This window comes from Mobula birostris, chromosome 12 (assembly GCF_030028105.1).
Source record: "Mobula birostris isolate sMobBir1 chromosome 12, sMobBir1.hap1, whole genome shotgun sequence".
Classification (NCBI taxonomy): Eukaryota; Metazoa; Chordata; class Chondrichthyes; order Myliobatiformes; family Myliobatidae; genus Mobula; species Mobula birostris.
The window spans coordinates 46,073,646-46,141,367 of NC_092381.1; the positions used below are offsets into that span (position 1 = coordinate 46,073,646).

General features: G+C 42.8%; 1 protein-coding gene across 1 annotated transcript; it reads right to left on the reverse strand.

Moving 5' to 3' along the window:
• Positions 1 to 26,037: 26,037 nt before the first annotated feature.
• LOC140206223 (protein shisa-like-2A) lies at positions 26,038 to 49,741 on the reverse strand. The gene is made up of 3 exons (XM_072274545.1): positions 49,560 to 49,741; positions 29,432 to 29,571; positions 26,038 to 26,216 (listed from the first exon to the last, which is right to left on the reverse strand). The coding sequence occupies exons 1-3, from the start codon at positions 49,739 to 49,741 to the stop codon at positions 26,038 to 26,040; spliced, it is 501 nt and encodes a 166-aa protein (XP_072130646.1).
• Between the last annotated feature and the right edge of the window lie 17,981 nt (positions 49,742 to 67,722).

Genomic DNA, 67,722 nt, shown 5'->3' on the forward strand with positions numbered 1-67,722 from the left:
GCATGCACCGATCATGCATGCAGCCTGTTACAGCCGTTCCGACAAGTATTCTTACTTTTTTCTTCTTACTTTTTTAACTTACGTTATTTTTTGTATTTTTTTTTCATGGTAATATGCTGAAGCTGCACCCTCTCTAACATGCTGGTAGAGTTTTATTTGGGTTTTTAGCGCTGGAAATAGTTCCATTCCAACACGTCTCATAGCAGGGCAGAAGCATGGTCGCATTGTTTATTCCAGGGACCAGCTGATTGTGCTTATGCCGGCCGGTTTAGCGAGCAGAGCGGCGGACACCCCTGCTGAAATCTGGAGGAAAACACACAGAGGATGCAGAGGGGGATCACAAAGGCGAGGAAAGAGGACCGGGTCTAGACAACAGAGACTTATGGAGAAGAGGAGTTCGGTGGGTAATAAAATGGACGAGTTGACGGCGCTAGCCAGGAGTCAGAGAACATTTCGGGAGTGCAGTGTTAGGTGTTTTACTGGAACAGGGCTGCATGAGAACATACCCGATCAAACCTTTTCCATGGACGGCTTCCAAACCGTTTGGGCTGACCGGAAGTGCACTGAGAGCGGTAAGCAAAAAGGAGTTGGGTGCTTACTGTTCTAGTTAACAACGGATGGTGCAATCCTGGTCATATTACGATCAAGGAACATGTTTGTAGACCGGATAGTGAACTTTTTGCTGTTGAACCCTGGCCATATTCCACCGAGATACAACACTGGGCGTCACAGGAGGTTGTTCCTGCCTGTGGTCATCGAACTTTGCAGCTCCTCCCGTGGAGGGTCAGACACCCTGAGCCAATAGGCTGGTCCTGGACTTATTTTCATCTGGCATAGTTTGCATTTTGTTGTTTGATTGTTTGTGGTTTTTGTATTGCTATATTTATGCTCTATTCTTGGTTGGTGCGGCTGTAACAAAACCCGATTTCCCTCGGGATCAATAAAGTATATCTATCTATCTATTAAATAAGAAAATGTTATTCATTTTCAATGGAATTAACACTTTTCTTAGTGGGACGAGTTTTCACTGAAGACTCAAGAATCAGTGATTGATCACCAAGATTGCCCTTAAAAATCCAGACACATCCAGAATCACCAGATTAAGATGTTAGTGCTTCAAGTGTTCTTCAGGTTGAAAAATATGGGAGTGGTGTGATAGATGTTTCCTTTCATTTATTCCAAGATTCCAAAATAACACACTCCTGAACATTAGCAGCCATTGACTTTGAAGGAAATCATGAGAGGGAGAATTGGCAGAGAACACCTAGAGCAGACAATCTTCTGGAATAGCAAGGAGAAAGAAAATTCATAGTGGTAGACTGTTTAGAGGAATGAACGGACCAATCTGCTGCCTGAAACTAATTAAGATACGGTTGATTAGATATCTGCACATTAATAAGGATTTAGACAATAGAATCTTCCAAGTATTCCAGGCACAACTAAAGCTTCAGTGAAGTGCAAGACCCACATTAGCTGTGGTGCCATGGTTACCACAAAAATGAACTTGTATCTATTTGACTCTGTTCATGTGGAAGCTGGAGATATTAACAATATCTCATAGTTTATCATCCACTACTGAATAAGAAAAGTCACAAAGGTTCTCGAGCAAATAGATAGATATACAGATATACTTTACTGATCCCGAGGGAAATTGGGTTTTGTTACAGCTGCACCAACCAAGAATAGAGCATCAATATAACAATACAAAAACCACAAACAATCAAACAACAAAATGCAAACTATGCCAGATGGAAATAAGTCCAGGACCAGCCTATTGGCTCAGGGTGTCTGACCCTCCACGGGAGGAGCTGCAAAGTTCGATGGCCACAGCCAGGAACAACCTCCCGTGACGCCCAGTGTTGTATCTCGGTGGAATATGGCCGGGGCCCAACAGCAAAAAGTTCAATATCTGGTCTACAAACACATTCCTCGATCGTAATATGACCCGGATTGCACCATCCATTGTTAACCAGAACAGTAAGCACCCAACTCCTTTATGCTTACTGCTCTCAGTGCACTTCCGGTCAGCCCGAACGGTCTGGAAGCCGTCCATGGAAAAGATTTGATCGGGTATGTCCTCGTGCAGCCACGTTTCAGTAAAACACATAACACTGCACTCCCGAAATGTTCTCTGACTCCTGGCTAGTGCCGTCAACTCATCCATTTTATTACCCACCAAGCTCCTCTTCTCCATAAGTCTCTGTTGTCTCGACCCAGTCCTCTTTCCTCGCCTTTGTGATCCCCCTCTGCATCCTCTGTGTGTCTTCCTCCAGATTTCAGCAGGGGTGTCCGCCGCTCTGCTCGCTAAACCGGCCGGCATAAGCTCAATCAGCTGGTCCCTGGAATAAACAATGCGACCATACTGCTGCCCCGCTAATGAGACTTGTCCGAATGTAACTATCTCCAGCACTAAAAACCCAAATAAAACTCTCTCCACCAGCATGTTAGAGAGGGTGCAGCTTCAACGTGTTACCGTAAAAAAAACAACAAATAACGCAAGTTAAGAAAGTAAGAATACTCGTTGGAACGGCTGTAACAGGCTGCATGCACGATCGGTGCATGCACACTAGCGCTATCAGCATTTTATTTTTCTTTGCAGGTGTAGGATTCCATATGCCACACTGCACTGACCACACCAACTGTATGAATGTCACTAAATAAGCACCACGTCAGCTCCATCTTATGCAGGAACCAAAGGAGGTTCCACCACAGACAGCAAATTATGCTGATCAATACAAGTTGTCCTGCAAGGACACGCAATCCTTACTTGACCACTGAATATACTTGAATATCCAATATTCAGTATTGGCCCACATATACCTGACCACTGCTACACAGCAGTCAAGGATGCTTACTGTTCCGTCCCACGACCTCACTTCGGAAAATCGGACCATCAGGCCGTACTCCTCCTCCCAGCTTACAAACAGAAACTGAAGCAGGAGGTCACGGTGTCAAAAGTAGTGTCGCGTTGGACGGAGGAAACGGATGAGATCCTCCGTGACTGCTTTGAATCGGTGGACTGGTTAGTATTCAAGGACTCGGCAGCTAACCTCGATGAGTATGCCTCAGCTGTCACGGACTTTATTTGGAAATGCACGGAGGACTGTGTGTCTCGCAAGACGATCTGGGTATTCCCTAACCGGAAACCTTGGATGAATTATGAGGTCAAGTCCCTTTTAAAGGCTAGAGCTGCAGCTTTTAGGTCCGGGGATACCAGTCGCTACACGGAATCCAGGCGTGAATTCCGGAAAGCCATTAAGGGCGCCAAGAGGCAATATCGAGCCAAGTTGGAAGCCCAGGCTAACCAGAGGGATGCTAGTAGACTATGGCAGGGTCTAAATGAGATCACTGGGTGCAAAGAAAAGGCTGGGAATATCAATAACTGTGGCGCTTCTCTTCCTGACGAACTTAACATATTCTACACAAGCTTCGAACAGAAGAGGAGCATCCCACTCCCTCCGGATGAACCGGACCTGGTGGCATTGAGATTCATCGTCACCGAGGAGGACGTTAGAAGGGCCTTCCTGAAGATAAATCCAAGGAAGGCGACGGGCCCAGATGGTGTCCCAGGATGTGTTCTCCAGGCCTGTGCAAGTGAGCTAGCTGGAGTGTTTGCTGACATCTTCAACTGCTCCTTGCTTCAGTCTAAGATTCCCTTGTGTTTTAAGAAGGCAACGATAATCCCAGTGCCAAAGAAGAGCAAGGTGGCATGCCTGTATGTCTATTGACCTGTGACTCTGACATCAATTGCTATGAAGTGCTTCGAGCGATTGGTTATGGCACACATCAACCACAGCCTACCGGTCAACCTCGATGCTTTGCAATTCGCCTACTGGAGCAACAGGTCAACGGCAGATGCCATCTCTCTGGCCCTACATTCCTCCTTAGAACACCTGGAGAATAAAGATGCATACGTAAGGCTCCTTTTCATTGACTACAGCTCTGCCTTTAATACCATCATTCCAAATAAACTGATTCCTAAGCTCTGGAACCTGGGCCTTAGCACTCGGATCTGCAGCTGGACCTTCAACTTCCTCACAGACAGGACCCAGGCTGTAAAAATAGGGGACAAGGTCTCCTCTACAATCACTCTGAGCACCGGTGCCCCACAAGGCTGTGTACTCAGCCCCCTGCTGTACTCACTGTAGACCCATGATTGTGTAGCCAAGTTTCCATCAAACTCAATATATAAGTTTGCTGATGACACAATAATTGTACGCCGTATCTCGGGTAATGATGAGTTTGAGTACAGAGAGGAAATTAAGAACCTGGTGGCATGGTGCGAAGAAAATAACCTATCCCTCAACGTCGGCAAGACGAAGGAATTGGTTGTTGACTTCAGAAGGAGTAGCGGACCGCACGACCCAATTTACATCAGTGGTGCGCAAGTGGAACAGGTCAAAAGCTTTAAGTTCCTCGGGGTCAATATCACAAATGACCTGACTTGGTCCAACCAAGCAGAGTCCATTGCCAAGAAGGCCCACCAGTGCCTTTACTTCCTGAGAAAACTAAATAAATTTGGCCTGTCCCCTAAAACCCTCACTAATTTTTATAGATGCACCATAGAAAGCATTCTTCTAGGGTGCATCACAACCTGGTATGGAAGTTGTCCTGTCCAAGACCAAAAGAAGCTGCAGAAGATCGTGAACACGGCGCAGCACATCACACAAACCAATCTTCCGACCGTGGACTCACTTTACACCGCACACTGTCAGAGCAGTGCTGCCAGGATAATCAAGGTCACGACCCACCCAGCCAACACACTTTTCGTCCCTCTTCCCTCCGGGAGAAGGTTCAGTAGCTTGAAGACTTGTACGACCAGATTTGGGAACAGCTTCTTTCCAACTGTGATAAGACTGCTGAACGGATCCCGACCCGGATCTGGGCTGTACCCTCCAAATATCCGGACCTGCCTCTTGGTTTTTTTGCACTACCTTACTTTCCATTTTTCTATTTTCTATTTATGATTTATAATTTAAATTTTTAATATTTACTAATTTTTACTATTTTTAATATTTAATATTTGTAATCCAGGGAGCAGGAAGCGCAGAATCAAATATGGCTGTGATGATTGTACATTCTAGTATTAATTGATTGGCGACAATAAAGTATAAAGTATGAAGTACTCTCCAAGGCCATTGCTCAAGTGGGATCGTGGATAGCTTCAGAGTTGAAAAGTGTTACTACTTGTAACACCTGCATCCTGCCATATCACATCCCTGCCAGTATATTTCTACTGTCACTCTTCCTTCACTTAGCTCAGGGTAAAACAGCAACAGAACAGAATTAATAAGAGAGGGCACACCAGAACCAAATAACTAATATGAATGAGGAACTCCTGATGAGAAGCCACACCCGTAGGCCTAGCCTATGAGGGAGATCAGTAGAGATCCTGTGCAGCCAATAATCCTACAAAGGCATATGAGAGCTAATTTGAGGTTGATGTACTGCATGTGGAGACACTGGAGATAGCTCATTATTCTTTATCAGAGTTATCAGGAAAATGAAATAGTGTAATGCCTTTTCTTCAGAACTGAAGTGACTGAGGGGTAAATTCTGAAAATGCTTGACAGGTTATGTGGGGAGGGGGGAAGATACTTCCTTCTGCGGGATAAGCAAAGCTAGTTACTCACACACAAGAATAATCACTAGTTACACAATGCCTTCTTAACATGAGAACATTTATTTTGCAAAACACACTCCCACAGGGAATAATTGACATATATGTATGTAGAAACATCTATATGATATGTATGTTTGTAGTATAGATATATGTACGGCACACGAGGATAAGCACAAGAGGAAGAAAATGATGGAAAACACATGTTTAGATAAAGAAGGTTTGGAAGGGGGTTCACAGAGAAGGTACATGATGCAGCTGAGTTGTCTGTTTATGTGCTTTACATTCTGTAGACAAGAACAAAGTAAGAACTACAGAGGTACAATAATCATGCATCCAGGTTCTTCTAGTTTGGAGTTGGAAGTACAGATGATTGAATAGGAACCTTAGAGGGAATTGCAGATGAGAGTGGTTATTGTTGAACTGTCAGCGGAAGGCAAAAGGGGCAATAGGACTGAGTTGAAGACCGTCCAGCAACATTCTGGGTGGGAAGGTTGGCAAGAAAAAACAGACAGACGGAATTGGTGATTCTAAAAAGGCAATGACAGGTATCGGGGTGCTTTTTGAAATTTATTCGAGAGTAAGTCATTGGATGTATTTAAGGCAGAGATTGATAGGTTCTTGATTGGGAAAGGGTTTAAGAGTTACAGAGAGAAGATGGGAGAATGGAGTTGGAAATTTTAAATATGATTGAATGGTAGAGCACTTTATGGGCCAAGTGGCCTAATTCTGTTCCTATATATCTTATGGTTGAAGGGTGCAGTTTCAGGTGATGCCAAGGCTGTAATGAACGAGGGGAGCACAGGAAACGGGTGTAGATTAACTCCTCCAGTCTATTCGCCATTCAATTAGATCCTGGCAGACCTGTATCCATAGATCAATCTCAGTATGTTAGTTTGTTTTGACTTTAATGGCTTTCTGGGGAAGTGCTTCCAGGTACCCATGGATGAAATAGATTTGTAAAGCTGTACAACAGTTTTATGGTCATATCTTCTTTTTAGAAACTCCTAACAAGGAAATATTTATTTTTCTCAACTCTGTCTTCTAGTCATCCATATTAAATTTTGCAGAAAGAAAGGAATGCAAATATAATTATGTAACCTGAGCTGATAATATTACTGTCTTATTCCTCGTATTATCTTTCATTTTCTCTAAGCTCAGTAAATTCTTCCAAAAATCCGTTGCCTAGAATTAAATGAGGTTCTGTAAGTGGGAACCAACTATATATCTGTCAAATAACTTTCATTATATTGCCTTTCACATTTGAAGATGGTGATTTATAAATAGGAGGATATTGAAATAATTATGATTGTAAGTATTACTAATATTCAACTAACTGTAATGCAGATTATTTTCTTTGCTAGCAATTTTACTATTGTTTAGCCTAGATACTTTATAGCATTCATTTTGATTTCTGGTGTTCATTTTATGAACCATGGCTATTTTTATTTCTATATTGTAAACATTATTTGAACACGTTTGACAGAAACCCATGGTATTAGGGACAGTGCTATAGCTTATCAGTCATATCCCACAAATTGGCTGGACTCTGACCACCAGAAAGTAAAATAGTCAGATGATTTACATGTTCCAAATTAGATTCAGGAGACTTACCTCACTTTAGTTTCATATTGGTGATGACATGAGGATACCAATGAAATTCAGCAGCACTTAGAGGATCTATTTTTCTTTATTGCCTACATCCTATCCTCCCTACTCTTTTCTGCCCTTTTATGACAATAGACAATAGACAATAGGTGCAGGAGTAGGCCATTCGGCCCTTCGAGCCAGCACCGCCATTCACTGTGATCATGGCTGATCATCCACTATCAGTATCCAGTTCCTGCCTTATCCCCATAACCTTTGATTCCACTATCTTTAAGAGCTCTATCCATCTCTTTTTTGAAAGCATCCAGAGACTTGGCCTCCACAGCCTTCTGGGGCAGAGCATTCCATACATCCACCACTCTCTGGGTGGAAAAGCTTTTCCTCAACTCCGTTCTAAATGGCCTACCCTTTATTCTTAAACTGTGGCCTCTGGTTCTGGACTCACCCATCAGCGGGAACATGCTTCCTGCCTCCAGCGTGTCCAATCCCTTAATAATCTTATACGTTTCAATAAGATCCCCTCTCAGCCTTCTAAATTCCAGAGTATACAAGCCCAGTCGCTCCAATCTTTTGACATATGACAGTCCCGCCATCCCGGGAATTAACCTTGTGAACCTACGCTGCACTCCTTCAATAACAAGAATGTCCTTCCTCAAATTTGGAGACCAAAACTGCACACAGTACTCCAGGTGTGGTCTCACCAGGGCCCTGTACAGCTGCAGAAGGACCTCTTTGCTCTTATACTCAATTCCCCTTGTTATGAAGGCCAGCATGCCATTAGCTTTCTTCACTGCCTGCTGTACCTGCATGCTTACTTTCAGTGACTGATGTATAAGAACACCTAGATCTCATTGTGCTTCCCCTTTTCCTAACTTGACTCCATTTAGATAATAATCTGTCTTCCCGTTCTTACCACCAAAGTGGATAACCTCACATTTATCCACATTAAACTGCATCTTCCATGCATCTGCCCACTTGCCCAGCCTATCCAAGTCACCCTGCATTCTTATAACATCCTCCTCATATTTTACACTGCCACCCAGCTTTGTGTCATCGGCAAATTTGCTAATGTTACTTTTAATTCCCTCATGCAAGTCATTAATATATATTGTAAACAGCTGCGGTCCCAGCACTGAACCCTGCGGTACCCACTGGTCACCGCCTGCCATTCCGAAAGGGACCTGTTAATCGCTACTCTTTGTTTTCTGTCAGCCAGCCAATTTTCAATCCATGTCAGTACTCTGCCCCCAATACCATGTGCCCTAATTTTGCCCACTAATCTCCTATCAAAGGCTCTCTGAAAGTCCAGGTACACCACATCCACTGGCTCTCCCCTGTCCATTTTCATAGTTACATCCTCAAAAAATTCCAGAAGATTAGTCAAGCACGATTTCCCCTTCGTAAATCCATGCTGACTCGGACCAATCCTGTTACTACTATCCAGATGTGTTGTAATTTCATCTTTTATAATTGACTCCAGCATCTTTCCCACCACCGACATCAGGCTAACTGGTCTATATTTCCCTGTTTTCTCTCTTCCTCCCTTCCTGAAGAAAGGGACAACATTAGCCACCCTCTAATCCACAGGAACTGATCCTGAATCTATAGAACATTGGAAAATGATTACCAATGCGTCCACGATTTCTAAAGCCACCTCCTTAAGTACCCTGGGATGGAGACAATCAGGTCCTGGGGACTTACCAGCCTTCAGACCCAATAGCCTATCCAACACCATTTCCTGCCTAATATAAATTTCCTTCAATTCATCTATTTCCCTAGGTCCTTTGGCCACTATTACATCTGGGAGATTGTTTGTGTCTTCCCTAGTGAAGACAGATCCAAAGTACCTGTTCAACTCGTCTGCCATTTCCTTGTTCCCCATGATAAATTCACCCGCTTCTGTCTTCAAGGGCCCAATTTTGGTCTTAACTATTTTTTTCCTTTTCACATACCTAAAGAAGCTTTTACTATCCTCCTTTATATTCTTGGCTAGTTTACCTTCGTACCTCATTTTTTCTCCACGTATTGCCTTTTTAGTTACCTTCTATTGCTCTTTAAAATTTTCCAATCCTCCAGCTTCCCACTCGTCTTTGCTATGTTATACTTCTTCTCTTTTATTTTTATACTGTCCATTACTTCCCTTGTCAGCCACGGCCTCCCCTTACTCCCCTTAGAATCTTTCTTCCTCTTTGGAACGAACTGATCCTGCACCTTCCGCATTATTCCCAGAAACACTTGCCATTGCTGTTCCACTGTCTTCCCTGCTAGGGTATTGTTCCATTGAACTTTGGCCAGCTCCTCCCTCATAGCATCATAGTTCCCTTTGTTCAACTGTAATACTGACACTTCCGAGCTTCCCTTCTCCCTCTCAAATTGTAGATTAAAACTTATCATATTATGGTCACTACCTCCTAATGGCTCCTTTACTTCGGGGTCCCTGATCAAATCTGGTTCATTGCACAACACTAAATCCAGAATTGCCTTCTCTCTGGTAGGCTCCAGTACAAGCTGTTCTAAGAATCCATCTCGGAGGGACTCCACAAACTCCCTTTCTTGGGGTCCAGTACCAACCTGATTCCTCCAGTCTACCTGCATGTTGAAGTCCCCCATAACATGAGCCAGTGTTCCACCTGCCATACGGTATCTACTCGATTTCTCCTTAAATGTTAATAACTGTGATTTGTTAAGGTATGTATTTTTTAGAAAACCATATTGAATAAGCTGTTATATAGTAAGCCTAAGTCAAGCTCACTGAATCTATCCTCAAGTATTTAATGTACTAAATTCACAATCCACTCATAAGTCTTCATATGAGCATTGTGTAAGACAACAAAATGTATTAATATCTCAAGTTTGTACATTTATTTCTACTGTTTTATAAATTTTATCTTCCTAAATTCCCACCATCCAGTGCTTCATGGCTCTTTATATAATTAATGATATTTTTAATTGCAAGTGTAAAACCAAATAGAAAAAAAATCCTTTTATTATTATACGTTATGACCTTTTAAGTAATATTAAAAGATTTTAAGTGCTGCTTGTACGTGCCATGAGTTGTTGCACAGAAAAATAATATTCTCCTTATAAAAGCAGTAACAGAACCAACTTGCCAGAAAGCTGCCTGCATATTTTTGATGTCAATAGGTTTAATGCAGATGGAATAAATTTCCATTAAACAAAGATTATTTTGTGGCATATAGGAGGGAATTTGAAAATCTGATTGAGTGGTGCCACAACAACTTCTCGTTCAATGTTATTAAAACCAAAGAGTTGATTATTGACTACAGGAGGAAGAAACTGGAGGCCCAAGAGCCAGTCCTCATTCGGGGTCTGGAGGTGGAGAGGGTCAGAAATTTTAAATTCCTTGTCATTACAGCAGAGGATCTATCCTGGGACCAGCATGTAAGTGCTATTACAAAGAAGGCACAACAGTGCCTCTACTTTCTAAATTTGCGCAGATAACAGCATGCTAGCTAAAACTTTGACAAACTTCTATAGATATGAGGTCGACAGTATACTGACTGGCTGCATCATGACCTGGTATGTGTTAGAGCAATTTTTGGGTTCAGGACATACGGCAATACAAAATACTGACTTCAGCAACTAAATTCGAATATGCATTGGTGATTAAATTTTAAGTGCAGCTTAGAGCAGCAAAATGCAGGTCATTTAACTGATTGTCTATATATGCATAATTCAAATCAACATGGGTATGACAGTAATTAACACTTATTTTGGATGTGACGGTAGGAAGGTCCAGGTTTTTGAAACTGTTACATATAGTTCAAAGGAAGCATTGTAAATATGGATTTGATTGAATTGTCCTGAATTTTCTTTGATTTTTAGCACATAAAAAGTTGCATAGTGTTGGGTCAATCAGCCCTTGCTTCAAAAGGGTCTCTTTTTTCCTCTCCTCTCTTCCTCTCATGACTCCAAAAGCTTATTTGTGATATTTTGACAAATAAAGAGACTGTGAGACTGCTTCAAGTAAAGAGACTTTTCAGAAAGGACAGGGAGGGAGGCAAAAGAGGTGGGGGTGTGGCACTGTTGATAAGAGATAGTGTCACGACTGCAGAAAAGGAGGAAGTCATGGAGGGATTGTCTACTGAGTCCCTGTGGGTAGAAGTTAGGAACAGGAAGGGGTCAATAATTCTACTGGGTGTTTTTTATAGACCAGCCAATAGTAACAGGAACACCGAGGAGCAGATAGGGAGACAGATTCTGGAAGATGTAATAATAACAGGGTTGTTGTGGTGGGAGACTTTAATTTCCCAAATATCGATTGGCATCTCCCTAGAGCAAGAGGTTTAGATGGGATGGAGTTTGTTAGGTGTGTTCAGGAAGGTTTCTTGACACAATATGTAGATAAGCCTACAAGAGGCGAGGCTGTACTTGATCTGGTATTGGGAAATGAACCTGATCAGGTGTCGGGTCTCTCAGTGGGAGAGCATTTTGGAGATAGTGATCACAATTCTATCTCCGTTACCATAGCACTGGAGAGGGATAGGAACAGACAAGTTAGAAAAGTGTTTAATTGGAGTAAGGGGAAATATGAGGCTATCAAGCAGGAACTTGGAATCATAAATTGGGAACAGATGTTCTCAGGGAATTGTACAGAAGAAATGTGGCAGATGTTCAGGGGATATTTGGGTGGAGTTCTGCATAGGTACGTTCCAGTGAGACGGAAAGGATGGTAGGGTACAGGAACAGTGGTGTACAAAGGCTGTTGTAAATCTAGTCAAGAGGAAAAGAAAAGCTTACGAAAGGTTCAAAAATCTAGGTAATGATAGAGATCTAGAAGAATATAAGGCTAGCAGGAAGGAGTTTAAGAATGAAATTAGGAGAGCCAGAAGGGGCCATACACGAGGAAATCTGCAGATGCTGGAATTTCAAGCAACACACATAAAAAATGCTGGTGAATGCAGCAGGCCAGGCAGCATCTATAGGAAGAGGTACAGTTGACGTTTTGGACCGAGACCCTTCGTCAGGACTAACTGAAAGAAGAGCCAGTAAGAGATTTGAAAGTGGGAGGGGGAGGGGGAGATCCAAAATGATAGGAGAAGACAGGAGGGGGAGGGATGGAGCTAACAGCTGGAATTGATTGGCAAAAGGGATATGAGAGGATTATGGGACGGGAGGCCTAGGGAGAAGCTTTGGCGTACAGGATTAAGCAAAACCCCAAGGCATTCTACCAGTATGTGAAGAGTAAGAGGATAAGACGTGAGAGAATAGGACCAATCTAGAGTGATAGTGGAAAAGTGTGTATGGAACTGGAGGAGATAACAGAGGTACGTAATGAATACTTTGCTTCAGTATTTACTACGGAAAAGGATCTTGGTGATTGTAGGGATGACCTACAGTGGACTGAAAAGCTTGAGCATGTAGATATTAAGAAAGAGGATGTGTTGGAGCTTTTGGAAAGCATCAAGTTGGATAAGTCACCGGGACCAGACAAGATGTACTCCAGGCTACTGTGGGAGGTGAGGGAGGAGATTGCTAAGCCTCTGGTGATGATCTTTGCATCATCAATGGTTCTGGAGGATTGGAGGGTTGCAGATGTTGTTCCCTTATTTAAGAAAGAGAGTAGAGGTAACCCAGGAAATTATAGATCAGTGAGTCTTACTTCAGTTGTTGGTAAATTGATGGGGAAGATCCTGAGAGGCAAGAATTATGAACATTTGGAGAGGCATAATATGATTAGGTATAGTCAGCATGGCTTTGTCAAAGGCAAGTAGTGCCTTACAAGCCTGACTGAATTTTTTGAGGATGTGACTAAACACATTGATGAAGGTAGAGCAGTAGATGTCATGTATATAGATTTCAGCAAGGCATTTGATAAGGTACCCGATGCAAGGCTTATTAAGAAAGTAATGAGGCATGGGATCCAAAAAGACATTGCTTTGTGGATCCAGAACTGGCTTGCCCACAGAAGGCAAAGAGTGGTTGTAGACGGGTCATATTCTGCATGGAGGCCGGTGACCAGTGGTGTGCATCAGGGATCTGTTCTGGAACCCCTTCTCTTTGTGATTTTTATAAAAGACCTGGATGAGGAGGTGGAGGGATAGGTTAGTAAATTTGCTGATGACACAAAGGTTGGGGGTGTTGTGGATAGTGTGGAGGGCTGTCAGAAGTTACAGCAGGACATTGATAGTATGGAAAACTGGGCTGAGAAGTGGCAAATGGAGTTCAACCCAGATAAGTGTGAATTGGTTCATTTTGGTAGGTCAAATATGATGGCAGAATATATAGTATTAATGGTAAGAATCTTGGCAGTGTGGAGGGTCAGAGGGATCTTGGGGTCCAAGCCCATAGGACACTCAAAGCTGCTGTGCAGGTTGACTCTGTGGTTAAGAAGGCATACAGTGCATTGTCCTTCATCAATCGTGGGATTGAGGTTAGGAGGTGAAAGGTAATGTTGCAGCTATATAGGACCCTGGTCAGACCTCACTTGGAGTACTGTGCTCAGTTCTGGTCACCTCACTGCAGGAAGGATATGGAAACTATAGAAAGGGTGCAGGGGAGATTTACGAGGATATTATCTGGATTGGAGAGCATGCCTTATGAGAATAGATTGAGTGAACTTGGCCCTTTCTCCTTGGAGCAACAGAGGATGAGAGGTGACCTGATAGAGGTGTATAAGGTGATGAGAGGCAATGATCGTGTGGATAGTCAGAGGTTTTTTCCCAGGGCTGAAATGGCTAACATGAGAGGGCACAGTTTTAAGATGCTTGGAAGTATTACAGAGGAGATGTCAGGGGTAAGTTTTTTACACAGAGAGTGGTGAGTGCGTGGAATGGGCTGCCAGCGACAGTGGTGGAGGCGGATACGATAGGGTCTTTTACGAGACTCCTGGATAGGTACATGGAGCTTAGAAATATAGAGGGCTATGGGTAACCCTAGGTAATTTCTAAGGTAAGGACATGTTAGGCACAGCATTGTGGGCCAAAGGGCCTGTATTGTGCTATAGGTTTTCTATGTTTCTATGTCTACCACTGCTTCTCTCTGGTGACTTCATTCGTGCATCATCAGTGTGGAAGCACCAATGCACAAGAACAGAAAAGCCAACAAACAGTGGTGGATACAGTCCAGTCCATCACGGGTGAAGTCCTCCCCACCACTGAGCACATCTAGAAAAAGTGCTACCAGAAGAAAGCACCATCCATTATGAAGGACCCCCCAGCATCTAGACCATGCTCTCTGTTCGCTGCTGCCAGTACAGCAGCCTTGGGACCCTCATCACCAGGTTCAGGAATAGTTATTCTCCTTCAGTCATCAGACTCCTGAACCAGTGTGGATAACTTCAATCATCTCTGTTCTGACCTGATTCCACTTTCAAAGACTCTCCAACTCGTGCTCGCAGTAATTTTTCTTTACTTACTTACTTCTGTGTATTCGTACAGTTGGTCTTTCTTTGTACATTGGTTGTCTGTCCATCTTTGTCCGTGTATCGTTTTTCATTAATTCTATTGGATTTCTTTGTTCTACTGTGAATGCCCACAAGAAAATGAACCTCAACACAGTATACGGTGACATATATGCACTTTGATAATAAATTTACTTTGAGCTATACCCAGTGACGTGATTACAATGTGCCCTATTCTATTGATGTGGCATATCTTGAAAATTATTACTGACATTTCAGTTTTGCCACGCTCAGTGTTTTAAGAACAGCTTCTTCCCCTCCGCCATCAGGTTTCAGAATGGTTCCTGAATCCATGAACACTACCCTCATTATGTGTCTTTTACATTATTTATTTTGTAACTTACAGAAATTTTTATGCCTACTTTTAGACAACAAATTCCCCAACTACGTATATCACTGATAATAAATCTAATTCTGATTGACCACACAATGTGAAAATGAATTACAGTTGAAAGAACACCTAAATAACAGAATTATTTCAAACTACCATGAAATATTTTTACTTGAAGATGGCTTTGGTTCCCTTCTAGTAGCTTGCTTCATACAAAGCCTTTAAGCAGCACATTTTGGAGAATGCTAATTGTGAATATTTCAAGATATATCTGTCAGCTACATCTTGAAATATTAACAATTAGCATTTAAAGAAAAGATTTATCCTCTTCAGTTTAGCCAATTTATGCCTGCACAATGTGTAACTGATCAAAGGAGATGAGAACTGATTTTCTAATTTGTAAGAACATTACTGAAAGGGGAAGGCACGTGACTAAAATCACGAATGCATAAACCTGGCAACAAGATATATCTTTTCCCAGAGCAGAAATTTACTTTTGATAAGATTTCTGGTGGTTAAGTGGCAAACTCAGTAGATTGATTTGGATCATGATTTGTTAACCCAAATACTTCAAGTGCCACTTCTTGAAGTGGAGTTTAGGCAAATTGTTGTTCTCTCAGTAAACTGGTCAAAAATCAAACTACGGACAATGGAGGTTGAGCACACAACTGAATAAAGTGCACATAGCAGCCGACTACTCTGACGTGGTAATATCACCGGGCTATCTCCACCACTGCGTGCAGAATATAGGAAGCTGCATGGCAGAAGCAGAAAAGACAAATCTCAATGTACATAGCACACCAACGTCACAAATGTTTTGTAGATCTATCTTCACAACACGTATGTATTGCTGCACTGCACAAATTTGCCAGTCCTTTCTTCCTATAGATACTTCTCAAACAACTGAGTTCCTCCAGCAGATTGCCTGTTGCTTCGGATTCCAGCATGTGCATCCTCACTTGTCTCTCTGGTCAATGACTGTGTCCCCATGTGGGAAATTGAACAACATCTGCAATAGACAACATTTACATTTCACCATAACACTAACCTTCAGGTACATCGCTCAGCAGCATGTCCAGTAATTACTAAAAAATATTTGGAGGAGCAATACTTCATATTCTGTCTGAGTGGCCTACAACCTGATGGCATGAACATAGGCTTCTACAACTTTAAGTAATTTCACCCCCCCCCTCCTTTCCCCACTCTGGGCACCTCCCCTTACCTCTTCTCTTCTCCTCACCTGCCTATCACCTCCCTCCGTTGCCCCTTCTCCTTCCCTTTCTCTCATAGTCCTCCGGCCGCTGTCAGATTCCTCCTTCTCCAGCCCCTTACCTTTTCCCCCCATCCCCTCTTAGCTTCTCACTTCCCCCCCCTTCCCTCTTCCTCCACCCACCTGGCTTCACCTATCACCTTAGAGCTTGTACTCCTTCCCCTACTGCACACCCACCTTCTCATTCACGCTTCTTCCCCCTTCCTTTCCGGTCCTGACGAGTCTCGCCCCAAAACGTCGACTGTTTATTCATCTCCATTGATGCTGCCTGACCTGCTGAGCTCCTCCAGCATTTTGTGTGTGTTACTCCGGAATTCCAGCATCCACAAAATCTCTTGTGTTTACCTGAGCATAAAAGCTTTTCATTTCATAAACAGTGGGATATATGTCACTGCAAAATGAAAACCGAAAAATGCAGGAAACTCTCAACAGATCAGACAGCACCTGTGAAAAGAGAAACTGAGGTAATACTTCAGGGCGAAGAAGTGCATTGGAATTGGAAAAGAGAGGGGAAAGGGGTTAGTTCTGAAGAGAAGATGGAAGGGACAAGGGGGATGTCTATGGTAGGTTGGTTCCGTGGTTGGTAAAGGAATGGATAATTACTGAGTCATTTAAGGGTAATAAAGAAATGTGGTGTGTTGCAGATACCAGATCACGGTATGCTAATGAGGAAGGGGAAAAAGAATGACATGTAAACTAAATTGAGTTGACATCACAGTCAGATCACTGAGAGCAGCAAGCAGAACTGGCCAGACTCTCGCCTCTGGTCCCAACATCCTGACTTTTCTATCTGGCCCTGCATTTAAATCGTCCAGACATTGATTCAGGTCGTTCCTCACACTAGGACCTGACTTTTCAATCTGGCCCTGCGTCTAAATAGTCCAGACACCAGTTCAGGTCATTCCTCACTCTAGTCCAGACACTGGTTCAGGTCGTTCCTCACTCTAGTCCAGACACTGGTTCAGGTCGTTCCTCACTCTAGTCCAGACATCGGTTCAGATCGTTCCTCACTCTAGTCCAGACACCGATTCAGGTCGTTTCTCACTCTAGTCCAGACATCGGTTCAGGTCGTTCCTCACCCTAGTCCAGACATCGTCCAGACACCGGTTCAGGTCGTTCCTCACTCTAGTCCAGACACTGGTTCAGGTCGTTCCTCACTCTAGTCCAGACATCGTCCAGACACCGGTTCAGGTCGTTCCTCACTCTAGTCCAGACACCGGTTCAGGTCGTTCCTCAGTCTAGGACCCGGCCCTGTCGCTCTGATATTCTGTGGGCCTGGTCCGTGCAAGCGTGTTTCAGCCTGTACCCAGGCCGTTGCAAATCAACCTGGCACTTAGATCGATCAACCCTCCAGTTTTTCCTCGCTCTCGGTTTAGTTGGACAGAACTCCACTAGCCCTGTTTCTGCCTCGATCTTGTCTCGATTCTGCTTCACCCCCACTCGCTTCAACCCTGCCTCACCTCCACTCACCTCTCCATTGTTTGCAGTGATCGTTTAGCCGCAGTTCTCTCCATACTTCCCTGTATCCCTGCAGCTTACTCACTTTCACACACATCCATCAACTTCCCTTTCATGCTTAACCACACTGAAGAGTAACTTTTAGTAATAAATGGACATGCTTTTAGCCCCTTCAGAGTTTGGCAACACGACTCCCTTTGAGCTGCTGTTCAAAATAACAAGTGATTTATTAAAAGTTGGAGACTAGTCAAAGCCGATATACCTGAGCATGAATTTGGTACAACTTTTACATTCTGTTGATGAGATTAGCAGCAAAACTACATTTTGAAAACATATGGTGGTGACAGGAAGACTTAATTAAGTAACAGACTAGGTCCTGATTACAGAATGAAATGACAGGGAATTCAATTTCTTATTACAACATTGGGTGCACACTGTAACATAATTAGTGATGTTCCTGAAGCTCAGGCGTCTTCACTGCTGCATTCCATGTCTCTACGTGTGTCTGCAGTTCCCTTACATTAGCACAGTCCACATCCCTATTTACTAGTTATTAGCCCTTGTTGATCTTTGCCCTGTAACAGTGATTGTGCTAAATTCAAAAGAGTCACAAATCAAATCAACACAAAGCATGCATGGTGATTTCATTCACTTTTGTAATGCCAGAAAGTGTTATGCAGCAGCGATCCCAAAGGAGGGCGGTGCATCCAGCCACACTGCTTGTCTAGCTTGTGCCACCATCATTTCAGCACCTTCCGACAGCTATGAGCCTTCCCCTCAGAGCATTCAGGCCCTTTGTCCTCCTCCCCATTCCAAAGCCACTTTCCTGGCTCGTTTCCTGTGCATGAAGTTCTTTACCCGGAAGAAAGTCAAAGAGCAGTGATTATTTTGCTACCCATAAAGAGCCTGGCTGACCAGACCAGACTCCATTACATAACACTGGGTCAGCTGCTTTCAAAGCAGAGATCCAAGTTCTAGAAACACAGAAAACCTACAGCACAACACAGGCCCTTTGGCCCACAAAGCTGTGCCGAACATGTCCTTACCTGAGAAATTACCTAGGGTTACCCATAGCCCTCGATTTTTCTGAGCTCTATATACCTGTCCAGGAGTCTCTTAAAAGACCCGATTGTTTCCGCCTCCACCACCGTTACTGGTAGCCCATTCCACACACTCAGCCCTCTCTGCATAAAAATCTTTCCCTGACATCTCCTCTGTACCTCCTTCCAAGCACCTTAAAACTGTGCCCTTTCATGCTAGCTATTTCAGCCCTGGGAAAGAGCCTCTGACTATCCACATGATCAATGCCTCTCATCATCATGTACACCTCTGTCAGGTCACCTCTCATCCTCCGTCGCTGCGTGGCATGCAGTGGTGGGGATAGCCTGATGATTTTACCATGTCAAAGTAGTCGGCTGCTATGTGCACTTTATTCAGTTGTGTGCCCAACCTTCATTGTCCGTAGTTTGATTCTTGACCAGTTTACTGAGAGAACACAATTCTATCTAAGGTGTTTGTCTGCCTTGAAGGCTCTGTTTCAAGAGTTTCTACTGATCTTGTTGGTTTGTTAGGAGAATTCTAAAGTCTTCAAAGAATGTGTGAAAATGTAATGGAAATTGACATTTTGAAAAATATAATCACATAATAAGCAGTCCCTGGGAGAATGGTTGGCACAGTTTATAAAAACACATCACCGGATCTCTGGAAGCATTGTACTTAACATTTCATTTTCAGGTGTGAAGTAAAAAACTAATGTCAAAAATTACACGGTATAGCCTGGTATTGTGTTAAATTAAGCTTTTAAATTGAACTATCATGTGACTCTCAGTTGAGACTTTTAGATGCAATGTGGTGAAGTAGAATGCACTCATTCTATTTTCTAATCCTCTATTACAACTTCCTTTCCTATTCATATCAGTATGGTAGTCCATGTTTTCACCTGCTGGCCCATGAGTTTCTACCAGTCACCACAGCATTTTACAATCACACAGCACATGAGAAATTGGAGCAGGTTATTTGGCCTTTCAGCATGTTTTGGCCTTTCATTACAATTAAGGCTGATCTTCAATTGATTCTGGAGGGGAGGAGAACAGCAAGTTGTTGTGGTACATGTTGGTACTGATACAAGATAACTGTAGGAAGATGGGAAGTAAACTGAAAAGCAGGATATAAACAATAATGGAATTACTCTTAGAATAACTAAGAATTACTTAGAGTACAATATAATAAGGAGAGTAAAAGTAGGAAGATATTTATCCAATATACAGAGCGTAAGAGGAGGGAACTGAAATTGCTGGGACACTGGGATCAGTGGTAAAGATGGGACCCAAATAAACTGGAAGGGCCACCTTAGAACAACATCTCTGTGGGGTAGGAGAGAGGGTAGGTGTTTGTAGGGGCAGTCGGATGGAGAGGTTTAAAACGGAATGAGAGGCAAGGACAACTTGAGCAGGAAGCAGTGGGGGTGGAAAGAAAGACAGAACAGGAAAAAGCAAAAGTAGAAGCCAGAACAAACAAGAATGAGAAGCACGTGAGGCCAGAGTGCAAAGGGTTAAAAATGTTCAAATGATAAGCCTACAGGTGTTGTGACTTGATGCATGAAGCAATCACAATAAGATAAATGATTAAACACCTCAATAGAGGTACAGAGTTATCATATTGTTGTTGTTGCAGAGAAATGGCTGCATTGTGATCAAGAATGGAAACTGAACATCCAGAAATATTTAGTATTTAGGGAAGAGAGGAAAAGGGGGAAAGGAAGAAGCTGAACACAAGAGATTCTGCAGATGCTGGAAATCCAAAGCAACACATACACGCACAAAATGCTGGAGGAACTCAGCAAATTAGGCAGAATCTATGCAAATGAACACTCAATGTTTCTTCAGGGAGAGGTGTTGTGATTAGTAAAGGAGGTAATTAAAGCAATGGCAAGGATGGATATCAGCTCAGAAAATCATAACTCTTTATGGATGGAGTTAAGAAACACTAAGGTGCAGAAAACAATGGTGGGAGGGGTGTTATCTATGAGCCCCTAACCGGTAATGGTGATGTAGGGAACAGAATTAAACGAGAAATTAGAGATACATACAAGAAAGTTCAACGATAACTGTAAGTGACTTGCATCTACATATAGGTTGTCCCGACCAAACTGGTAACAATACCGTGGAAGAGGAACTCCTAGAATGTGTACATGGATGATTTTTTTAAACCAATAGTTTAAGAAAGCAACAAGAGAACAGGCTGATCTTGGGTGAGGTACCAGACAATGAGAGAGAAATAATTATCAAGTTTTTTGTGCGTGGTCTTTGAGTGAACAAGATAGATTTCTTCAGATGAGATGGAACCAAGTGTGTCGAATCTGAACAAAGGAAATGGCAAAGGTGAAATGAGAATTGGCTCTGATAGAATGGGAAACTTTACTACATGGGTTTATGTTGAAGCAGACCCTTGAACCTTTGCTTCACTCCTTCTGTTGCAAGTAGATAAGGTGAAAAAGATGCATAATACCCAGGACCTGATACTCCTGGTGCATTTCACCAAAACTCCATATACTTGCAGTATGACATTTTCCTCCTGCAATCAAATCCTCTCTTAAAGGTCAACATCCCGTTTGCCTTCCTAGTTAGTTCCTGCACTTGCATGTTGATTTTTGGTGACTACTAACATCAACATTTCTCAATCTCTTACAGTTCAAAATTCCCTGCATTTTTGTGCACCAAATTGGATAAATGCATATTTTTCCACATTATAATGAATTTATTATGTTCTTAGTCACTCAGTCATGTCTGTCTATATTGACTTGAAGCCTCTTTACATCCTCCGTGTCTCCTCCTCACTGTCAGTCAACACTGACACACCTCAAGGATGCATGCTTAGCCCACTGCTCTACTCTCTCCACACCAACAACAGTGATACAGCTCAAACGTCATCTATAAATTTGCTAATGACACAGCTGTTGTTGGCAGAATCTCAGACGATGACAAGAAGGCATACGGGAGTGAGACAGATCAGCTGGTTGAGTGGTGTCACAACATCGAACTTACACTCAAGGAATTGATTGTGGACCTCAGGAAAGGGAAGTCACTGACCAGTCCTCAACGTATCTTGAAGGGCTGAGCAGTTCCAAGATCCTGAGTGTCAACATTGCTGAAGATCTATCCTGTGCCCAGGATATTGGTGCAACTACAAAGAACACAAGACAGCGGCAATATTTCATTCGGAGTTCGAGGAGATTTGGTATGTCACCAAAGACAAACAAATTTTTATCGATGTACCATGGAGAGCATTCTAACTATTTGCATCACTGTCTGGTATGGGGTGGGGGGGCACCACACAGGATCAAAAAAAGCGACAGAGGGTTGCAAACTCAGTCAGCTCCATCATGGGCACAAATTTCCCCATCATCGCAGACATATTTGCCATGGTACTGCAGCGGTTAGAGCGATGAAATTACAGCTCAGGATGGAGTTTGGAGTTTAATCCTGTTGTCCTCTGTAAGGAGTTTGTATGTCCTCTCTGTGGAATGCATGAGGGTCTCTGGGTGCTCCAATTACCTCCCACGGTCCAAAGATGTGCTAGTTAGGTTAATTGGTCATTGTAAGTTGTCCCAATCAGGCTAGGTTGTCAGGGATTGCTGGGTGACATGGCTCAAAGGACCCGCAGGGCCTATTCCATGCTGAATCTCAAAATAAAAAAAATATTCCAAAGGCGATGCCTCAAAAAGGCACCATCACCCAGGACATGCCCTCTTCTCATTGCTACCATCAGAGAGGAGGGACAGAAGCTTGAAGGTACATGGAGCTTAGAAAAATAGAGGGCTATGGATAACCCTAGGTAATTTCTAAAGTAAGTACATGTTCAGCACTGTATTGTGGGCCAAAGGGCCTGTATTGTGCTGTAGGTTTTCTATGTTTCTATTTTAGGAACAGCTTCTTCCTCTCCACATTAGATTTCTTAACAGACAATGAACCAACTCATGAACACTACTTCAGTATTTTTGCTCTTTTATACTATTTATTTAATTTTAAAATTGATAGTAACCCTTATTCTGATTCAGAGGTAACTCTGAGCACAAGTTAAAATAAGCAAATTGAGATGGTCACCCAGAAAGTTTTACCGTGTAACAGGTTATATTGTTAAATTTTACCAATCAAGTTTATGTCAGAGACGTAACCAAAAAAAAATATCCATTCAATGATATACATAATGAAGTAGATTTTTTAATTATAACACAAGTAAAGACAGTGCAATATAATATCAAGCTTTTACAGGAGTGTTAAAACAAGCAACACATTTTAACAAGGCCAGAAGCATTGCAGCATTTCACTAATACTAAATTAAAATTGAAGTGAAGACAAACATCTGTTAACAATAATTTCACATAAGATTCCTTTCATTCACTGCTTTCCTGGGCTTCCTATTTTTTAGTGAACCAAGATGTAAAATGATGTTCAGTTAGTAGACTTGTATCTCAATGACTCCCCGATGTTATTATGGACATCAACCAGCAAGTCACTACTCTCACTTTGCACATTTAAATAATCTAATTCCATAGCTTTGACTATTCAGTTGTGTTTAACATTATCTTGTAGTGCAAGTTTGATCATTTGACACTGTAATTGCTAGTTTCCTTTGTACCAATGCAATTGTACTTTGGCTTTTTTTCTCTACAGATGCTGCCCCTCCAGCATTCTCTTTTTGTTCCAGATTCTCTGTGTCTTTATTAAAGTCTAGCTGGCATTTGTGACACCACAAAATGATTGCCATTCCAGCCATCAATTAGAATTGTAAATCTGGTGTCCAATATTCCCTCAGAACCCATTCCCTCTCCCCCTTTTAGTGATAATCCTTATAGCCACAACATCCATGCTCACCCAGTACCCGCACTTCATTTTGTAGTTCAATTCTTTATACGTTAAAGCAAGATTATTAAAATAATCTTATTATAAGCAATAAATGTTTTGTTAAATATTATTTAATCATGCCTTGGCTTGATGTATGAAAATGTAATGCATGTTGTCCCTGTCATTTACAGCACCAGCTTCTTGCCCTTGCTCAGAATCCTCTTTCAAATTCAAATGTGAGTGCGTATTTATGCTTTATATATTGGAATCTATCATTAGCAGATCACAAGTTAAATTAACTTGATCATTATTTATTCAAATTGTTTTTGCAAATAGTCCAGCCATTGTAAGTTCATGCTGTCATTACTCTTCCTTTGATCTCATACTAGCATTAGGCTGGCAGCTTCTCACCAGCCTCCACTATTACGCTCACAAGTTTGCACCGGTAAATCTCTTTATCTACCTTAATAATATATTTGCAGCTTTTTTTTTAACTAATCCTAATTGATGTTGTTATTTCCCTCTGACTATTTTGACTCACAAGATCATACCTACACATCTTGTCTTTATAAGGAAGTACCATTGTCCAGCTAAATGAAATTTGGAAATTTTGACAGGCACGACTGCAAATGTAATGGTCTAGTTGTTCAAACCAATGACAATAATCCAGTCTCAACTTGACGTACAATAAAAACAGAAAATGCTGGGGATACCAGGCAGATCAAGAAAGGAAACAAAGTTAACATTTCAGATCAATGACCCTCTGCAAAGCATCCGCAAAAGAGAGAAAATAAGTTTATTTAAATTGCAAGGGAGGAGGAGTGGTGGAGAGAACAAATGAATAAAGAACATAGAACAGTACAGCACAGACCAGGGCCTCCCACCCACAATGTGTGCTGACCCTTTAACCTACTCCAAGGTCAATCTAACCCTTCCCTTCCACATGACCCTTTGTTTTTCTTTCATCCATGTGCCTATCTAAGAGTTTTTAAATGTCCTTAATGAATCTCTCTCTATTACCACCCCTAGCAGTGCATTCCAAGCACCCACCATTCTGAGTGGGAAAACCTATCTCTAACATCCCCCCCTATATTTTCCTCCAAAGAACTTAAAATTTTGCTCTTCCATATCAGCCATTTCCACCCCAAGGGAAACCATCTCTGGGTGTCCACTATCTATGTCTTTTATCATTCTGTATACCTGTGAAGTTACCTTTCATCCTCTTTCTCTCCAAAGAGAATAGACCTAGCTCACACAACCTACCTTCATAAGACGTGCTCTCTAATCCAGACAGTGTACTGGTGAATCTCCTCTGCACCCACTCTAAAGCTTCCACATCTTTCCTATAACGAGGTGATCCGAACTCTACACAACATTCCAATGGTCTAACCAGACACAAACAAGAGAGAAATCAGCAGATGCTGGAAATCCAAGAAACACAGCGCTGCTGGAACTCAGCAGGCCAGGCAGCATCAATGGAAAACAGTCAACGTTTCGGGCCGAGACCCTTCATCAAGACTGGAGAAAAAAAGATGTCAAGGTATGAAGGTGGGCAGGGGAGGGACATACTTAAGGCAGTTAGGAATAGACAATTAAATGCTGGCTCAGCCTGCAAAACCTATGACCCTTGAATGAATAAAATAACTACTGAAGTGCAAGTTTGCTCTCTAAGCTGCACTCAGGTATCTTTTGACATTCAAGCAGACACTGAGGAAATCAAGATACTTCTTTCAAAATCAGATCAACTTCCAATGGTACACGTAATTAAAGATACAGAAAACATTTCCACTGCCAGGACCACATTCTGAATTGACAGCACAATCACCCACAAGGAAGGCCTGAACCCATTTCTCATTTAATGTAGATTACTTTTGAATTAATGGATTATCTACCAAGTTTGCCATAGAGTGATCAACAACTTAATTCTCCAAATTAGAATGTATCTGTATGATAGGAATAGTTTATACTTAGATAGGAAAGCCATGCATCATGACTACAGCCTTATATATGTATCTTATGATGGTCCAGGGCTTTAAAAAAGGTTTAAGATTCCTTGTGCACAAACAATAAGTATATGTAGATATGACGGTTATAGTTTTGACCCAAAAATTCCAAGTTTATCAGTTATCAACTAAAACTCTTCTGGTCAATCTGAATCCCTGGCAACTTTGCAGGAGATGGAAGAAAAATAGCAAAAAATGAAATCAATCATTGTCTTAACCTCTTTCATACTTTTTTGAATCATTCTCATTGCCCAGGTCATAATTTATGTCTTTCCTCACTCCCCAATCTTTCTTTCCCATCTAAAGTTCACTAAATTAAAGACCAACAACATTAGCTTCACTTTCAAAAATGTTTAACAAAGTTCCTGCAACCATTACAAAGGCAATATTGTAAAATGTGGCAATTGCACAAACACAACTCATACAACAATTCATCATGATTGATTCCAAACTACAAACGTTTGTAGAAACAGCAGGAACCTCATGGGGGTCCCTGTTTGTTAATTGTTGTAACTGTGGCCATGAAACATCTCTGGAATAATCGGTCGGATTCAGCCTTGGGATCTGACTGGCTGCAATCTAATCTTCGATTCTGAAGTTGCTTCCTAATTGTGCTTGGTCCGCTGGATGGATTTGGAGTTTCTAAAATCTGTTCGCTGCCTGTGGAGAAATAATAAGCAATTTATTATTTGCCCCTGAAGACTGACAGAAACTTTCTGTGGGGAAATTATGCAGATCAATGAGTGATTAGTCTAGAGACTGAGGCAGTGTCTGGGATCTGAAGAGTGCTGAGGGACGAGGTGTTAAGTGGAATATTCTGTACTCCAGGACTGAAGTCAATGCCAGTTCATCGATGGAGCAGGTGGTCAAAGGCACCGAACCTAAACATTAAGATATTAGTGGGTTCCGTGTTTCAAAGTGCACACACATTGTTCAAGATGCACCAAATATTGACCAGCTGATAGCCAGCAATTCTCCATGGAACCATCAGTTGCAATTAAACCAGATTTAGCGCAATATGTTTGTGAGGAGAATAAATCTACAGAGAATATCTGAGATTCGAGAGAAAACAGACTGATAATTAAAAGCAATTTAAGTAATTAAATCTGAATGAAGAAAAAGAAACAGCAGAAAATGGGAGGGACTCTGGCTGTTGTAATTTTTTTCCAGTCTAGACTCAATAAGTAACTAAATCTGAATGAAGAAAAAGAAACAACAGAAAATGGGAGGAACTCTGGCTGTTGTAATTTTTTTCCAGTCTAGACTCAATGGTTCAGAATTCAGGACAAATAAATCATGTTATGGAGCAGATGATATTAAAAATGTGTGGTCAGAGTGAAATAGCATCAAAGCTGCAACAATCTGGTACACTTTTATTTACTTGGAAGAGAGATTTACATGATTAAACATCTCTTAAAGTCAGACAAAATGTTATGGATTATTATTTTGCCATAGCTGATTTTTGATTTAATAAATCTGTCCAGAACAGTGTAAACATTCAACATGATGCCAGCAAATTAGGTAACAGGAATGGAAGATTAAATTGAGTTAAAGCTTCACGTCAAAGAATATTCACTAGAACTGAGGAAAGAGGTTAGATTTATATTGGCAGAGGGTTCCGGAAGGATGGATTGGAGTAGTGGAATATTTCTGATGTGCTGAAGCCACAGTGGATGTGATGATATGTTGTTTAAGTTTTCTGGTTGAAATGTTAATAAGGGCTGATAGAGGGACAGAACTCAAGCACCAGCAAATATAGAAAACACTCATCAGTTCAGTCTGTGCTAGTGGAGACAGAAAATCTGATTCTGTATCATGGTTAACCTACATCAACAATTCTGAGACAGAGAAAGCGAATTGTGTTAAGTTTTGAATTCAATATTCAGTCCAGGCCAGAACATGCCCAGACAGAAGACGAGGTGTTGTTCAGCAAGTTTTTTATTGGCCCTAGTAATAGGAGAGCAGAATACTACAGAGAGGTCAGAATGGGAATAGGATGAAGATTTAAAGGGGCAGGCAATGGGAAACTCAGGAAGACCACCTCATCATCCAAGAACTCATCACCCAATCTGCACTAGGTTTGCCCAGTGCAGAGGTGACCGCATCATGAGCACCAAGTACAATACATTAGATTGAAAGAAGTTCAAACAAATCTCAGCTTCACTTGGAGACATATAGATGGTGAGAAAGGAAAGGGTTAACAGGACCGGTGTTGCAACTCCTTTGGTTTCAAGGGGAAGTACTATGAGGAGGGGAGCGGTTGGATGAGATGAAAAGGCAAATCGGGGAATGAGGAAGTGAACGGTTCCTGGAAGGGGAGGTGGAGAATAGTGGGTGGTGCACAGGGAGGAGATGTAATCGTTAATGAAATCTCACTGAAGGTGGAGAACACAAGGGATGGTTCTTCAAGAGTGGAAACCAGCGAGTTTGAAAGTGAAGATCAAAGAATCTCTGACTTTCCTCTGTTAAAAGGAAAGTGAGCAAGAACAGAGGTGTAGGAAAGAGATGAAATACAGCTGAGGCTCATCAAATATACCAGAGGGGAAGTCGTGGTTCAGGAAGGGCTCTCAGAAATGGATATGTGGAAAATCTCAGTGTTAGAGCAAATAGGATGGGAATGGAGCCACAGGAAGGATGGAGTAGAGCCTTACAGGAGACAGGGTAAGAGGAAGTATAACTAAGGTCACAGTAGAAAACTGTAATGGATGCCTGATATTACCTTATCCCCTGAGATGAAGACAAGAGATCCAGAAAGGGGAAGAAATAGTAAGAGATGGGTCACTTCAACGTGAGCAATACGCAAACCTCATGAGCCCCTGTGTATCTTGTTTGCTGCTCCGATTCCAGCATCTGCAATCTCATGTGTTTCCATTTCAAAGTGAGCAGAGGGTGGAAATAAGCAGCAAAGACAATGCAATCTTTCAGTTAAATTTGAGTCAAAATGTGAGAGGCTCGAAAACGAATCCTATGTGTGTCAGTTAAATTTGACTCAGGATGCAGCATCAAAACAGATACCAATGTATTGAATTCAATATCTTCAGGTTACACACTTTCTCTGTTATATCTGAGTTGGCCAGTTACACTTTGGATCATTCATCTGAAATATTCAGTTTTCCTCTGTCCACTAGCATTGCTTAATTTACTGGGCATTCTGCATTTCAAAACTTTTACATATTCATTCGCTGTACTCTCTCCCCCCCCCCCACCACTCCCAAATGGTTTGTTATTAACCTATCAGCCACTATCAACAGCTTATCAATGGCAGAACTGACCTCCAAAATATTCCCTTTGTTCTATCCATCCCTGCTGCATTCTCTCTGCAATTTAAATCTGACTTGTTTCCTCTCTTCCCCTACTCTGACAATGAGTCTTTGACCTGAAATGTTAATTTTGTCTTTCTTTCCACTGATACTTTCCAACTTACTGAGTGCTCCTGGCATTTTCTGTCTTGAGTGCTGTACTGAGACAAAATGTTATAAACCAGGACTCAGTGCTTTAATAGGTGGATGTGAAATGAACTGTGGAACCACTTTACAGAAGAGCAGGAGCATAAAATCCCCTGGCCGATGCATAATTCCGTGACCAAAATTATTTCAATATCTTGTCATTGTTATTTACAGAACTGGTTGTGAAAAACTTAGCAGCTGCATTTCTTACATTGAAATGGTGACAACTCTTTAAAAGACCTTGAAGTGGCTTGGTTGTACCAAGGTCATACGAGGCTCTTTAGGTTCTACATAATTGCAAGTATTTCTTTCTCTCTTATTTAATAGCAGCCTGTTTCTAAGCATTTGCAAACTGTTTATGTTATGCAACATCATAACAGCATAAATTTAAATATGTTAATATATATCTTCAAATAAAGTTAAACTTACCCAGTATTTGCAGATCTAATCCAGTGTCTAGTCTAGATTGAGGTTTAATGCAGATGAAAAGGTAGCATAAAACACAGACTGTGATGAGGAAAACCAGTAGAACCACTGCCGCTATAGAAAGCCCCACCAGAGCCCAGATACTGAAACAGAATGTGCAAGTAAAACGTTTTAAAAGGTGCATTTAGACTGGATGTGGACCATAATTATCACTAAAAAAAAGAATTCACTTCAAGAGTTTAACAATATACGTCAACAAAGAGTTTTGCATTTAAACACATCTCCCCTGGTTTAGGAACATGAGAAAACTTTAAGTGCAAATAGCAATTGGACCTATTAAGTTCAAATCCCCACAAAACATGTTTAAACTGCCTCCTCCTTGCACTTCAGATAAATGGAACTGATTTGGCAACGTACCATCCACAGCTGAGGTTGATCCATCACTCGCAGAGCATTTACTCTCTCGATTCCAGCCTTATCTTTCCTTGCCAGTTCAGATTTTCTGAGCCTGATAACAAAAATATGTCTGGCCATAGTGACAAATCCAGGTGTTTTAGCAGTAATGTGTTGCAATCAGATTTACTGCAGTGAACAGTCATGTAGAAAGCAAGTCCTGCTTTCCCATTGTTACCAAAGCCAATGCTCAGAATAAGTAGGATGAATTTGGCTAAAGAGGGTAGGCTTTTCTTTTTTTCTTCTGAAAGGAAGGAAAACTCTGCTACTGTAACATTTGACTCTTCAAAAGTTATCCACTTTGCCGAGTGTAACTTCAGGATATGTCAAGCGTCTACCTCAATCCACACATACACACATTAGTTCCCCTATCCCCTTCCTATAGGCATAATTTTCAGTCCTCTATTACCTCCACATATCACTTCCCTGCCTCTGACACTATCTCCAACCTGTCATCCCTCACTTGCCTATGAACCCTTCCTCACCTGGTTCTACCTATAGCTTGCCAGTTCCTAGCACTCCTTTCTCTCTTACTTACTCATTATGCTGGTCATATCCATTTTACTCTCTTACAGGGTCTTGGCCCAAAATTTTGATGATCCCCTTGCCTTCACAGATGCCACCTGGCCCACTGACTTCCTCTAGCAACTTGCTTTATTTTTGGACTTCTTTGGACTTAATTTGAGAGAGATTGGCAAATTGATCTGAATTGCATTGTGCCTGGATGTCTCTTGTAATAGACCTGTCTGGCATAGGGAAAAGAAAATACTTTAAAAGATGAAAGGAATCGATGCGAAAAGCTAGGAGGAGATGGGTGGAAGAGAAAAAAGGCTGAGGGAGAAGGAATCTGATAGGAGAGGACAGTGGATCACGGAATAAAGGGAAGCAGGTGGGGAACCAGAAGGAGGTAATGGACAGGTCATGAGGGCTAGGGAAGGGGAAGGAGGGGGAACAGAAGCAGTGAGAGGACCACCAGACAGAGGGAAAACAAGGCTGGGGGAGTTAGAAGGGAGTGTACACCTGAAGTTAGAGAAATCAATGTTCACGCTATCAGGTTGGAAATTACCTATCACCTTTCAGATTCTCACATCATTCCCTTCACCAGGTTTCACATTTCACCTGCCAGCTTGTATTCATCCCTCCATCACCCCCCCCCACCCATCTTAATCTGGGGGTTTCCCCTTTCTTACCAATACTGATAAAGGGTCTAAACTTGAAACGTTGACTGTTTACTCTTTTCCATAGGTGCTGCCCAGCCTGCTGAGTTCCTCCAGCATTTTGTATGTGTTGCTCAAGACCTCCAGCATCTGCAGACTCTGTTGTATCTCTGCTACAGTGCTGAACTGTTCAATAAGCCCTGTACCATGCAGCATTCATTTCCCCCTGTGCAAGAGCAACATGCAACTTTTTCAAAGAGTTTCAAAAAACTCTTTCAAAGAATAAAATATATAATAACCCAATGTTACATTGAAGAATCCAAGCTATCAGAAACCTGCATGATTAAAGTGTGGGCTGAGCTCCTTGCTGGGATTATTATGGTGGAGCATATTCATAATGTATAAATCAGGGAATAGACCTATTCAAAGTAACAGAGCATCCAAAATAACAGCTTCTGAATTTCTTAAAAAGTCATTTTCAGATATTTGACATCTGGGTTATCCTTGTGTTTGAAGGCTTCCACCATCTATGGGTGTGATTAATTCCTCCCTACTTGCCTGGATGAGTACTGTTCCAACGACAAATTAATAAAACTAACCATCCAACTTACATACGTGAATAAAAATGCCTCTCCTGTGCAACTTTGTGTTCAGAAATCGCAGCATCTCACTTAAACCCAAAAACATCCAATGGGCAACATTATGTAATGTATTTTTTAACATTAATACATTTTTGCTCTTTTTAGTAAAGTGATCTGATGGAGCTGAAAATGAGCTCATTACCAAATATGATCACTTTTAATAAGCCAAGTTTACCACATGGGATGATCACTGTTACACTAAGATCGAGAGTGCCTACCATGCTATCCCACACACACACTTTTGGAAAGTCTGATCACCTGGCTGTACTTCTACTCCCTGAGTATAGGCAGAGGCTGAAGACTGCAGCACCAGTAGTGAGGACCAAGAAGGTATGGACAAGGGAAGCACACAAGCACTTACAGGACTGATTTGAATCGGTGGACTGGACTATATTCAGGGATTCATCTTCAAATCTGGATGAGTATGCCGCAGTTGTTATTGACTTCATTAAGACCTGTGTGGATGAGTGTGTGCCTACGAAAACTTGATATATATTCCCAAATCAAAGGCATGCATGAACAGGAGGCTCATCGTCTGCTAAAGGATAGATCAGTGGCATTGAAGTCTGGTGACCCAGTTCTGTACAACTACTCTGCACTGTACTTCAATAATAATAATAATAATAATAATAATAAAATAGGAATGACTTGCGGAGGGCTACTTCAAGAGCAAAGAAACAACTCTGAGCGAGGTTGGAGGCGACATTGGATGCACAACTCTGGCAGTGTTTGCAGGACATTACTTCCTACAAAACGAAACCAAATAGCAAGAATAGCAGCGATGCTTCACTACCAGATGAGCTCAATGCCTCCTATGCAAGCTTTGAAAGGCAGAATATAACTATAGCTGTGAAGATCCCTGCTGCGTCCAGTGACCCTGTGACCTCTGTCTGAGACTGATGTTAGGCTGACTTTAAGGAAGGTGAGCCCTCCCAAGGTAGCAGGCCCTGACTGAGTACCTGGCAAGGCTCTGATAACTTCTGCCAACCAAATGGCGGAACTATCCAACGGCATTTTCAACTCTCACTGCTACAGTTGGAAGATCCCACTTGCTTCAAAAAGGCATAAGTATACTAGTGCCCAAGAAGAGTAATGTGAGCTGCTTTAATGGCTATCACCCAGTAGCACTCCCATCTACGGTGATGAAATGCTTTGAGAAGTTGGCCATGCCTAGAATCAGCTCCTGCCTTAGCAGGACCTGAACCAACTGCAATTTGCTTATTGCCACAATAGGTCTACAGTAGACACAGTCTCAATGGCTCTCCACATGGCCTTAGATCACCTGGACAATACAACACCTATGTCAGGACGCTATTCGTTGACTATAGCTCAGCATTTAACACCATCATTCTCACAGTCCTGATTTATAAGTTATAGAACCTGGGCCTTTCTACCTCCCTCTGCAATTAAATCCTCAACTTTCTAACCGGAAGACTACAATCTGTATGGATTGGTAATAAAAATAATAATATCACCTCCTCACTAATGATCAACACTGACAGATCTCAGGGTTGTGAGCTCAGTCCATTGCTCTACTCTCTACATACCCATGATTGTATGGCTATGTATAGCTCAAATACTATCTGTAAATTTGTTGTTGATACAACCATTATTGGCAGAATCTCAAATGGAGATGAGAACACTTATAGGAGTGAGATATACCGGCCAGTGGAGTGGTGTTGCAGCAACAATATCCCATTCAACGTCACTAAGACGAAAGAGCTGATTGTGGGCTTCAGAAAGGGCAAGACGAGGGAACATGAACCAATCCTCAGAGAGGGATCAGAAGTGGAGAGAGCGAGTAATTTCAAGTTCCTGGGTGTCAAGATCTCTGAGGATCTAACCTGGTCCCAACATATTGATGCAGCTATAAAGAGGGCATGAGAGTGGCTATATTTCATTAGGAATTTGTCACCTAAAATACTCAAACTTCTACAGATGTACTATAGAGAGCATTCTGACAGACTGCATCACTGCCTGGTATGGGGGTGGGGGCACCTACTGCACAGGATCAAAAGAAGCTACAGAAAGTTGTAAAATTAATCGGCTCCAACCTGGGTGCTATCCTCCATAAAATGCAAGGCAACTTCAAGGAGCAGTGCCTCAGGAAGGAAGCATCCATTATTAAGGACCCCCATCACCCAAGACATGCCTACTTCTCATTGTTACCATCATGAAGGTGGTACAGAAGTCTGAAGGCATACACTCAGCGATTCAGGAATAGTTTCTTTCCCTCTGCCATCCGACTCCTAAATGAATATTGAACCCATGAACACTACCTCACATTTTCTTTTATATTATTTCTGTTTTTGCACTTGTTAAATTTAACATATTTTATATATAATATATATACACACACACTTACTGCAATCAATTTACTTATTTTTTTCTATATTATCATGTATGGTATTGTACTGCTGCCTCTAAATTAACAAATTTCACGACATATGCTAGTGATATTAAACCTAATTCTGATTCAATTTTAAATAAATGGAAATCACTTTATAAACTGTTGACAACTATATACTGATTCCATTCCAAACAAATTTAAAATGTTTAGAAATATATTTATTGGTATCCTTGCATTAAGTAACCAGATTTAACTTTAATGACAACATTTCAAGGTTCACAAACAACACAATTAGCAGTAAGACCTAAAGGTGATTCATTTGATCTGAATACATCCAAACATAAGCATTCAACTTTCTGCCTATAAATCACACTCATTAAACTCTAATTCACTAAAAACAATAATTTGCAAATTTCAAAGTTGTTCCAAGGAAAAGTCACTGACCTGCACTTTAACTCTATTCTTTATTCATGCTTGTTGCATGAGCTCTTTGGTATTTTCAGGATTTTCTATCTATGTTTCCAGCTTCCAACTTTCACATTATTTTCCCTTTGACACAACCATTTCTATTCTTATCAAGAGAATTAGCAAAAAGGCACATTTTCTACTATTTCTTTTCCCATAGAGAAAATATGAGTTAGACTCCTTGAGTTAATAAAATTATATTCTCTTATTACAGCTTCTTTGTTACTTTGTATAGTTTGTTTATATAACTATAAATTTTCACTACCATAAGCCAATTAAGGAGCTCAGACCCCACTATTAATCACCAAATAGTTTGTATCCTTGTATGCTGGTACTGTAAAACTATTACATAAAGACACGAGAGACTGCAGGTGGTGGAATCTGAAGCAACACACAATCTGCTAGAACTCAACAGGTTGAGCATTATCAGTGGGAGGAAGGAAAATGGTGACATTTTGAGTTGAAATTCTGCATTGGGACTGAGAGTAAGGAGGCGAGATGGCCAGCACAGAGAGGATAAGGGGAGTGGCAAGAAAGGATTCTGAGGTTATTTGTGGACTGAGGAGGGGTGCGAAGATGACGAATTGGTAATGCCAAGTATCAGGAAATGTAGAGGAGGCCTGACCCAAAAGCAAAGTAGCAGAGATTATTTAGTGGTGAGGGACAGCCTGAATAACCAACTGCAAAAAAAAAAACAAGCCGCGAGCGGCCACAAAACAAGAGAGAACAGATACGAAACTCACAGGCAACAAGGTAACTGAAGGCTGGGTGCACCTGGTTGAGGCTGGCTGGTGCAGTGTGTGAACAAGCATTGTGGATAAGAGATGGGTTTAAATAGGTTGCAGGTGAGTTAGTTGGAAGCAGGTGGTAGGTGAATACTGTTAGTGGGTCGCGACTGGGAGGAGTCTGTCACCAGGTAGGGAAGGTGAGCAGAGGTGAGGTTGGAAGACGGTGGCAGGTGAATGTTAGATGGTGGCTAAGAAAGAGAGGAAAAAATAATAGATGGGGACATGGGAGTGTGATGATTGGAGAGAGCTGCTGGAGGGCAATAAATAGGAATGCCAATGCAGGATTCTGATGAGTAAAGGAAGTGAGAAATGGAACCGTTAGAGGTGAAGAGAGAGGTGAACAGCAGTTGGAACTAGATAGGAGTTAAGGGGGTGGGAGGGTAAGACTGTGTGTGAATTTGGTGGATGGAGGAGGAAGAGGGAAACAAAGATGGGTGAAGGTGGGACAGGCTGGAAGAGGAACAAAGATGGGAGGACTCAAGATGAGAAAGAAGGAGGGAAACAGGGAAAAAGGTGGGGCTGGAGGGTTACCCAAAAATGGAAAGAGATTTGCTAAAGCTAGATATCCAGAGCAACGCACACAACATGCTGGAGCAAGTCTGCTGGTCAGGCAGTATTTATGGAAAGGAATAAACAGTTACTGTTTTGGGCCAAGACCCTTAATCAGGGCTCAATATTCATGCCACTTGGTTGGAGACCACCATGCAGAATATAAAGTGTTACTTTTTCAGTTTGCATTGGGCTTCATCCTGGTAGCAGAGAAAGCAAGGATGGACAGGTCAGTGTGGGAATGGGGAGGACAGTCAAACTGGTCTGCAACTGGGAGAACAGGATGTCTGTTGCAGACTGATCATAATTGTTCTACATAACAATTGCCAACAGTGGGGTGGTCTCTGTGGAGGGCAATAAGGGATGGGGAGGAGGAAGTGTGGCTGTCGGTGGGATCACGTTGCAGCTGACAGAAATGAGGAAGGGTAGTATGTTCAGTGCAGAGGCTCGTGAGGTGAAAGGTAAGGGCCAGAGGAATTCCATCACTGCTCTGTCTGGGAGGAGAGAGGGTGAGAAGAGAAGAATGGAGAGATGCAAGATAGGGCTCCACCAACCACAGCAGAAGGGAAGCCGCACTTCCTGAAAAGGGAGGATATTTCAGACGTCCTGGAACAAAAAGAGCAGATGTGGCAGTGACAGCAAAAATGGGAGAAAGGAATGGCATCCTTGCAAGAGACAGAATAGGACAACCAAAAACCACAAAGTCTTTTCTTCTCCCAATGTTGGCCATCTCCCCTCTCTACTCTCAGTCGTGGATTATTTTATATTTTGATCTTTCAGTTAAACAAATCCTATTTTACTCTTTCCAACTTTTCTTGAAAATATTCCCACTTCGTTTTAGTTTAGTCCATGGGAATAGGTCACCTCATGGAGAAGGCCAATATTCCTATCCATGTCTTCACAGTGTTACAAGTCTTTTCACCATATGCATCAACACAGAAATATAAACCTGACTATAAACAGCATGCTTTCAGAATAGTTCCCCACTGAGGAACTAAGTTTTTCCTTCTAAATTTATGACTGGGTTTGAACAACTTAGTCACTCCCAGCACTTTCACAGACATCACTAACATCCACTAACAGCTTATCATCCAAGAATGCAGCCAGGGACTTGGTGTAACACTTCATTAAAAAAAAACATCTGAACAGTGTAGCAGAGATTAGAAAATGTCGGCCCAAACCATTGGCCATTTACTCTTTTTCATGGCACTGCCTGGCCTGTTGAGTTGCTCCAGCACTCTGTGTTTGAACAGTGTGGCACTGCCACAGTCCTGCATTGGAATGTCGGTTTAGATCTGTGCACTCCCATCTTTGGGATGAGACAAACACACAAAATATTTGACTCAGAGGTGAGAATGTCACACATTGAGTTACGTCTGCTACTCGTTACCTCACACAACACACACACAAAATGCTGGAGGAACTCAGTGGATCAGGCAGCATCTGTGCAGGGAAATGAACAGTTGACCATTTTGGACCAAGGTCCCTCATCGGCACTGGAAAGGAAGGGGCAGAAACCAGGAGAAAAATCTGAGGGGAGAGGCAGAGCAACAAGCTGGCATTTGACAAGGTGGGTCCAGCTGAGGGGGACGGTAGGTGGGTGGGAGAGGGGAGATGAAAGGGACTGACGTGAGAAACTGGGAGGTGACAGCTTTGAAGAAGGAGGAATCTGATATGATTAGATTAGATTCAACTTTATTGTCATTGTGCCGAGTACAGATACATTTAGCATCTGACCAGAAATGTAAAGAATAGTGTTATTTACAAAAGAGTATTTACAAGGAGAGTGGACCATGGAATAAAGGGAAGGAGGTGGGGAATCTGGAAGACCGTGTAAGGAATCTGGAACAGCAGCTGGATGACCTTCGACTCATAAGGGAGAATGAGGCAGTCATAGATGAGAGCTACAGGGAGGTAGTCACACCTAGGCTACTGGAAGCAGGTCGTTGGGTGACAGTTAGAGGGGGCAAAGCGAAGGTGAGCAGACAGGTAGTGCAGAGCACCCCTGTAGCCATTCCTCTGAATAATAAGTTTACCGTCCTGGATACTGTTGGCGGGGACGACCGACCAGGTGTGAGCCACGGTGGCAGGGCCTCTGGCACTGAGTCTGACCCTGTGGTGCAGAAGGGTGGGACGGAGAAGAGGAGAGCTGTCGTCATTGGAGACTCTATAGTCAGGGGAGCAGACAGGAGATTTTGTGGATGTGAGAAGGACATCTGCATGGTTTGTTGCCTCCCAGGTGCCAGGGTCCGGGACGTCTCTGACCGGGTGCACGACATCCTGGTACGAGAGGGAAAGCAACCAGAAGTCGTGATACATGTTGGGACCAACGACATAGGCAGGAAGAGGGATGAGGTCCTGAAGTGTGAGTTTCGGGAATTAGGCAGAAGGCTGAAGAATAGGACCTCAAGGGTGACGTTCTCAGGATTGCTGCCAGTGCTACGTGACAGAGATGGTAAGAATTGGAGGAGATGGCAGTTGAATGCGTGGCTGAGGAGTTGGTGCAGGGAGCAGGGTTTTTGATTTTTAGATCATTGGGATCTTTTCTGGGGAAGGTGGGACCTGTACAGATTGGATGGGTTGCACCTGAACTCGAGGGGGAGCAATATCCTTGCAGGTAGGTTTGCTAGCATGGTTCGGGAGGGTTTAAACTAATTTGCGAGGAGGGATGGGACCCAGAGCGATAGAGCAGTGAAAGAAGTGCATGGAGTAAGGCCAGATCTAACATACAGAGAGGCTTTGAGGAAAGAGAAGCAGAATAAACGGTGTAAAGACAGTAAGGTAGAAGGGCTGAAATGTGTGTACCTCAATGCAAGAAGCATCAGGAACAAAGGTGATGAACTGAGAGCTTGGATACATACATGGAATTATGATGTCGTGGCCATTACAGAGACTTGGCTGGCACCAGGGCAGGAATGGATTCTCAATATTCCTGGATTTCAGTGCTTTAAAAGGGATAGAGAGGGCAGAAATAGGGGAGGAGGGATGGCATTACTGGTCAGGGATACTGTTACAGCTACAGAAACGGTAGGTAATGTAGCAGGATCCTCTTTTGAGTCAATATGGGTGGAAGTCAGGAACAGGAAGGGAGCAGTTACTCTATTGGGGGTATTCTATAGGCCCCCTGGTAGCAGCAGAGATACAGAGGAGCAGATTGGGAGGCAGATTTTGGAAAGGTGCAAAAATAACAGGGTTGTTATCATGGGTCACTTTAACTTCCCTAACATTGATTGGCACCTGATTAGTTCCAAGGGTTTAGATGGGGCAGAATTTATTAAGTGTGTCCAGGATGGATTCCTGTCACAGTATGTGGACAGGCCGACCAGGGGGAATGCCATACTAGATCTAGTACTAGGTAATGAACCGGGTCAGGTCACAGATCTCTCAGTGGGTGAGCATCTGGGGGACAGTGATCACCGCTCCCTGGCCTTTATAATTATCATGGAAAAGGATAGAATCAGAGAGGACAGGAAAATTTTTAATTGGGGAAAGGCAAAATATGAGGCTATAAGGCTAGAACTTGCGGGTGTGAATTGGGATGATGTTTTTGCAGGGAAATGTACTATGGACATGTGGTCGATGTTTAGAGATCTCTTGTGGGATGTAAGGGATAAATTTGTCCCGGTGAGGAAGAATGGTAGGGTGAAGGAACCATGGGTGACAAGTGAGGTGGAAAATCTAGTCAGGAGGAAGAAGGCAGCATACATGAGGTTTAGGAAGCAAGGATCAGCTGGGTCTATTGAGGAATATAGGGAAACAAGAAAGGAGCTTAAGAAGGGGTTGAGAAGAGCAAGAAGGGGGCATGAGAAGGCCTTGGCGAGTAGGGTAAAGGAAAACCCCAAGACATTCTTCAATTATGTGAAGAAAAAAAAGGATGACAGGAGTGAAGGTAGGACCGATTAGAGATAAAGGTGGGAAGATATGCCTGGAGGCTGTGGAAGTGAGCGAGGTCCTCAATGAATACTTCTCTTCGGTATTCACCAATGACAGGGAACTTGATGATGGTGAGGACAATATGAGTGAGGTTGATGTTCCGGAGTATGTTGATATTAAGGGAGAGGAGGTGTTGGAGTTGTTAAAATACATTAGGACAGATGTTCCCGGGGCCTGACGGAATATTCCCCAGGCTGCTCCACGAGGTGAGAGAAGAGATTGCTGAGCCTCTGGCTAGGATCTTTATGTCCTCGTTGTCCACGGGAATGGTACTGGAGGATTGGAGGGAGGCGAATGTTGTTCCCTTGTTCAAAAAAGGTAGTAGGGATAGTCCGGGTAATTATAGACCAGTGAGCCTTACATCTGTGGTGGGAAAGCTGTTGGAAAAGATTCTTAGAGATAGGATCTATAGGCATTTAGAGAATCATGGTCTGATCAGGGACAGTCAGCATGGCTTTATGAAGGGCAGATCGTGTCTAACAAGCCTGATAGAGTTCTTTGAGGAGGTGACCAGGCATATAGATGAGGGTAGTGCAGTGGATGTGATCTATATGGATTTTAGTAAGGCATTTGACAAGGTTCCACACAGTAGGCTTATTCAGGAAGTTAGAAGGCATGGGATCCAGGGAAGTTTGGCCAGGTGGGTTCAGAACTGGCTTGCCTGCAGAAGGCAGAGGGTGGTGGTGGAGGGAGTACATTCAGATTGGAGGATTGTGACTAGTGGTGTCCCACAAGGATCTGTTCTGGGACCTCTACTTTTCCTGATTTTTATTAATGACCTGGATGTGGGAGTAGAAGGGTGGGTTGGCAAGTTTGCAGACGACACAAAGGTTGGTGGTGTTGTAGATAGTGTAGAGGATTGTCAAAGATTGCGGAGAGACATTGATAGGATGCAGAAGTGGGCTGAGAAGTGGCAGATGGAGTTCAACCTGGAGAAGTGTGAGGTGGTACACTTTGGAAGGACAAACTCCAAGGCAGAGTACAAAGTAAATGGCAGGATACTTGGTAGTGTGGAGGAGCAGAGGGATCTCGGGGTACATGTCCACAGATCCCTGAAAGTTGCCTCACAGGTGAATAGGGTAGTTAAGAAAGCTTATGGGGTGTTAGCTTTCATAAGTCGAGGGATAGAGTTTAAGAGTCGCGATGTAATGATGCAGCTCTATAAAACTCTGGTTAGGCCACACTTGGAGTATTGTGTCCAGTTCTGATCACCTCACTATAGGAAGGATGTGGAAGCATTGGAAAGGGTACAGAGGAGATTTACCAGGATGCTGCCTGGTTTAGAAAGTATGCATTATGATCAGAGATTAAGGGAGCTAGGGCTTTACTCTTTGGAAAGAAGGAGGATGAGAGGAGACAAGATAGAGGTGTACAAGACAATAAGAGGAATAGATAGAGTGGATAGCCAGCGCCTCTTCCCCAGGGCACCACTGCTCAATACAAGAGGACATGGCTCTAAGGTAAGGGGTGGGAAGTTCAAGGGGGATATCAGAGGAAGGTTTTTTACTCAGAGAGTGGTTGGTGCGTGGAATGCACTGCCTGAGTCAGTGGTGGAGGCAGATACACTAGTGAAGTTTAAGAGACTACTAGACAGGTATATGGAGGAATCTAAGGTGGGGGCTTATATGGGAGGCAGGGTTTGAGGGTCGGCACAACATTGTGGGCCGAAGGGCCTGTACTGTGCTGTACTATTCTATGAACCAAAGGGAGGTTATGAGAAGGGATGAGAGGCACATCAGAACATAAGGGGTAAGCGGTGGGGGCGGGGGTGGTTAAGCAGAGGGGAATGTTTACCACAAGTTAGAAAAGTTAATGTTCATGCTATCAGGTCAGAGACCACCAAGAATGGATATGAAGTGTTGCTTCTTCAACTTGTGTTTGGCCTCAGCACAGCAATAGGAGGCTGTGGACAGATGTAGCCAGTGTGGCAATGGGAAGTGGAAATGAATTAGATGGCCACTGGGAGATCCTGGCTGTTCCAGTGAACGGAGCAAAGGTGCTCAACGAAACGTATGTTGGGTCCACCCACATAGGGCAGGCTGCACAGGAGCACCAACGGCAATAAATGACTACGACAGTCTGGGAGGCAAATCACCACTTCATCCTGAAGGACCGTTTTGGCCCCTGAATAGTGATGGAGGAGAAGGCATAGGAGCAGGAAAAGGACTTTGCGCAGTTTCAATGATAAATGCCAGGAGGGAGATCTGTGAGGAAGGATACGTAGATAAGGGAGTCAAAGAGAGTGATCCCCATGGAAACAGAGGCCTGAATGTGTGTTTGGAGTGGGTCGGGCTGGGGGTGAGGATTTGTGCCTGGTCGTGGGATTCTGTTGGAGTTGGCAGAAGTTGCGGAGAGTTGTGTTGGATGTGGAAGCTCATAGGGTGGTAGGTGAGGACAAGGGAAACCCTAGCCCTGTTATATCGGGGGAGCAGGATGGGGTGAGGGAGGACAAATGAGAGTTCAAGGAAATTCAGATGAGGCAGCATCATACTGATGGAAGGGAAACCCTGTTTTCAGAAAAAAACAGTGGACATCTCATAGGCACTGGATTTGATATCCTCACCCTGAGAATTGTTGCTGTGGAGACAGAGGAACTGAGAGAAAAGAAAAGCATTTTTACAATGAGGTATAGTCAAGATACTGTAGCTGCTAGAGTCAGTGGGTTTGTAAAAGATGTCAGTACAATCACTGGGTTAATTCCAGGGATGGCGGGACTGTCATATGTTGAAAGATTGGAGTGACTGGGCTTGTATACACTGTAATTTAGAAGGATGAGAGGGGATTTGATTGAAACATATAAGATTATGAAGGGATTGGACACGCTAGAGGCAGGAAACATGTTCCCGATGTTGGGGGAGTCCAGAACCAAAGGCCACAGTTTAAGAATAAGGGGTAGACAATTTAGAACGGAGTTGAGGAAAAACTTTTTCACACAGAGGGTTGTGGTTCTGTGGAATGCTCTGCCTAAGAAGTGGAGGCCAATTCTCTGGATTCTTTCAAAAAAGAGTTAGATAGAACTCTTAAAGATAGCGGAGTCAAGGGATATGGGGAGAATGCAGGAACAGGGTACTGATTGTGGATGATCAGCCATGATCACAGTGAATGGCGGTGCTGGCTCGAAGGGCCAAATGGCCTACTCCTGTACCTATTGTTTATTGTCTATTGTCTCCAGAAATGGTGACAAAGAGATCAAGAAAGGGAAGAGAAGTGTTAGAGATGGACCAAGGGAATGAGGGCATCATGCCAAGTTAATGAAATTGACAAACTCAGCATGAGTATAGGAAACAACACCAATTATAGTCATCAGTATAGTGGAGAAAGAAATAGGGAGTATTACAGATGCAGGCTTTGAACATACACCATTCCACGTAGCTGACAAAAGAGCAGGCACAGCTGGGGCCCACATGAGTGCCCATGGCAACATGTTTCGTTTCAAGAAAATGGGAGGAGCCAAATGAGAAATTTTTGAGAGCAAGAACCATTTCTGCCAGATGGAGGAAGGTGGTGGTGGAGGGGAACTGGTTAGGTCTGTTGTCAAGAAAGAAGCGGAGAGCCTTAAGGCCTTCCTGATGGAAGATGGAAGTGTAAGTGTCTCTGCTGAAAATAAGATAGTCGGGGCCAAGGAGCTTAAGTGATTTCAGTGATGGAAATGGTACGATTTGTCATGGATTTAGGAAGGAAGGGACTGACCCAAATGGAACAAAATGGAGTCAAGATATGTGGACCTGGGTTCAGTGGGGCAAGAGTTGTTACCAGAAGTTAGAGAAATTAACCTTCATGCCTTCAGATTGGAGTTGTTTAAAAAAAGATGTTGGTAGAAAAGATGTCAATAGATGCTTATCCTTACAACCGTGCAAATGCTACAGCTGCCCCTGCAGCTCCTCCCTCGCCACCAATCAGGCCCCTGAACAGGTGAGCTGGTGATTCACCTGCAAGTCTTTAGGGATCAGTTATTTCATCTGGCGCAGCCTCCTCTGCATCAGTGAGACCCAACATGGATTCGGGACCACTTTGTCTAGCACCTTTGCTCTCCTACCACAACAACGAGGGTCTCCCAGTGACTACCCATTTCAATACCAATTCCCAGCCCCACACCATCATGTCTGTCCACGGCCAACTTTACTGCCACAGTGTGGCCAGACACAGGTTTGAGGATCAACACTTTATATTCTTAGTCTCTAACCCAATGGCATGAACACTGATTTTGCTAACTTCTGGTAACTATCCCCCTCTGCTTCACCCTCCACTTTGTCTTCCCTAATTCTGGTAGCCCTTTTACTCCTCCTCCTCTACCCTCATGACCTGCCCATCTCTCCCTTCTCGTTCTCTACCTCCCTCTCTTTATTCCATGGTCCACTCTCATCAGATTCCTCCTTCTTCAGCCTTTTACTTCTTCCACCTATCACCTTCGATGTGCTCACATTCCCTTTCATCGCCATTCCTACCCACCTATCTTCTCCCTCATCTAGACTCACCCATCACCTGCCATATTGTTCTCCTCCACCTGCCCCCAGCTTTCCAGTCCCAGTGAAGGAAGGGTCTCAGTCCGAAATGTCGACTGTTCATTTCCCTCCATGCTGCCCGCCCTGCAGAGTTCCTCTGGCATTTTGTGTGTTGCTCAAGATTTCCAGCAACTGCAGAATCTCTTATGTCTTATTAACTTAACTACATCCATTACTGTATACTTATACTTAAATCATCACCAATGCAAATAAGGAATGATTTTCATGACTTTCTGTGAGTACATCTATTAATGCATTAATGTCTACTTAATTGCATTTTATTACAAAAAGAATTATCTACTTGATTGATGCAAACTGTACCTAATCAAGGGTATAAATAACATTGCTGGTAACTGATACAGTATATTAAACATAATCAATATTCAGATCTGCATTGATGCTTAATAAATAATTCATATAATACCTGTAATAATTTCTAGTGTTTAACAGTAGCTTGTAATATAATATTAACATTAATATTGCAATGATATCAGAAAAAAAGGAATAAAGTTGCAAAAATAAATAAATAATCTGCTGCTGGAAACAGAAAAGTTTATACAATACACACAAAATGCAGGAGGAACTCAGCAGGTCAGGCAGCATCTATGGAAAGGAGTAAGGAGTCAACGTTTTGGGCTGAGACCCTTCATCAGGACAATGAAGAGTCGCAGCCTGAAACATCGACTCTTTACTCTTTTCCATAGATGCTGCCTGGCCTGCTGGGTTTCTCCAGAGCATTTTGTGTGTTTTACTTTGATTTCCAGCATCTGCAAATTTTCTCTCGTTTATACAGCCTATTAATAGGAAAGAAAAATATACAGGATTAATTGTAACTCTTTGGGGTTTCAGATGATATACAGTACATGCTTATCTTCAGTGATTTATTCTAAACCCATCTTCTCATTACCAAATGTCCATGATTTTCAACAAAACAGCCATCAATTTTATTGCACTGAAGTATCAGGTGCTGATGCTCATTCATTATCCTTTAAGTGATTATATTACAGTTGGTATAGCTTCTGTAGGGATGTTATCAAAAACAATGCCACAAAAGTTCTATTTGAAAAATAATATACAAAAGATAACCAAAATTAGCCACAATCAATTTTGTATCCACCCTCCCCCCAAAAAAACGCAGGTCTGCTTTAGCAAGCATAAAAGTCTTTATTCCAATAAAGATACAAGTCAGCTCAGACATCCCAGAATGTCATTTAACAAAAAACAGAATTTGTCACTTTGCTATTGAATCCATTTTGTGCATGTTCTTTTCCAGAATTTTCCATATAACTTATAGTCCTTTTGGGAAACGGCTGTTGCATTTGCCATTTTCAGTCTTCTGCTACTGTGTCAGGGAAGGATTAAAAGATTATATCAAGTTATTCTGAAATCTTTAACACCCTCCCACCGACATGCTGTTCCTTGACAATTTCTGTGGCATCATTTCCAGAGCAAACTAGAAACTATGGATGACTGAGAGATCCATTCCCTAATGAAGTCTGAGTCTGTAGCATTCAATCAGGTGATCCTGACCTGTATAAGAAATCAAGGTACAACCTTCCTAAAGTTATCAGAAGTGCCACGAGGCAATTCCAGCCAAAAATCAACTCCAGACCAACCATCAGCTATGACAGGGCTTGCATGGTATAATGGGCTACAAAACGAAGTGGGGCAGCCTCATTGACAACATTGCCTCCCTCCTCAATGGGTCTCACCTCATTGACAACATTGCCTCCCTCCTCAATGGGTCTCACCTCATAGACAACATTGCCTCCCTCCTCAATACACCTAACACATTCTAAGCACATTTTGAACAAAAGGACAATGGGCTATCATCAGCCACTCCAACAGGCTCCAACACACCTGTACTCACAGTTACTGTTTCTGACATCAGATCTGGATCCTGTGATCTCTGTCTCAAAGGCCAACGTCATTCCATCCTTCAGGAGTTCCTGGGCATCAACAACTCAAGGATCTATCCTCGTCCCAATACATTGATGCAATCATGAAGAAGGCCGACCACTGGCTCTACTTCATTAGGAGTTTGAGTGGATTTAGCATGTCACCAGGGCTCTTGCAAATTGCTCCAGGTGTGCAGAGGGGAGCATTCTGACTGGTTGCATCATAGCAAGAGGTCCCAACCTGGGGTCAATGGGCCCCTCGGTTAATAGTAGGGGTCCATGGCCTAAAAAAAAGTCAGGAAACCTTGGTATAGAGGACCCAATACACAGGATTGCAAGAGGCTGTAGATTCTTGTAGACTCAGCCAGTTCTATAACAGCGTGACCCTCCCAGCCATCGGGGACATCTTCAAGATGTAGTGCCTCAAGAATCTGGCATCCATCATTAAAGATCCTCACCATCTGGGATATGTGCTCAAACGGGCAGGAGGTACAGGAGCTTGAAGACCCATACTTACTCTGCATTCTGTTATCGCTTTTCCCTTGTAACCACCTCAATGTACTGATATTGTAAAATGATCTGCATGGATTTTCACTTATTTTGATAAATGTGACAACAATGAACCAATTACCAAGTGACTTTTAATCAAATTAAGTTTATATTTTTAGACAGTTTTGTAAAGAAATAACAATTCGCATCCATAAGATTAAAATTTAAGGATCGTATGTACTTTGCAAAGCAGCGAATATGATTCATTTGGACATCATATAAGTGTGAGATTTTCAAACATTTTATACCAGATTTACTTTGCAAATCCCTAAAATTCATATCACTTGTTGGAAAAGCAGAAACAGCCCAATGTGTGAAGGTCTGAATCTGAGTAGGATTTCTAGTTTAAATGATTCACGTACAGAAATCACATGTCAATTTTATGAAATGACTAAAAGATATACCGGTAATTTTACTGTCACTACTATGTCAAATCAGGACCAATGATTAATGCATTGCATCATCCACGCTTTTTTTTCATATTGATTCTCATATTTTGCCCAGAATATGAGTAATCAACTCTCACTCCCAGCAGAATACCCTGGAAGCTGAAGTGATTGAAGAGCTAGTGGAAGAGCTCAGAAAACAATTTCCAATCCATACTCATCCCCGGGTACCAACCAAAATCAAGAAGGTACCATACAATGAGAAAAAATCAAGTTATTATGACAGTGCGTCCTTGGACATTCTGCACCAAACATTTATTTTAGGCGCTGCTAAATCCTTTCACATTCTTGCCTACCAAGATAAGACCTAAGTGTCATTTCCTTTTCAATAGGGAATAGTCAGGCAAAAACATGGATTTGTGCAAGAACATTGACAAAAAGGGAGAACAAAGACAAAGAGTAACAATTTAAAAAATAATCTATTATAACATGAAGTCAATTTCAACAAAATATGGAACTTCTTTACTTCCTTAATATTAAATCAGAGCAAATCACTGACATATGTACTTTGGACTGTTGTGCAAAATGTATCAAATGGATAAAGACAGGGAAAATTAATTACATCTCTTAAAATATGGTAACAATCTGCTAGTATTTTAATAGTTTTTTTAACAGTTTTAAAAAGTACTAACGTCATTGTTATGGACGGCAGCTTGTATTCCTGAGAACTGCTCACTTCCATTGATGCAATGGTGAAAATTCACTAAGTTACATGTAACAACAAAATTCGCTGCATTTAATCTGTGTTTAAAATTATCGCGTCTCTTTTTATTGCAACATGGAGAAGTATTCACTATCATCAGCTTAATGACACATCATGACTAGATCGCTTCTCCTATCCTTCCACAACACTGAATCATTGAACATAGCTCTCGTGAACTTAAACTAATGATGCATTTAAGCTTGTGGTTTCCAATGCCAGTCACTGCTGGAAGGTAATTTAATAAAAAGTGTTTTAATCTTCAAGGATTCCAGAAAAAAAAACAATAATTGCCAATAAACATGCAGGAAGATTTTAAACTTGCTTACCAGTCAAGTCTTCATTTTCCACCTTGATCAGTAACAGTGAGCAATTGAAAAGCAAAACATTGCAAATGTTTGGAAATTTCCAATTGTAAAAAAGTAAACCTGAAAATTCACAGGTCTGCTAGTATCCCTGTATGGAGCTTGTGTCCTGGTTTCCTCCTAAAGTAAGCTCATTGGCTACCGTAGCATAGGTGAGTTTATGGGAATGGGGGACAATTGGTTACAGAGCAAATAAATGGGGATTGGGATTGTTCTATGTCAAATGGCACACAAAATATGAAAAATTGAGGAGTGAGAAAGTTAGCATTTCAAGTCAATGACCTTTAGTCAGAATTACTAAGAAATGTCAATATTGTTTATCTCTCTCTCCACCGATGTTCACTGACCTATGAGGTATTCCAGCATTTTCCGTTTTTATATTGACTGCATTCACCACTCACTATAAACCTCATCCTTAAAACACCACACCACTATCCAACCCCTTCTCCCTCTGCTCGCCACATAATCCAGCCCATCCCGATCACACACACAGCGGACGGCCACACACTGCGCTGCGAACTTTATGTTTATCTGGTTCTCCGAATCGTTCCTGGTTATTATGGAAAACTTGTCATAATACTGTCAGGTAAATCCACGTTATTCCAACACGCATCACAGAGGTCAGAACCACCTCTTGAAAGTGTTACAGAGTTTTAAGTATGACTTGTGTAAATTATATATTTCTTGGTGAAAATATTCTTCACACCTCTTTTAACCTGCTACTGCGGGTGATTGTATGTTTCAATGTTGACACGCGGCCGCGCGCGTGTATGTAAACGGTGCACGTATATTTATTTGTACCTGACTGTAAATACCAGGGTGCGCATTAATAAAGAGGTTTTGCATTGCACAGGATCCTATTTTTGACACTAATTTGTTTTAAGGACAATTGGTTGTAAACAAACTCGTTGTTCTTGCAGTCTACCATGTTTCTGCTAGGCAGACTACTTGCGATGTAAAGAGGCTTTGGAAGGTGTACTTGCCGCGGCTGGAATTTCCCGCCATCAGCGGGAAAGAATGAGCTGCATTCCCGTTCCGTTAACTTATAAATCATGCCACTACTGCCACTTGTCCTGGAGTGCCCAACATCTGTATTATATAACATAAGCCTTGCCAAAAAGAGCGGACCCGGCACTCTGTTAGTAGTGTTTTTGCGTGGACTCTGATTGACACTGCGTTTCTTTATGTGCCTCAGTCGTCCACTCTCCAGGAATTCCTGAAAGGCGCATTTCATTAGCCGTTGCTGCTTAACCAATTAACAGACAGCTTTTCTTAGAAAACAGAAGCAATTTCCCTCTGCCAACATAAATGTAGAAACGTGTTTTTTTTTTTTACCTTAACCACCACATGTAGCTGTAGGCGTAAGGGAAGAAGCTGTTGGGATCATCACAGCAGTATTTGATGTCATTGAAGCCGCAGCAGTAACTGGCAGCTAGATCGCCGTCGGGCTTGGGGCACGTGAAGTTAGCAACGAAGATATTTTCCATATTATAGTATCCGCTGCATTCCGCGCTCATGGTGAAGTCGAGAGGGAGGTTAGCGAGCTGGATGGTGCGAGAGGCACGGATTCCGTGCGAGCCAAGTTACGAACCTCAAAGGCAGCTGACGCCCGCGCCCCTGCACCTCAGGTAAACCGGTTCTCCCGATCGTTCAGACTCCCAGAACGATCGAGCCAGGAACCAGTTAAATATCTGGCTGCGGGCTGTAAAACCGACTCATTCTTTCACTGCTGGCTCTCCATGCTCTGGCTAAAGATCTCGTCCAAGCAGCTGTGTTTTAACGGCAGACTAACTTCTATCGTCGGAACCTGGAGTTCCTTGTTTTACTGGACGAAGACTGAGCAAAAACGAATTCAATTCCTTTCATTTTATTTGTGGAATAAGTACGTTCTGTAGAGGAAACGCGTGAAGCCTATTGCAGTCTCAGGCTTTGTCCATGATTGCCGCTTTCTTGTGCCATTAGTTCCCCTGCTTCAATTAGACAGGTGTTGAAGTCTAATATTTTTCACGCTTGACATTGCTTCCACACTTGATAGTAGCTGCAGAGTCTCATTGCTCTCGAAACTTCACAGTGGTGCTTCAGTGTAAATAAGACACGAGCCTTCGGCATTCTGTACTGTTGGGCAAGTATAGTGTAAAAACTGTCTTAGCGCCAACAATTTCTGGACATGAGCACGTTTTATAAATCTTTCCATCATGGGCTAGGATCGGGGATTAAAACTACAAAATCACATATTCAGCCCATTGCCAATGGGGCTAACACAGCAAGAGAGTGAGTCTCTCCAGGTGGCAATTAGGTAGAGGAATGGGGTCAGGAAAGCTTCATCATGTATTTCACTCCAGAACTGTGTATCACTTTTGGAAAATGGTGGCATGAATGTTCCTCTGGGGGTCAGCCAGAGCCAAGATCACTTTGCAGCCTCGAGTAAGTGGGAAGGAGCAAGAGTCGAAAAAGACAGATTGCCAGAAGACTTTTCAGGGAATAGGCAGACACTTATAAGACCTTAAAATATAGGAGCAGAATTAGGCCATTCAGCCCATCACGTATGCTCCACCATTTCATTATTGCTGATCCAATTTTCCTCTCAGCCCCAATCTCCTGTCGTCCTCCCGTATCCCTTCATGCCCTGACCAATCAAGAATCTATCAACCTCTACTTAAATATATACTGTATAAAGACTTGGCCTCCACAGCTGCCTGTGGTAAATAATTCCACAGATTCACTACTCCCTGACTAAAGAAATTCCTCCTGATCTCAGTTCTTGTCACGGGGGGGGGGCGTTGAAGGCAGACCCAAAAGCAAGACACAGACACTGTAGTTCTACAGGACTAGGATTATCGAGATAGCAAAGGGAGTCAAGAAGAAACGACGCTGGACATTGACACAGGCCCTGGACGAGACTAGGATTCGGGGCCTGGGCTACGACTTGGGCTGGAAGCACGGGACCCGGACTAGGAACTCGGAACTCCGGGACCGGAGTCTGGACAAGGACCCGAAACCTGGGTCTTGACTCGGAATTGGAACCCAGGTCTAGGCTAGGGCTCGGGACGTGGACTGGACGAGGAACCTCCAGGGCAGGACGAGGTTCGGCTCGGCTCTTGGACTCGGCTTGGTTAGGCTCTTGGGTACGGGGCCGGGACTCCTCCTTGGAGCGCGGGACCGGGACCCTTTCTAGGACGCAGGGTCAGGACCCTTTCTAGGATGCAGGGCCGGGATGACTGCCGAGGATTCGATTGGGGACGATCCAGCACAGGACGAGGAATCTCCAGCACCAGGCTGGGCGAGGACCCGAAGCTCAGACGTGGACAGGACTGCAGCACGGCACTTGGACTTGGTCTTGGAACACAGGGATACAGATCCTTGGACTTGAGCACAGGAACACAAAACACAGAGCCGGGACCCCTCCTTGGGGAGCACAGGACGTAGGGCCAGGACTCATACACAGAACACAGACACTAAACACGGGGGCACAAAGAGACAGTTCCAAACTTAACGATAGATAGTTCCTTCTCTTGGTGTGGCAAGGCTCCGGTCAGTTGAACTTGATGGGGATACTAACGAGGTTGCAGGCAGAGGATCAGAAGCAAGCAGAAGGGAAGGGAACAGTTCAGCAGGGAATCCTTGGTTTGAGAGGTATTTACCTCCAGCCCAAAACGAGAATCAGGTGCCTCAATTAAGGCACCCAATGGAACAAGGGAAAACAGAAAATCCAGAATAAGGAATTGACTAACCTGACCGTGAACCGGAATGCAGATTTCATGAACCGGACCTTGACAGTACTAAAAGGACGCCCTTCTATTTTGAGGCTGTGTCCTCTAGTCTTAGACTCACCCACTATAGGAAACATCCTCTCCACATCCACTCTGCAAAGCCTTTCACCATTCAATGGGTTTCAATGAGGTCACCTCTCATTCTTCTGAATTTCAGTGAATACAGGCCCAGAGCCATCAAACGCTCTTCATTTGACAAGCCATTCAATCCTGGAATCATTTTCGTGAACCTTCTTTGAACTCTCTCCAGTTTCAGCACATCCTTTCCAAGATAAGGGGCCCAAACCTGCTCTTAAAACTCCAAGCGAGTCCTCACCAGTGCTTCATAAAGTTTCAACATTATACCTTTGCTTTTTTATTCTAGCCCTCTTGAAATGAATGCAAACATTACATTTGCCTTCCTCGCCACAGACTCAACCAGCAAAATAACATTTAAGGAATCCTGAACAAGGACTGCAAAGTCCTTTTGCACCTCAGTTTTTTTGTATTTTCTCTCCATTTAGAAATAGTCAATCCTTTCATTTTTCTACCAAAGAGCATGGCCATATCCTTCCCAACATTATATTCCATTTGCCATTTCTTTGCCCATTATCCTAACCTGTCCAAGTCCATCTGTAGCTTCTCTACTTCCTCAAAACTACCTGCTCCTCCACCTGTCTTCATACCATCTGCAACCTTTGTAACAAAGCCATCAATCCATCATCCAAATCATTGACATACAATGTAAAAAGAATCAGTCCCAAAACACACTCCTGTGGAACACCACTAGTCACCAACAGCCAACCAGAAAAGGCTCCCTTCATTCCCACTCTTTGCCTCCTGCCAATCAGCTTCTGCTTTATCCATGCTAGAATCTTTACTGTAACTTGTTAAGCAGCCTCATGTGTGGCACGTTGTCAAAGGCCTTCTGAAAATCCAAATGCACAACATCAAGCGATTCTCTCTTGTCTAACCTGCTTGTTATTTCTTCAAAGATTTCCAACAGATTTGTCAGGCAAGATTTTCCCTTGAGGAAACCTTGCTGACTATGCCCTATTTTATCAGGTGCCTCCAAGTATCTTCAGACCTCATCCTTAATAATTGACTCCAACATCTTCCCAACCACTGAGGTCAGACTAACTGGCCTATAGTTTCCTTTTTCTGCACCTCTCCCTTCTTGAAGAGTGGAGTGATAATTGCAATTTTCTAGTCTTCCAGAACTATTCCAGAAAAAAAAGTGATCTTGAAAGCTCATTACTAATGCTTCCACAATTGCTTCAGCCACTACTTTCAGAACCGTGGGGTGTACACCATCTAGCCCAGCTGATTTATCTAGTTTCAGACCTTTCAGTTCCTCAAGTAACCTCTGGCTAGTTATGGTAATTTCACACACTTCGTGCCCCCAACACCTGGAATTTCCATTATACAGCCGGTGCTTTCCACAGTGAAGACTGATGCAAGATACTTATTCAGTTGGACCACCAGTTCATTGTCCCCAATCACTACCTCTCCAGCAGTCTGATATCCACCCTCACCTCTCTTTTACACCTTATGTATCTGAAGAAATTTTTGGTATCCTCTTTAATATTATTGGCTATCTTACTTTGTATTCCATCTTTACATTCTTAATGACTTTTTAGTTGCCTTCTGGTGGTTATGAAAAGCTTCCTGATCCACTAACTTCCCACTAATTTTTGCTCTATTATATGCCCTCTCTGGCTTTTATGTTGGCTTTGACTTCTCTTGTTAGCCACTGTTGTCTCATCTTTCCTTTAGAATACTTCTTCCACAATGGGATGTATATATCCCATGCCTTCCGAATTGCTTCCAGAAATTCCAGCCATTGCTGCTCTGCTGTCATCCCTGCCAGTGGTTTTTTCCCCAATCAATTCTGGCTTCCTCCTCTCTCATGCCACTGTAATATTGATACATCTGACTTTTGCTTCTCTTTCTCATATTTCAGGATGAATTCAGTCATATCATGATCACTTGCCCCTTAGGGTTCGTTTACCTTAAGGTCTCTAATCAATTCTGGTTCATTGCACAACACCCAGTCCAGAACAGCTGATCCCCTAGTGGGCTCAACCATGAGCTGCTCTAAAAAGCCGTCTCTTAGGCACTCTAGAAATTCCCCTTCCTGTAATCCAGCATCAACATGATTTTCCAATCTACCTGCATTTTGAAGAACCCCCTGACAATTGTAACTTTGTCCTTTTGGAATGCATTTTCTATCTTCCATTGTTATTGCCACATCCTTACTACTGTTTGTATACAACTCCCATCAGGGTCTTTTTACCCTTGCAGTACCTTAGCTCTATCCACAATGATTCAACACCTTCCGACCCTATGTCATCTCTTTTTAATAATTTTATTTTGGTTTTTATGACAGAGCAACTTCCTGCCCTCCTGCCTATTTTCAATACAATGTGTATCGTTGGACATTGAGTTCCCAGCTATAATCTTTCAGCAATGATTCAGTGATGTCTACAACATCATTTCTGCTTATCTGCAATCTGCAAATTCATCTACCTTATTCCATACACTGCTCAAATTCAGATACAACACCTTCAGTCCTGTATTCACCCAGTTCAATTTTGATGCACCATGCTCAACCTTTTGATTCCTAACTTTGTCTGAGTTCTTACCAACATCTGCCTCCACAATCTCTCCAACTGTTTTTGGACTCTGATTCCCAATCCCCTGTAACTCTAGTTTAAACCCCACCGTAAAGCATTAACAAACCTTCCTGCTAGGATATTAGTCTCCCTCCAGTTCAGGTGCAAACCATCCCCCCTGTACAGGTCCCATCTTCCTCGGAAGAGAGCTCAATGATCCAAAAATCTTATGTCCTCCCTCCTACACCAACTCCTCAGCCACATATTAAACTGTATAATCTTCCTAGTTCTGGCCTCACTAGCACGTGGTACAGGTAGCAATCCTGAGATCACAACCATAGAGGTCCTGCCCTTTAGGTTAGCATGTAACTGCCTAAATTCCCTGTGCAGAACCTCATTGCACATCTTACCCATGTCATGGACCACGACTTCTGGCTGTTCACCCTCCCACTTTAGAATGCTGAGGGCTCGATCTGTGATATCCTGGACCCTGGCATGCAGGAAGCAACCTATCATCTGGGAATTTCATTTTCACCCACACAACCTCCTGTCCGTTCCTCTAACTAGTGAATCCCCTATCACTATAGTGTGCCTTTTCTTCCTCCTTCCTTTCTGAGTCAAAGATGCAGACTTAGTGCTGGAGACCCAACCATTGTAACTTTCCTCTGTTAGGTCCTCTCCCCACCCCCCAACAGTATCCGGGGACATGCCTGTGGTTGAGGGGTTGGTGGCCACAGGGGTACTCTTCACTGGCTCTTTAACTCCATTCTCCTTCCTGACTGTCACTCATTTTCCTGTGTCCTGCAGCTTGGATGTAAGTACCCTCTATATGTCTTATCTATCACCCCTTCAGCCTCCCAGATGATCCAGAGTTCATCCAGTTCCAGCTCCAGCTCCTAAACGCGGTTGTTAGAAGCTGCAGCTGGATGCAATTCTCGCAGTTGTAGTGGTCAGGGCTACTGGAGGTCTCCCTGCCTTCCCACATCCCACAAGAGGAGCATTCAACTATCCTGCCTGGCATTATGTGGCTGTTGATATGAACCTAGGATGGTCTGTTGTTTTCCTGGTACCAGGATCAAGGATGTAATAGAACAGTCACAAGGTGTTCGAAACAGTCAAAGATCGTGGCTCACATTGCTACCAAAACTATAGAAAGGATGAGGTCCTGCAATATTTAGGGAGACAGTGTGGAAGATTAAAGAACAGAATATCCAAGGCTGTAATTCCTGGAACATTCTGGTGAATATAGGAACTAAAAGATAGATCAGGGAATACATTGCCGAAGATACGGTGGAAGAAAAAGGGCTTTGGATTTCTGGATCACTGGGACTGTTTCAAGTCAAGACAAGTTTATTCCTAGGCATCTTAGTACTTGTCTTGTAACATGCTTGTATGTATAACAAGCATAGCACTGCCACTTAGCCATATACGGTCTAAGGTCTTCACTATTTCTGAGATTTAGAAGCTTTGTTATTTGCATTGAGTTGAAATTCAAAGTAAACTGAACTCCAATATTATGTCATTTTATCTTAAGGTATTCATAACTGGCTGCCATCTAGGTGAAGGAATTGATTAAATATAGATTGTTTATTGCCACCTACAGTTTTATACCAGCATTTCTATCTGAAAATTACAATAATAAGTAATGTGCAATGCCTTGAATATTATTGTCAAAATCACCAGGAAAGAAATCTCACTGTAAATTGTCTGCAGATTTGCATTGACAGCAGTATTATTACTTTTGTCATGCAGTGTAAAATAGAGTAGTAAAAACAGTTAACCTGTCAGTCAAGAAATTGAGAAAGAACAGGAAGAGGGCCATGATATCTGGAAGGATATCAAATACTTCTCAACAATGTGCAAGAATTAACAATCAACTACAAATTCACGGCTGTTATTATCACAGCAGTGTATATTCCGCCACATGCTAACATTGACCTCGCTCTCAAGGAACTGTACGAGACTATTTACACACTGGAGACTGCACACCCAGAGGCTGCCTTCGTCGTCGTCGGTGACTATGGTCTCTCTGAAGTTGAGCACAAAGGGAGAGAGCATCAGGTGAGCACAAAGGGAGAGAGCATGCTCGACCGCTGCTACTCTCCCTTCCGCAATGCTGACAAAGCACTCCTCCATCTTACTGCTGCCAAGGTACAGACAGAAGCTGAAACAAGAGGCAGCCATAATTAAACCGTCCATTGTTGGTCTGACCAATCCGTCTCCATGCTATAGGACTGTTTTGATGACGTCAACTGGAATGTCTTCCACGATGAGGATATCTCTGAGTTCACAGAACGGGTCATGAGCTTCATCCGGAAGTGCATCAAGGGTCCTAAGCCCCTTCCTTTACTCTGTATACCCATGACTGAATCGCCACTCACAGCTCTGATCTGCTAATTCAATTTGACGACAATACTACACTGATTGGCCTAATCTCAAATAATAATGAGGTAGCCTACAGCAAAGAAGTCATCACCCTGACACAGTGGTGTCAAGAAAACAACTTCTCCCTCAATGTTGCAAAAAACAAAGGAGCAGGTTGTGGATTACAGGAGGAATGGAGAAAGGCTAGCCCCTATTGACATCAATGGATCTGGGGTTGCAAGGGTGAACAGCTTTAAATTCCTCGGCATAAACATCACCGAAAATTTCACGTGGTCTGTACATAACGGCTGTGTTGTGAAAAAGGCACAACAGTGCCTCTTTCACATCAGACAGTTGAAGAAGTTTGGTATGGGCCCTGCAAATCATAAGAACTTTCTACAAGGGCACAATAGAGAGCATCCTTACTAGCTGAATCACTGCCTGGTATGGGAACTGTACTTCCCTCAATCGCAGGACTCTGCAGAGAGTGGTGTGGACAGCCAGCATCTCTGTAGATGTGAACTTCCCACTATTCAGGACATTTACAAAGACAGGTGTGTAAATAGGGCCCGAAGGATCATTGGGGACCCGAGTCACCCCAATCACAAACTGTTCCAGCTGCTACCATCTGGGAAACAGTACCACAATTTAAAAGCCAGGACCAGCAGGCTCTGAGACAGCTTCTTCCACCAAGCCATCAGACTGGTTAATTCATGCTGATACAATTATATTTCAATGTTATACCGACTGTCCTGCTGTACATACTCTTTATTATAAATTACTATAAATTGCACATTGCACATTTAGACAGATGTAATGTAAAGATTTTTACTCCTCATGTATATGAAAGATGTAAGTAATAAAATCAATTCAATTCAAATGCACATGATTTTGGTCCCTGTGTTGTAAGGATAATCTTTTCCCACTTCACTGAAGATAAAGCACTGAATAGTTTAAGGTTTATTAAGATAACTGAATGTCTCTATACTCTGCCATGCAGTTTTTCTGAGCTCTTCTTTATACATAATTCTACACACGCAATCACACAACACTGAAACTGGCCCTTCAGCCCTACAGGCCCGTGAGAGCAATAGTCTCGCCTATTGTCCATATCCTAAAGCTTTCTTATCAGTAAGGTATTCTACTTTTCACATGGAGACAGCTCTTCATTGTTTTATTAAGTGCTTTGGAGTAACACAATAGAATTTCATGACATAAAAGTAAAGGGATTTATATCAAACATCTTATTCATTCTTACTCAAAACTGTTTACGTGGATTTAAAACTTTATACTTAGGTAATTAAGACACAGAGTAACATAATGCAAAACACAGTAAAACTGTTAAAACCCAACCTGACCCCATGAATAAAGTGATATAAATACAAAATTTAAAAATAGTGACAAACGCTGCATAAACACAAGAAATTCTGCAGATGCCGGAAATCCAAAGCAACACACACAAAGTGCTGGAGGAACTCAGCACGTCAGGCAGCATCTATAGAAATGAACAGTCAACGTTTTGGGCTGAGAACCTTCTTCAAGTTACACAAGATTACCAAAGGTATGACATTAAATACAACAAATCCTACTCCGATAGGACTTGTGTATTTTGTGCAATACCTAGATTTAACACTTCCTGATATCTCTTCTGGTGGCCATCTTTCTTTCTGGTTCCTTAGCAAGCAAGCATTTAACAAAGAATACATTACTTATTCCTTAACAGGATGACAGCTAAATCGCCATTAAAAATATTCTTTCCTGTGCATGAAACTCTGCATCCTTGGAATTCTCTTGCCCCTACGTTCCTCCCACCCTCTTCCGGGTTCCACCCTTTCAATCCCTACACATCCTTTCCTGCTCTTACAACCTGATACTCGCCACTTCTTCCCAACACCAAGTACCTTCCCCCATTTTTCTCCTCTGGCCCTCTGTTCTCCATCCATTGCACCTTCCCTCCCCACCACCTGACATCAATCCTAACTCTCCAGATGTACTGACAGATCTCCACACGCCCTCCCCCGCCACCCATCAGCCTCTTCCACCCCTCCATGCCATTTCTGAGTGTTGATCTTTAGCAGCGGGATGGGGAGCGCTGGTGCCATCAGCCTTGCGCAGTATTCCAGCCTGCACAGTGAAGCCTGTTTCCGGATATGCTCCTCTTTCCATTCCCTGAGACTCGATCTGCTGTTGACTCACTGATAAAAATCTCAGCATGTGGAATAGGGGCAGAAATGTGTCCGGGGTTCAACTTCTAAACTGCTGACAGACTTAAACTTTTCTCTACCAAGCGTGCTTGTTGAACTCCAAACATTCCTTCATCGGACAAACAGGATGGCCATGGTACAATTTAAAAGAAAGGCCGTGTCGCATCCGTGGACTCTGCCACGGAGTCTGGCCACCCTTGCAGGCGGGCAGCTGAAAGCGGTTGGCATTCACGCTTGTGAGAGTGCACGTTCCAGCCCATTAGGGTTTCCTTATGGCTGTATTTAACTCCCCTCCTTTCGTTTCAGTCTTGTATCTTGACTGAAGCACAACAACAGCAGTGTTCACTGCTGACCTTAGTCCACGTTCTGGGGAGGAAGACTAACATTCAGATTGATCCTGTAAAGGAGCGGTATTAATTTAGTATTAAGTTACTGCTTCCGAACCGTAGTGTCGGCTTTGATTTTTAGTTCAAGTGTTTTAATTTATGACCCTGTTGGCCTAGTGATTATTATTTTAATTTTGTTCTGGATAGTTCTAATTAAAATTCAGTGAACTGCTCATTCCACTTGGTGTCTCTCCCTCTGCACCGGGGCCATCACCAAACATCACATCAGCAAGACTCGGCCATCAAAATGCACCCAGCAAACGGAGAAGAGCTGACCGTGACCCTGAAATTCGTTGGTCAGGCAGGAGGAAACTTAAAGTCAGTGGAGTCTGGGTTGGTGGAAATGTCTCTTGGCGTGAGAACTGTTTTCAGAGCGGCGAATCCAGTCCAAGCAGGAAGAAATGGTGATGGTTCAGCAGCTCTCCACAGACAAGCAGAATCAGGCGGCAGCCATTCCTGGCCTCGCTACCTCTAATCAGCAGCTTCCTGCCAGGACAATCCCGCTCCCAGCATCAGCATCACCCACATCCTTCTCTATAGCAGTCTCATCAACCTCAGCCACTAACGTCCCGGCACCCTTGGCAGCTTCCAGACCTGAACTGAGCATTCCTTCTCCAGTCAGATATTCTGCTGACCCCGAACTTATTACCCAGTGTGAGCTGACTTTCCAAGTCCAGCCAGATCAGTTCACTTAAACTGGCATATGTGGTTAATCTCTAGATGGGCCATCACTGAGCCTGTTCAAAGCTCTATGAGAACAAGGTTCCCTGGCAGCCCATTCTTTCCAGCAATTTGTAGTCAACACAAGGGTGTTGGATCTTGCAGTACAGGGTCAGGAGGCTGCCCGCCGACTCCTGGCCCTGTGGACACTGAGGAACTATGCATTTACGTTCTGCACTCCTGCAGTTGGACGGGGTGGAACAAGAGATTTTGGTAGCCATCTATGTCTCAAGATGTCCACAACCTTGTCTCTGTCTGTCCCATTTGTGGCCAAAGCAAAACATCACGTCAGTGCCCTGCTGGTCTGTTCTACCTGCTGCATGTGCCTCACTGCCCCTGGTTCCACTTCTCAATGGATTTTATTATTGGTCTGTGAAAATGACATCGGTATGAATTTTGGATTGTAAGTAAAAAGGACTCTGAGAGAGAGAGAGAGGGCGGGGAGCACAACTGGAGCCAGGCTCTGTGATGTAGGCAGGAATACTATAGTGTGCTGATCTACCTGAGACCGATGCCATCAACAGACCCCAAGCCCTTGCTGAGGGAAGACTACTCAGAAAGTGCATGGAGGGGTGGAAAAGATTGTGGAAGTGGTGAGCAAGGGAGAGTTACTGTTGAGGTCAGGTGGACCATAGGAAGGAAATGGGGAAGGAACTTGGAATAAGGGAGGTATGGGGATGGTGTGCAAGGGTGCCAAGTATCTCGTTGCAAGAGAGTGGAATGGATGTGTAGGGATTGAAGTCTGTGATCCTGAAGGAGGGTGTGAGGAAGATAGGGACAAGGAGACTCTGAAGATGAAGAATTTCAGGGACAGGAAAGAACTGGGAGAAATAAAGATGAGAAGGGTTTCCATTTTTAGAATTGAATTGCTCTCATAAGATTTGCACTGTTACAAAGACACCTATTCACCAAAAAAGCTACAGTCTTAATAATTTTTCTTTGTTTTGTTTTTCCTTTGAGCATGGATGTTTTTTCAGTGTAGCATTCGTTTGATAAATAAATAGCAAAGATTCCTCCACTTTGATCTCCCTGCCTTTGTGAAATTCCTTCTTCCTTGTCCTTCTGAAGCCATGAGGAAGTTTAAACATTATGGTGACATTGAAGTAGAGGGGTTAATTACAATTATCTCTAACAATTCACATCCTGCTTTCCCAGTCTCATCAGTGACAGTAGCTCACATGAATAAAATCAGATAATATGAGTGTATGGAAAGGCTGAATAGGTTAGGATTTTCTTCCCTGGAGTGCTGGAGAATGAGAGGAGATTTGATAGAGAAACACAAAATTATGAAGGATATAGATAGGGTAAATTCAAGCATGCTTTTTTCATGGAGGTTGGGTGGGACTAGAACTAGAGGTTAAGGGTGAAAGGTGAAATGTTTAAGGGGAACATGAGGGGGAGCTTCTTCACTCAGAGGGTGAAACGAGCTGCCAGTGGAAGTGGTGAATAAAGGTTCAATTCCAACATTTATGGGTATTTTGAATAACTGCATGGAAGGGAAAGGTGTGGAGGGCTATAGTCCATGTGCAAGTCAATGAGACTAGGCAGAATAATAACTTGGCATGGACTAGATGGGCCAAAGGACCTATTTCTGTACCATAGTGCTCTATGACTCTATCAGAGAATCTACCAGAGATTATCTATGGTTACTATGATTTCATAGATTACTTAACCATGGTATATAGTTACTGCATTTTTAATTGATTGTAATCATTAAGCTTTCTGCATTGCAATAACAAACCCATTTTATGTTTTCATTTCTCTTAACATGATATGCTGGTTTTACAGACACATCCCATTGTGGCTCTCAACATTAGAAATTTTCCCCACACATTTGGCTGTATGACATTTTCTTAGGAGGATGAGGTTCTGAAATGGCAGGTAAGGCTATTGCTGAACCTGTAGTTGGAGCAGAAGGCAATTGATGGGATAATGTGCTTCTTCCACTGTGTTCAGAGGTCTTCAATGAAGAGACTCAATATTCTCAGTGCTATCATGGACGATCCTTCTCAAATGTGAGTGGTTGTGGATCAGGAATTCTTTGAAGGGGGCTTTGCAAACATCCTTTAATCCCTTCCTCTGTTCTCCTAGTAATTTCTTAACACAAGAATAGAGATTTTGATTTGGCCCAGGTATGAAAATTACAGGGCCCACCAAGGAAGGCAGTTGTGAGCAATCTGAGCTTCAGTGCCTAGGAATACCTCATAAAGGGATCAGAAGTGGAGAGAGTGAGCAGTTTCAAGTTCCTGGGGGTCAAGGTCTCTGAGGATCTAACCTGGTCCCAACATATCAATGCAGCTGTAAAGAAGGCAAGTCAGCAGCCATATTTCATTAGGAGTTTGAGAAGATTTGGTTTATCACCTAATATACTAGAAAACTTCTACCAGATGTACCATGGAGAGCATTCTGATAGGCTGCACCAACGTCTGAAATAGAGGGGTGGGGTGGAAATCACTGCACAGGATCAAAACATTGAATTGAATTGCCTTTTTTTCTTACATCCTTCACATACCTGTACATGAGAAGTAAAAATCTTTTACATTGCGTCTCCGTCTAAATGTACAATGTGCGATCATAATCATTTATAATAAATAGAACAGTCAATGTAACATAGAAATACACTCAAATCAGTGTGAGTTAATCAGCCTGATGGGGTGGTGGAAGAAGCTGTCCTGGAGCCCGCTGGTCCTGGCTTTTAAGCTGCGGTACTGTTTCCCGGATGGTAGAAACTGGAATAGATTGTGGTTGGGGTGACTCAGGTCCCCAAAGATCCTTTGGGCCCTTTTTTCACACCTGTCTCTGTAAATGTCCTGGATCATGGGAAGTTCACAACTACAGACACGCTGGGCTGTCTGCACCACTCTCTGCAGAATCCTGTGATTAAGGGAGGTACAGTTCCCACACCAGGCAGTGATACAGCCAATCAGGATGCTCTCAATCGTGTCCTTGTAGAAAGTTCTTAGGATTTAGGGGCCCATATCAAATTTCTTCATCCATCTAGGGTGAAAGAGATGCTGTTGTGCCTTTTTCACCATACAGCAGGTGTGTACAGACCACGTGAGGTCCTCAGTGATGTGGATGCTAATGAACTTAAAGCTGTTTACCCTCCCAACCCCAGATCCATTGATGTCAATAGGGGTTAGCCTGTCTCCATTCCTCCTGTAATCCACAACCAGCTCCTTTGTTTTTGCAACATTGAGGGACCGGTTGTTTTCTTGACACCACTGTGTCAGGGGTGATTTCTTTCCTGTAGGCTACCTCGTTATTGTTTGAGATTAGGCCAATCAATATAGTGTTGTTGGTAAATTTAATTAGCAAATTAGAGCTGTGGGTGGCAACACAGTCATGGGTATACAGGGAGTAAAGGAGGGGACTTAGTACACAGTCCTAAGGGGCTCCTGTATTGAGAGTCAGAGGGGTGAAGGTGAGGGAACCCACACTTACCACCTGCCAGTGATCTGACAGGAAGTCCAGAATCCATCTGCACAAGGCGGGGTCAAGGCCGAGGTCTCTGAGCTTCCTGTCGAGCCTGGAACCGTAATGCGGTCTTTACAGACCAGACCATGACACTGATAGCTTTGTGCAGATTGTAGCTGCTTTTTTTTTTTTTGGAGCTCCAGCTGATTGCCAGCAGCGTAAGCTCTATGTCGCACAGTAAGTGCTGCTCGCACGGAACTATTAATCCAGGGTTTCTGGTTCGGGAAGACCCTGACCGACATCTGGGGGACAACATCATCGCTGCACTTCCAGATGAAGCACGTTATTCCATCTGTGAACTCAGAGATATCCTCATCATGGAAGACATTCCAGTTGATGTCATCAAAGCAGTCCTGTAGCATGGAGGCTGAATGGTCGGACCAACAGTGGACGGTTTTAACTATGTCCACCTCTTGTTTCAGCTTCTGCCTGTACGTCGGCAAAAGCAGGATTGAAGAGTGATCTGGTTTTCCTAAAGCTGAGCGAAGGAGAGCAATCCCTTCCACAGTGTAACAGTGGCCAAGAAGCAACAGAAAGTCATAAAAATTAATCAGCTCCATCTTGAGAACTGGCCTCGTAGTATCCAAGAAACCTTCAAGGAGATGTGCCTCAGAAAGGCAGCGTCCATTATTAAGGACCCTCAGCACCCAGGACATGCCCTTTTCTCACTGTTACCATCAGGTAGGGGGTACAGAAGCCTGAAGGAACACACTCCACGATTCAGGAACAGCTTCTTCCCCTCTGCCATCCAATTTCTAAATGGACATTAAACCCGTGAACACCACCTCACTTTTTTATTATTTCTATTTTTGCACTATTTTCAATTTAACTATATACACACTATATAGTTAACTATATAACTATATATATATATACACACACACACACACACACACTGTAATTGACTTACTTTTTTCTATATTACCATGTATTACATTGTACTGCTGCCACTAAGTTAAAACATTTCTCGACATATTCTGGTGATATTAAACCTGATTCTGATTTTGGCCGAGGAGAAGTCACTGATAATAAATTAATTATTCTACCAGTGGACTTGGAGGAAGTCACTGACTCAGCATTAATATATTGCACCAATGGTTTGAGGTGCTTGCTGTGAGTAATCCAGGGCAATTTAAGGACAGATGACTCCCAAGGTATGGATAATGGTCCATATTTTCCAGGATTTTATAGTGGACTTTTATTTTCAGAGCTGGCTGTGTTGGAAGTAGGAGCAGGTAGGTACAGGACTTCCATTACAGATGTTTAGAGTAAGGCTCATTTTCACACAGACTTCAGTATCTGAGTTAATGACACTTGGACCCTCAATATCTGCCTCTACAAATATCACTACATACAGCATCTATAAATATCACTGCATACAGCAGCTTAGTGAATGAGAATTGAGTGAATTGAGGAAGAGGGTGTGAGAGATGGGAGGGGGAGAGAGAAGTTGAAATGAAGAGGGGGAGAGGGGGGGGAGAAGGATATGGGGGGAGAGGGGGGGAGAGGGACCTATATCAGACTTATTGACTACAATTTTGCCTTCAATACTATTATTCCAATCAAACTCATCGGCAAACTCTGGACCCTGGGAGTCAATGCCTCCCTCTGCAAATGGATCCCTGACTTTCTGACCAACAGACCAGAATTAGTAAGAATAGGCAGCAACACCTCTGCCACAATTATTCTAATCACTGGTGCTCCACAAGATTGCATCCTCAGCCCCCTGTACACTCATGACTGTGTGGTCAGATGTCACTCTAACACCATCTACAAGTTTGCCAATGATACCAGCATCGTAGCCAACCTCTCCAATAATGATGAATCAGAGTACAGAAAGGGGATAGAGAGCTTGGTGACATAACAGCAATTTTTGGCTCATTGTCAACAAAACAATATAGCTGATCATTAACTTCAGGAAGGAGACAGTGCACATGCTCCTACCTATTGTACATCAATGGTGCTGAGGTTGAGAGGATTGAAGCTTCAAGTTCCTAAGCGTGAACATCAGCATGAACCTGCTCTGCTCCAACCACGTTGATTTTACGCCAAGCTGTCTCCAATGACGTTAGTTCCTTAGACAGCTAAAGAAATGTGGCATGTCCCCATCAATTCTGACCAATTTTTATTGCTGCCTCATAGGAAGCGTTCTGTCTGGACACAAAATGGTTTGGTTTGCCAACTGCTCTGCACATGGTCTCAAGAAGCTGCAGAGAGTTATGGACACAGGTCAAGAAATCAGCCTCCCCTCTATGGACTCTGTCTGTACTTCCCATTGTCTCAGTGAAACAACCAGTATAATCAAAGATCCCACCTACCCCAGACATTCGCTCTTCTCTCTCCTCTTAAGCAGAAGATACAAAAGCCTGAAGGCATGTATCACCGGGCTCCAAGGACAGTTTCTATTCCACTTCTATATGACTCTTGAATGTACCTCATGCAGGAGAGAATGGACACTTCACATCACAATCTACATCCTTATGATCTTGCCCTTTATCATTTACCTACACTGCACTTCTTTGGCAACTTTTATACTTAATTCTCATTGTTATTGTTTTAACTTATTCTAGCTCAATGCACTATGTAATGATTTGATCTATATAATCAGTATGTTATATATATTGCATACCAGCTTTTCACTGTAGTTTGGTACATATGACAATAATAAACCATTACCAGTACAAAGACCAATTTAAACTTTTGTATCTAATTAATTTCTATGGATCTGTCTCAGAATTAAGACAGCATTAACAGCATTAAGAGACTGAACAGACATCAAGGTTAAAATTTCAAAGTAAATTTATTACCAAAGTACATATATGTCACCATGTACAAACCTGGGATTAATTTTCCTGTAGGCATTCATAGTAAATCAAGGAACACAATAGAACAAATGAAAAACTGCACACAACCAAATGCAAACAAAAGACAATATGCAAAAGACAACAAATTGTGCAAATGCAAAAATGGAAAGAAATGAAATAATAATAAATAAATAAACAAATAACATTGAGGACATGAGATGTAGTGTCCTTGAAAGTTAATCCATAAATTGTGGAATCAGTTCAGTGTTGAGGAGAGTGAAGTAATCCATTCTTGTTCTGGACAGATCATCAATGGTAATAATCATTCTTGAACCTGGTGTTGTGGGACCCAAGGCTCTTGTGCTACCTTCCTGATGGCAGCAGTGGGATGAGAGCACAGCCTGGATGGTGGGGGTCCTTAATGATGGCTGCTGCTTTCCTGCGATAACACTCCTTATAAATGTGCTCAGACGTAGGGAGGGTTTTACCTGTGATGTGCTGGATCGTATCCACTACTTTTTGTAGGCGTTTCCATTCAGAAGCATTGGTGTTGCCATACCAGGCCATGATGCAACCAGTCACCAGACTCTCTATCGTGCACCTATAGAAATTTGTCAAAAGATTTTTTATGACATGCTGAATTTTTGCAAACTTCTTAAGAAAGTAGAGGTGCTGATGTGCCTTCTTTGTAATGTAACTTACGTGCTGGACTCAGGACAGAACCTCTGAAATGATAGCATGAAGAATTTAAAGTTACTGGCACTTTCTACGTCTGATTCCCTGATGAGGACTGGCTCATGGTCCTCCGGTCACCTCTTCTTGTAGTCAAGGTTGGAAGAAACAGTTCCCAATTAAATACAGTAGTAGTGGAGATCAGAGCATTAGCCAACAACACACACACACACACACACACACACACACACACAATCCTGGAGGAACTCAACCATTCCCAATTGTGGTTCCCCTCTCACCCCTTTTCTTCTCCTCATCGGCCCATCAGTTCCCTTCATTTTTTTGGTCCATTGTTCTCTCCTGTCAGATTCTTTCTTCTTCAGCCCTTTACCTCTTCTACCTATCATCTCCCAGCTTCTTACTTCATCCTTCCCTCCCCACCCACCCACCTTCTCCCTACCAGCTTGTACTCTTTCTTCCCCCCACACACTTTGATTCTGGCTTCTG

What these genes read in the sequence shown, in the direction of transcription:
- LOC140206223 (XM_072274545.1), bottom strand. Translation starts at nt 49,741, where the DNA reads ATGAGCGCGGAATGCAGCGGATACTATAATATGGAAAATATCTTCGTT. An exon ending in AGCTACATGTGGTGGTTAAG is followed by an intron (nt 29,572 to 49,559) that starts GTAAAAAAAAAA and finishes ATTCTGTTTCAG; the next exon opens with TATCTGGGCTCTGGTGGGGC. An exon ending in ATTAGATCTGCAAATACTGG is followed by an intron (nt 26,217 to 29,431) that starts GTAAGTTTAACT and finishes ATTTCTCCACAG; the next exon opens with GCAGCGAACAGATTTTAGAA.